This window comes from Tachypleus tridentatus, chromosome 3 (assembly GCF_004210375.1).
Source record: "Tachypleus tridentatus isolate NWPU-2018 chromosome 3, ASM421037v1, whole genome shotgun sequence".
Taxonomy (NCBI): Eukaryota; Metazoa; Arthropoda; class Merostomata; order Xiphosura; family Limulidae; genus Tachypleus; species Tachypleus tridentatus.
The window spans coordinates 117,633,188-117,705,276 of record NC_134827.1 but is presented as its reverse complement, the minus strand read 5'-3'; the positions used below and the strand labels follow the sequence as shown (position 1 = coordinate 117,705,276).

General features: G+C 33.5%; 2 protein-coding genes across 10 annotated transcripts; both read left to right on the top strand.

Moving 5' to 3' along the window:
• The first annotated feature begins 20,916 nt into the window (after positions 1 to 20,916).
• LOC143245995 (protein arginine N-methyltransferase 9-like) lies at positions 20,917 to 41,788 on the top strand. Its single transcript, XM_076492245.1, has 10 exons — positions 20,917 to 21,028; positions 21,678 to 21,693; positions 23,822 to 24,058; positions 27,408 to 27,575; positions 32,322 to 32,567; positions 34,235 to 34,400; positions 35,408 to 35,591; positions 37,422 to 38,055; positions 40,088 to 40,244; positions 40,612 to 41,788. The coding sequence occupies exons 1-10, from the start codon at positions 20,917 to 20,919 to the stop codon at positions 40,942 to 40,944; spliced, it is 2,253 nt and encodes a 750-aa protein (XP_076348360.1). The 3' UTR covers positions 40,945 to 41,788.
• On the top strand, positions 40,921 to 69,021 carry LOC143247847 (uncharacterized). 9 transcript variants are annotated; one of them, XM_076496393.1, is made up of 7 exons: positions 47,573 to 47,982; positions 48,679 to 48,884; positions 58,382 to 58,598; positions 59,559 to 61,257; positions 63,560 to 63,681; positions 64,834 to 65,745; positions 67,368 to 69,021. In XM_076496393.1, the coding sequence occupies exons 4-7, from the start codon at positions 59,613 to 59,615 to the stop codon at positions 68,613 to 68,615; spliced, it is 3,927 nt and encodes a 1,308-aa protein (XP_076352508.1). In that variant the 5' UTR covers positions 47,573 to 47,982; positions 48,679 to 48,884; positions 58,382 to 58,598; positions 59,559 to 59,612; the 3' UTR covers positions 68,616 to 69,021. The 9 variants fall into 9 exon arrangements, with proteins under 9 accessions (XP_076352515.1, XP_076352508.1, XP_076352510.1 ...); XM_076496395.1 differs by lacking the exon at positions 48,679 to 48,884; XM_076496392.1 differs by lacking the exon at positions 58,382 to 58,598.
• Positions 69,022 to 72,089: the final 3,068 nt, after the last annotated feature.

Here is a 72,089-nt window from a genome sequence, read left to right as displayed (position 1 = left end):
TGTTAAACTAACCATTAATGGGTAAGATCATATAAAATAAATAAAATATTAAACCAATGATGTGTATCCCTTGTCTATATACACATAGAGGTATCACTTTAATTCGTTAAATACTTGTATTCAGCTACAGGTGAAGATATACCACAATTTATGTCATACTGGTGTTGTTTTTTCCATCTCGTTTTTAATTTCAATCCTGGTCTTCAGTCTTTTTTTGACCACTGAATATCTAAGAAACGAAATATACCTTATAACACTCTAATCAAGAGACTTCAGTAATTTGTTCTTGAAATAAGAGGAAAACAAATGTTTGTGATAATAATGATGGAGTTAATTTAGACTAATTTACAGATGTAGATCGTTTGTCTTATGGAAACTTGTCTATCTTTAGGGATATTGTTTAGTGGACAATAATAGTTAATGAAAACATTGTTATCGAAATAAATAATAAAGTAACACCTTTAACTGTTAACAATACAAGTAATAATAGATCACCAGAGTTATACATGTTGAGAAGATAACTTCCATAACAGCTTTACCCGTTCCAGTGTCGTGGTTTACAGTTGAATGTGTTTTTTTCATTTCTCAACTTGGAACTTAAATGTATGTGATTAGTGGCGATAGTTTCTGAATAACCAACTAATCGTTGAACACTTAAACAAACTAAGCTGTTTAGATACAACAATAACTTCATTATTTACTGTTATAAATGGGTTAAATTTTTTGTGTCTTTGTTGTTAAGTTCAAAGGTGCACAATGAAGCACAGTACAGATATCCCATTGTGCCTCTTTGAACTTAAAAACACAAAAGGCTATTTTAAGCACTATAGGCCTAGATAGCTACAGTTGAACCACTGGGAGGACTTACTGTGTAAAGTTCTGTAATTTGAAAAACTTAGGTAAATGTGTAAACTGTAAACAGTTTTACTGCTTGAAATTTATATTAGGGTTATGATATGTATAACGTCCGGGACTTACAATTCTAAAATTTAGGGTTTGATTTTTCGTGGCGGACAGCACACAAATAACCTATCATGTTGCTTTGCGCTAAAACAATCTTTTAACTGTAGGTATCGGTTACAGTAGCTGTAAACTGCTAGTTCGAATATCGTCTTCGTTAAGCAGGTTTAGTTGAATCGATAGCCAGTGTAATTTTATCTTAAATGAAGTCTGGTTTGTTAAAAGTAATAAATACGTGGTTATTCGTATTTGTAACACCAGATTGTGTATGTTGTATTTGTAACATCAAGCTGTATATTACTTTCAAGAAGTCTGCAGTATTTCTTCCACATTTTTGTTTTTTTTTTAAATATAAAATATTTGCTCTTGTACAGGATTAATCATGAGGGGAAAGTTCCCGAAATCGGTATAACTGAGTGGCAACTGACAAATCGAAGTTAGATTAGGCTACACATTTATGTCTTGTATTTTATTAATCAATGCCTGTTAACAATATATACTTGAAATCAAACAAATTTTGTTCTTCAGTATTAATGTATTCACAAGTAGTAACCGTGAAAATATATAATAAATTGAATTAATACCCAAACTGTTTTGAGTGAAATGTGATGTAACATTTGAACTGAATCGAATTCCTTTGAAATGGTTGTTAGATTTTTAGTTTTCTACCACTTAGTATTATTCTGTGGACGGTATACCAGTGTGAAACAGCTGGTACAATATATTTTCATTGAAAATAATCCTTCAAACAGAAGACCAAGTCGGAAAATGGATTGTTTTACTTCTGAATGAGGTTCAATAATTGATCTATTAGTCCCCAGGTAATTTTTTGAACTGAATTATTGGTAAGACATGAAGAAACTTTGCAATGAGACCTATTTCGATTCTTCCAGCACTAGTTTTAATCTTAATTCAACCATAAGTACACCTGAATAATAAGTTTATACTTTATTGTATTTTAAAACTGTTTAAATATCGAATTGTCTTTCTTCCAACCTTACAAAATTTGTGGTATATAGGCGTTATCTTTAATTAATGTAGGGTTTGTATAGCGTTCGTGTTGAATGTTTGCATTTACGTATATGTTGTTGCTCATTCAACATTTGTTTAGTCAACTAACGCAGTTTGTGAAATAAATACGGAACTGACTAATTATCAATTACTATTTTGTATTGCCATGTTTTTCTATATTATTAACTTAAAGCTTTAAGCACATTAAAATGTTAAAATTCTAGAAATACACCTGGAATTTAATAGTATTGTATTTTCAGTTAAAACTGATTTCCATAAAAAGCGAATTTGGTATGTACATTTAATAACGGGAAAGACACTTACATCCCTGCACATTGTACGACGTTATAGCCACAACACTATGGACGGAACAGGTCTTATCCCAAAAGAATAACTAAGAAACAAAGTCAGCTAAAATGAAATCACTTTAATTTTTTTTGACCACGTGTTACGTTCGCACTGCAGAATAACTGATAAATTTAAAATAATAATAATATCTTAAAATAAGGCAGAAAATACATTATACCGCATTAATTATTGCGAAAACATGCGAGTATTCATAATTGTGTCAAGGACAGATGGAGTTCAAAGTTGAAGTATCAGTTTTAAATCTTCGTTGAAGTTTGAGAGTTTTCCAAGGTCAGCCCGATACCTGATAAGCTTTACAGACTTGCGGTGCTAAAATCTAAGGTTCGATTTACCACAGTAGACAGAACACAGATCGCACAATGTGGTGATTCGCCCTAAAACCAAAATAATGATATGTTTTAAATAAAAGTAGTAAAATAAATTAGGTAATTTGGGTTCAGAATAGAAATAACACTAACTGATTGTTGTGAAGTGAGCCATTTTACTGCATGGATTACAGCAAGTGAAAAGAAACGAGCCAGTAGTGTCAGAGAACATCAAAAGGCCGAATGCAAGAAAACGTGTAGAAACAGAGGCGTTACTAGATGCTTGAAGGATTCAGAGCTTGTGCACACACTGCGGAAATTTTAACCATTGTGTATAATGTCGATCGTGGTTCTTATTTCGATGTTTTTGGTTTCCTTATATCAAAGCCACAACAGGCTATCTGCCGTGTCCACTGAGCGGAATCGAAACCCTGCTTTTAGCGTTGTAACTCCAGAAATTTACTGCTGTCCTAACGGTGAACTACTTCAAGACATCAACTGGAGTTCCCAGCATATTCTTCTTCTTCTTCATGTGTCAAATCTGCGGCAGACATCGACGACCATGGCATGCCAGACTTCTCTGTTGTCAATCCTCCTTATCAACTTGATGTTGCTCATTGAGTTCTTGGTGACATAGTTATTGAGGCTGTCGATATATTTAGTTCTTTGACACCCTCTGCTTTTCCTCCCTTCTATTTTTCCACATAGCATCTGTTTCTCTATCCCATTCTTCCTACAGATGTGTCCTAGAATTCCATTTGTCTCTTTCTTATAACTTTCATGAGTGACCTTTTGTATCCTGTCAGTTCCATGACTTCTACATTTGTTTTCTTTCAGTCCATGATATTTTAACATCCTTTTAAGGAACCACATTTCAGCAGCTACTAATCTCTTCTCTGTATCTTGGTTTGGCATATAGTTGAATGGTATGCCAGTGCGTAGCGACACCTGCATGTTGCAAATAATTTCACCCTGAATTATTAACTTTCTGAATTGAATTATAGTTTCAATTTGGCTTAGATACATTATACGTGTTAAACACTTTTTGATGTAAATAAATGCATGGGAGATATACAAGTGTGCGTGTATACTAGTGTGAAAGTCCATCGATAATGACGAGAAAACAACCAAACTTATTCGGTATCAAACTGACAATACACAAAGAAATATAAAATTTATTTTCCCAAGAACGTGTACATATTGCTTCTGACACCGTTACGTATAACTGAGTAAACATGTTACGTGTTGGTGTTTTTGGATAAAATATTAAAACATACGTTGGCCAAGAGATTGCGTACACACCTGTTCTTCTTCTGAGGAAAGGTCGTCCTCTTCCATGCATGCACAGGTGGTTAAGGCCCTCGACTCGCAATCTAAGGGTAGTGGGTTCGAGTCCCCTCCAAACGCACTATCCCTTTCAGCCGATAGGCTTTTATAATGTGACGGTCAATCCACTGGCGATGGATGGTGATTAGTTTCTTTCCCTCTAGTCTTTCTTGATAAATTAGGGACGGCTAGTGCAGATAACCCTCGTGCAACAGTACGTGAACTTCAAAATAAACAAATTTCGAACTACTAAGACAACGAGCCAGAAGTAGTTTGGCTTTTGGAAGCGACCAAGGCGCTCAGTTCCGAAAGTGTCGAGCTATACGCTAAACAGTGTCACTTTTTTTAACCTGGAACCTTTTGCTTTGACACAAAAACTCAGTGATTCCAAAGCTATTGGTAAGGAGAATCTTTGAGAAGCATTAAACACAAAATGAAATCAGGTCTCAGAAGTGGAGGAAAGTTTTCACGAGTTACCAACGTATTCCGCTAGTCAGCACTCGATGTTTGCATATGGAGGAAAGTTTTCACGAGTTCCCAACGTATTCCGCTAGTCAGCGCTCGATGTTCACTCGCACTTCAATCAGTTCTTTTGATTTGCATTCTTATTAATATAAACCACTCTTAATTTGTTCTTGTTTTTAACGAATTATACGCGCTAGAGTTATAACACTTTTGATCATAAATGTTAGTTTTTATTTAAATTAAATATACTGAATAAATATAAATTAAATAATGTCACTACTGCAAGTTAGATATTTGCATACACAATAAAATATCTCGCTTCCTGGTAAGGATAAGAAATGTGTGATTATTGAGAAACACGACAGAAAGTCATATGAACCACTAATACAAGCTTAACTGTGGAAGTTTGTTTTTGGTGTAACAACACTTTTACTAATAAAGAATATATTTTGAAGAATGTACATTAAACAAATAAAGAAGCATAGTATATATACATAAAATACTAAGCTATGGGTAAAAGCAAACTTAGTCATCTGAGAATGATCCCAACACTGTGACAATATACATTCCAACTTTAGTGACTGATGACTCTGTTAAATAATCCAGATCGTTTATTACAAATGTTAGATAATGTTCATTCATTCGGAAAAAAGTGTTACTTTAGTTCTACAAGAGCAAATATTTATCACTGATCAATGAATTGGTGTGACCTTCGTATCCCAACATTCAGGTTAAAATTTGAGCATCATTCGTTTAGTGTTCAGTATTTGATATAAATCCTAAATATATCACAACATTAGAATTAAACAATGTTATAGTCTCTCGTAGCTAGAATTTTCCAGCTTTCTTAAACAAGTATGCGAATTTGACAAATAAGGTTTTTAACTTCTTAAGGTACAATGTTACTATTATCAATGTCATACCGTTATAAGGTATTCAATTGTTGGACGAGTTATTTAGGATTATTTAATAAAAATAGTACCGTCTTCCGTCCATGAAACGTTAACGAATTAATTTCTAAAACGGTGTTTGCCACAGACTATGTTCACTTCGATGCAAATTGTAGGCCTAGTTCACATATAAAGTTTTATTATAAACTCTACTAAAGGTACTGTAATCCTAATACATTTGTTTATTATATGCCTCGTTCATAACACATCAGGTCATCCCTTAAGTAATGTCCGATTTTAAGTTAAGAGAAAGGAATTCAAACGCTCTCAGTGTTGTTTAATCAATAATGTATGTTCCATTATTATTACTTACTTCCTGTCAATAATTCACAAGCTTCTGAATGTCGCTTCTATAAACTTCTTGAGGTTTGGAATAAAATAATGTAGGGATGATAGTTTTGACATCTCCGTGTGTTCCAAGCTCTTTTCCATCAGAATAGTTCTGCAAACTTTGGAATAGATTATAATCAGATGGGACAAGATCTGGAGGATATAGAAGGTGTGGGAGTTTTTCCAAGTTTAGCTCTTCAATCTTTGCAGATGGGTATAACACAACACCTTTACGATTGATCAAAGCAGGCCTCTTTTCTTTCAGTGCAACATCAAATCGCTCTAACTGTTGACAATAGAAGTCTGATGTAGTCGTTACATTGAGTGGCAACAATTCAAAGTGGATCACACCAACAATATCCCACCAAACGTTTAACAAGGACTTCCTAGGGTGGAGGCCCATTATGGGCTGTGATTTAGCCAGTTTATCTGCACTGAGACATTGTCTGCGGCGTTTAACATTTTTATAAAATATCCATTTTTCATCTCCAGTCACTAACCTGTCCAAAAAAGGTGAGTTACGTTTACGAGAGTGCAGAGAAGTGCAAATGTCCATTCTTGCTCTAAGGTTGGCTTCTGTCAAATCATGGGACACCCATTTTCCAAGTTTTGACACCTTTCCAAGCTGTTGAAGATGACAGTGAACTGTTGAATGGATTGAACTAAGCTTCATCAAGTGCAGCCAGCAGCAAATTATCATCAAACTTAACAGGACAACCTGAACGTGGCACATTTCTTAAGCTGTAGTCACCTGATGCGAACTTCTGAAACCACCTTCGACATTTTCTTTCATTGAGAGACTTCACACCATAAACACCTTGAATGTTTCGTGTAGTTTCTGCTGCACTAAAGCCTTTATTAAACTCATAAAGCATTATATGCCAAATGTGCTCCTCAGACACATCCATCTTTCTAAGAGTTTATTTGATTAATAATCGGAAAAAGTGGAGTTGGGTTAGTTTCTTTTATTTGTCTGAACATTTTTGTACACGTCCTACTACATATTTTAGTCATTAAAACCTTCTACAAAGACAGAATTGATGATGCACTTTCTGTATTAAATTTTCGGACATTACTTGTGGGATGACCTGATATATTGGCGATCGTAACCCTGTACCCACTTCAGTAGTGAGTAGTCTGTAAGAAGTCTATGTTTGTATTTTATTTTTAATCCAGTTACTAATATTATTCACATATTTATATATTTCTTTCATTCAACTAATCTTCCCCTCAGTCTTGCCTGTTATTTCAAAATTGTCTTCACTTCATATTTTCAAAATATGTCAAAAAACAAACCTGAATAGATCAGTCATTATATTATGACATTCTAAAATTGCTTGATGCAACAATGAAAGAACTGTAGAATTATTAATGTTATATTCATACATGCTATAAAAATGATGCTGGTTAAACAAATTGAGATTTGTAATTGTTATTTTATAACGCATCCTTTTACGTTTAGCTTCCTAAAGAAGCTCAAAGTAAATTATTTGGTTTAATTTATAGGCCCGACATGGCCAGGTGGGTTAAGACGTTCGATTCCCTCATCTGAGAGTGGCGGGTTGGAATCCCCGGTCGCACCAAACATGCTCGCCCTTTAAGCCTTGGGGATATTCTAATGTGAAGGTTAATCCTACTATTCTTTGGTAAAAAAGTAGCCCAAAAGTTAGCGGTAGGTGGTGATGACTAGCTGCCTTCCATCTAGCTTTACAGTGCTAAATTAGGAACGGCTAGCGCAGATAGCTTTGCCCCAAATTAAACATAAACTAACAATATACATTTTGAGCAAAAAGTGTTATTGGGTTGTAATTATATTTCGTTAGAAGAATTTTCCCTCCTCTTCAGTAACCCTGAAGGGAGATAAAGTAGACCTACAGCATAATGAAATTATCAAAACCAAGATATAGTAAATACATTCATATGATAATAGATGTCGCGAAGAGCGTTCTGAAACTTTTGTAACAGCAATTGAATGTTTATTAGTGTTATTATTAGGACATTTAATTTTCCGTTTTTAGGTATGTGAATTTTTAAATTAAATCTCAACGGCATTTTTAACACGCAAACTTATCAAATTGTGTATATTTTTTTTCTTATATTAATATGTTCAGCTGTGCCGGTAAAGAGCACTTATGAACTTAATCGTGGTCGCCGCCTAACGAAGAAACTGTTATAAATTGCAACAACAAGCTTGTATTTAATTCTTAGTATTTAGTACTATTAATAATAATATAATACTGTTAGTAACTAATACGGCTCCGATTTTAATGCATCGAATCTTTATATCTTGCACTCCCTTACCAAAATTAAAATAGTTTAAAACGAAAAAAGATAATATGTTTTAACATACTTAATACATTTCCACATCAACAGAAATTTAATAAAAATAGTTTTATTTTCGTTATTAAATAACAACTGTTTACAGTTCTAGACTTTAGAAGTATTTGATAGGCCATTATTAATATTAGTTTGACTGCCAGGCCATCAATCACCTAATCAAAAAATAATGTCCTAACTACAAAAGGGTAGAAATATATATAAGGCAACACTGAATTACTCTTTATGCAGAAAGTGGACTCATAAAACTGGTCCCTGAAAAAAATACTAATTATGATATTAATGGACAAGGTAAATGAGATTTCATTAACAGTAATTGAATTTTTAAACTGAAAATCAATGTTTATGAATTGTAAATGAAATATATACATTCTGAAATTTAGTCAGTAGCCTAAAGGAGAGGTATCATAATAAACCAGAGCTGGTGTTACATACGGGTATGTTTAAGTTATAATTAATGTATTTAAAAATTCCATACCTAATATTATAAGATATTTTGTGAAGATTGTTATTGTGTGATATAAATATATTATAGTGTATTTTTTGGCTTGTCCATGTGTTGTTGTTTTTTTAGGAATTTTTTTAAATTCAGGTGAATAATTAGCTTCAATAATGCTTGTGCAGATATACAATAAATATTTTTATTAATCTTATGAAATCCTTTCTGAGAGAAAAGACTATATTTACTGGTATGCTGTTATCCAATAAGAAAATTAATTAGTATAATTTTTTTAAAACTAAAAAATACTACCTTTTAAAATGCTGTTAGAAAAACAAGTAGGTTCAATAAATCAGTTTATGGCAAAAAACATGATACTCTCTAACCCAAGTACTTTTAAAAGATGGTCTTTTGTTCTTTAGGGCATCCTGTTCTTGTTCTAACTTACTGAGTGTTCTTTTTGAAATTCAAACTTTCAGGATGCTAAATAATTACTAAACTTATATTAAAACATTATTTAAATTATAAAAGTTACATTAATATTCTGTGACTTTTCCCTCAATTTCTTGTTATAATTGTCAAGGACGTTCCCACTGTTTCCTTATTTTTCTTCTTCAAAGTTTGAATATAGACATTGATGAAAAGTTTCTGGACCATTTTCAAAACAATATTATTAGTAGTAATAGTATTTTTAAGAAAAGATTTTCTGTACCTCTCAGGAACTTGATCCAAGAAGGTACCTGTTCTCCCTTAGTACTAAAAACAATTGATAATGTTTTATTTATATTCCTTTCTTATGTTTGGAGGTTTCATTTTAAGCTTATAAAGGTTTTCAGCACTGAAAACCTCTGATATCAGACTTTGTTTTATCAGCATAGACTTTGATGTTTTTTTTTAGTTTTGAAAACAGTTTTTTTTTGGTATATTTAGATAAACCTAAGAATCCCCAAATTTACAAAATTTACTCTTCAGCCATTTAAGAATGGATACTTGCTGTGAGTACAATGTTCTAGAAGGAAATACATTGAATTTTAGTTCTTTGATCAATTTAGATAGAAGTTTCTGTTGAATGATCAAACTAGTAAGAAATTAAAGTTGAGTTATTCAGCCAGTACAAATTTTCAGTTGTTTCATGGAACTAGTAAGAATTTTCAATTGATTCATCAAACTGACATGAAGTTTCAGCCATTGGATAGAAATTTTTGGAGCACCACCTACAGTTTTTCTCATTCATTGTATTGTGTAATGTATGAAAACCATCTTTCCCAATATAGAGGACATTTTAAGCTGGTTTCAATGAAAATAACATGATTGCTAGTATTCATATACTTGAAAGACATGTTTCATATTCATATCTTCCTCAGTTATAACTTAAAGTATTAATTAGTATGTTCTGTAATCAGTTCTTAGAATATTGAAATATAATACCTGTAACTTGTTTGATTCTAGAACTAAGACTTGTATAAGACATTTGTACCTGTCTGAAAATTATCACACTGGGCTATAAAAACAAACAAAAACTAAATGATTAATTAGAACAATATATCTCTTTGACAGTACAACCAACAACACGTAGATTATATCCACCTTTATTTACTTTTAAAACTTAAATGTATCTGTTATAATATTAAAGTTACATAAACACTGATGTAATTTCATCAGTTGGAACTACAAACCTCTCTTCATCAATTAAAGTTCATGTTCTAATCTTTCTAAATCAGAAGATTTATTGGCAATGCATTGATCTTTTGATTATGAGTTGGTTTTATTATCTTAAGGGCAATGTATTGTTGTATTGTAAGTTGAAAATTTTCTGAGGAATAGTAAATGACGATGAAGAAACTGGAGGTAGGCCTAACACCACATTTGTTAAGATAGTGGTTGGTAATTTGTAGGTTTTAACAGAGCCTTCTAGTGGTTCACACAATATCACTCTGTTGTATCTCTTTCATTACCAGTCATTATTCTAAGAATTAACTTATGGTGTAAAATAAATTTTAATGGAAACATTTTGACACAAAACCTTTCTGGCAAGGGTTGAAGATATAATTCTAATTTTACATTAGAAAAATGTTAAACATTTGATATTATAATCAATAAATTATTTTGAAACACTTAGTTATACATACATTAAAAACTGTTTTCATGAGTTTAACTTGTATAATAGAACCTGTTTTTCCTTCTACATATGACTTTTAACTGGATTACTATTTATTGTGGAACATTTCTTAATTATGTACAAACAATTTGTTTGTCAGATTACTGTGTGTTTTGGAATATATTTCTCATTATACATATGAGTTGTTTATTGGATTTTTGTATGTTGTAGAATATATTTTTCTTATGCAGGTAGCTTGTTAACATAATATAAATTATATAAAATATATAATTTATTGTTTTCAATCACTTTAAAATTATATCATGCATGTCATTAATAGCTTGTAGTAACACCTTTATTAAGATGAAAGTTCCCTTTTACATTAATTTTAAAAGAAAACATTATTTTTCCACATTTGTTTTGGAAAAAAAGACTTCTAATAATTATGCTGAAATGACTCAGTAAAATATTAGATAGTTAGTTTATCAAGTTGATTGGTTTTGTTACAGGAACATCTCAGTTCATATACCTAAACGTTTTACATAATTACATTTTGTAGTATGTTCAGTTCTTTAAAAGAATATAATTTTTTTCTTTCCTCTTTTGAGTTGGCAACAGCTACATCTCGGCAACTCATGTCTGGACAAACACATCTACTTAAAAGGTCAAGACTACGAGCTGAAGTCTGTCTCAAAAAGCACCAATATAGTCTTGCTTTAGCACATCTCTGTGTTGTCTTCCAGTTGGATCCAGGCTTAAAACATGAACTGAAGTCAAAACTGTTATTTGCATTAGGTAGGTTTACAAATCTTTGGTTCTTTACTGGACAGTACACAAATCTACATTTCTTACAAATCTACTGGTTCTTATTCACTGTCTTAGGCTTACAAATCTACTGGTTTTTATTCACTGTCTTAGGCTTACAAATCTACTGGTTCTTATTCACTGTCTTAGGCTTACAAATCTACTGGTTATTATTCACTCTCTTAGGCTTACAAATCTACTGGTCCTTATTCACTGTCTTAGGCTTACAAATCTCCTGTTTATTAGTAACTATCTTAGGCTTACAAATCTACTGTTTATTATTCACTGTCTTAGGCTTACAAATCTCCTGTTTATTATTAACTATCTTAGGCTTACAAATCTCCTGTTTATTATTAACTATCTTAGGCTTACAAATCTCCTGTTTATTATTAACTATCTTAGGCTTACAAATCTCCTGTTTATTATTCACTGTCTGAGTTTATTTCAATTTACAAATAATAGACTTATTGATCATCATTCAGTATGTTGTCTGTATCTCTGGTAAGGTGAGTTTACAGAAGTAACTAGCATGTCCAGTTTTAGCTATAATTAAGTTATAACTTGATGGTCCATACACACACACAATTGAAAGGCATAGTTCAGAATAGTGATAACCATGTGAACCCACAGAGTTATTTTCAAGGGGAGACCATGGTGACAGCCTTAATATCCCAAAATGAATTTGAAATTAATAGTTGAGAACAGTGACAACCTTATGATATTTGTTAACCATATGTTCAAATCTTTGATAAGTCCAGCATTCAGTGAGTTTAGTTTTTAATGAAAATTTATTTACCAATTTATTAATCAAATATACATCATATAAGGATGTAACCACAGCTGGATAAGTTTATAGAAGAGTCCCTGTTAGAATATACATCATATAAGGTTGTTAACCACAGCTAGATAAGTTTATAGAAGAGTCACTGTTACAATATACATCATATAAAGATGTTAACCACAGCTGGATAAGTTTATAGAAGAGTCCCTGTTAGAATATACATCATATAAGGATGTTAACCACAGCTGGATAAGTTTATAGAAGAGTCCCTGTTACAATATACATCATATAAGGATGTTAACCACAGCTGGATAAGTTTATAGAAGAGTCCCTGTTAGAATATACATCATATAAGGATGTTAACCACAGCTGGATAAGTTTATAGAAGAGTCCCTGTTAGAATATACATCATATAAGGATGTTAACCACAGCTGGATAAGTTTATAGAAGAGTCACTGTTACAATATACATCATATAAGGATGTTAACCACAGCTGGATAAGTTTATAGAAGAGTCCCTGTTAGAATATACAACATATAAGGATGTTAACCACAGCTGGATAAGTTTATAGAAGAGTCACTGTTAGAATATACATCATATAAGGATGTTAACCACAGCTGGATAAGTTTATAGAAGAGTCACTGTTAGAATATACATCATATAAGGATGTTAACCATAGCTGGATAAGTTTATAGAAGAGTCCCTGTTAGAATATACATCATATAAGGATGTTAACCACAGCTGGATAAGTTTATAGAAGAGTCACTGTTAGAATATACATCATATAAGGATGTTAACCACAGCTAGATAAGTTTATAGAAGAGTCCCTGTTAGAATATACAACATATAAGGATGTTAACCACAGCTGGATAAGTTTATAGAAGAGTCCCTGTTAGAATATACATCATATAAGGATGTTAACCACAGCTGGATAAGTTTATAGAAGAGTCCCTGTTAGAATATACATCATATAAGGATGTTAACCACAGCTGGATAAGTTTATAGAAGAGTCCCTGTTAGAATATACATCATATAAGGATGTTAACCACAGCTGGATAAGTTTATAGAAGAGTCACTGTTAGAATATACATCATATAAGGATGTTAACCACAGCTGGATAAGTTTATAGAAGAGTCCCTGTTAGAATATACATCATATAAGGATGTTAACCATAGCTGGATAAGTTTATAGAAGAGTCACTGTTAGAATATACATCATATAAGGATGTTAACCACAGCTGGATAAGTTTATAGAAGAGTCACTGTTAGAATATACATCATATAAGGATGTTAACCACAGCTGGATAAGTTTATAGAAGAGTCCCTGTTAGAATATACATCATATAAGGATGTTAACCACAGCTGGATAAGTTTATAGAAGAGTCCCTGTTAGAATATACATCATATAAGGATGTTAACCACAGCTGGATAAGTTTATAGAAGAGTCCCTGTTAGAATATACATCATATAAGGATGTTAACCACAGCTGGATAAGTTTATAGAAGAGTCCCTGTTAGAATATACATCATATAAGGATATTAACCACAGTTGGATAAGTTTATAGAAGAGTCCCTGTTAGAATATACATCATATAAGGATGTTAACCACAGCTGGATAAGTTTATAGAAGAGTCACTGTTAGAATATACATCATATAAGGATGTTAACCACAGCTGGATAAGTTTATAGAAGAGTCCCTGTTAGAATATACATCATATAAGGATGTTAACCACAGTTGGATAAGTTTATAGAAGAGTCCCTGTTAGAATATACATCATATAAGGATGTTAACCACAGTTGGATAAGTTTATAGAAGAGTCCCTGTTAGAATATACATCATATAAGGATGTTAACCACAGTTGGATAAGTTTATAGAAGAGTCCCTGTTAGAATATACATCATATAAGGATGTTAACCACAGTTGGATAAGTTTATAGAAGAGTCCCTGTTAGAATATACATCATATAAGGATGTTAACCACAGTTGGATAAGTTTATAGAAGAGTCACTGTTATAATATACATCATATAAGGATGTTAACCACAGTTGGATAAGATAGAAGAGTTATATACATCATATAAGGTTGGATAAGTTTATAGAAGAGTCACTGTTAGAATATACATCATATAAGGATGTTAACCACAGCTGGATAAGTTTATAGAAGAGTCCCTGTTAGAATATACATCATATAAGGATGTTAACCACAGCTGGATAAGTTTATAGAAGAGTCACTGTTATAATATACATCATATAAGGATGTTAACCACAGCTGGATAAGTTTATAGAAGAGTCCCTGTTAGAATATATCATATAAGATGTTAACCATAGCTGGATAAGTTTATAGAAGAGTCCCTGTTAGAATATACATCATATAAGGATGTTAACCACAGCTGGATAAGTTTATAGAAGAGTCCCTGTTAGAATATACATCATATAAGGATGTTAACCACAGCTGGATAAGTTTATAGAAGAGTCCCTGTTAGAATATACCTGTTAGAATATACATCATATAAGGATGTTAACCACAGCTGGATAAGTTTATAGAAGAGTCCCTGTTAGAATATACATCATATAAGGATGTTAACCACAGCTGGATAAGTTTATAGAAGAGTCCCTGTTAGAATATACATCATATAAGGATGTTAACCACAGCTGGATAAGTTTATAGAAGAGTCCCTGTTAGAATATACATCATATAAGGATGTTAACCACAGCTGGATAAGTTTATAGAAGAGTCCCTGTTAGAATATACATCATATAAGGATGTTAACCACAGCTGGATAAGTTTATAGAAGAGTCCCTGTTAGAATATACATCATATAAGGATGTTAACCACAGCTGGATAAGTTTATAGAAGAGTCCCTGTTAGAATATACATCATATAAGGATGTTAACCACAGCTGGATAAGTTTATAGAAGAGTCACTGTTAGAATATACATCATATAAGGATGTTAACCACAGCTGGATAAGTTTATAGAAGAGTCCTGTTAGAATATACATCATATAAGGATGTTAACCACAGCTGGATAAGTTTATAGAAGAGTCCCTGTTAGAATATACATCATATAAGGATGTTAACCACAGCTGGATAAGTTTATAGAAGAGTCCCTGTTAGAATATACATCATATAAGGATGTTAACCACAGCTGGATAAGTTTATAGAAGAGTCCCTGTTAGAATATACATCATATAAGGATGTTAACCACAGCTGGATAAGTTTATAGAAGAGTTCCTGTTAGAATATACATCATATAAGGATGTTAACCACAAGATAAGTTTATAGAAGAGTTCCTGTTAGAATATACATCATATAAGGATGTTAACCACAGCTGGATAAGTTTATAGAAGAGTTCCTGTTAGAATATACATCATATAAGGATGTTAACCACAGCTGGATAAGTTTATAGAAGAGTCCCTGTTAGAATATACATCATATAAGGATGTTAACCACAGCTGGATAAGTTTATAGAAGAGTCCTGTTAGAATATACATCATATAAGGATGTTAACCACAGCTGGATAAGTTTATAGAAGAGTCCCTGTTAGAATATACATCATATAAGGATGTTAACCACAGCTGGATAAGTTTATAGAAGAGTCCCTGTTAGAATATACATCATATAAGGATGTTAACCACAGCTGGATAAGTTTATAGAAGAGTCCCTGTTAGAATATACATCATATAAGGATGTTAACCACAGCTGGATAAGTTTATAGAAGAGTTCCTGTTACAATATACATCATATAAGGATGTTAACCACAGCTGGATAAGTTTATAGAAGAGTTCCTGTTAGAATATACATCATATAAGGATGTTAACCACAGCTGGATAAGTTTATAGAAGAGTTCCTGTTAGAATATACATCATATAAGGATGTTAACCACAGCTGGATAAGTTTATAGAAGAGTTCCTGTTAGAATATACATCATATAAGGTTGTTAACCACAGCTGGATAAGTTTATAGAAGAGTCCCTGTTAGAATATACATCATATAAGGATGTTAACCACAGCTGGATAAGTTTATAGAAGAGTCCCTGTTAGAATATACATCATATAAGGTTGTTAACCACAGCTGGATAAGTTTATAGAAGAGTTCCTGTTAGAATATACATCATATAAGGATGTTAACCACAGCTGGATAAGTTTATAGAAGAGTCCCTGTTAGAATATACATCATATAAGGATGTTAACCACAGTTGGATAAGTTTATAGAAGAGTCCCTGTTAGAATATACATCATATAAGGATGTTAACCACAGCTGGATAAGTTTATAGAAGAGTCCCTGTTAGAATATACATCATGTTCATATAAGGATGTTAACCACAGCTGGATAAGTTTATAGAAGAGTAGCTAGATAAGTTTATAGAAGAGTCCTGTTAGAATATACATCATATAAGGATGTTAACCACAGCTGGATAAGTTTATAGAAGAGTCCCTGTTAGAATATACATCATATAAGGATGTTAACCACAGCTGGATAAGTTTATAGAAGAGTCCCTGTTAGAATATACATCATATAAGGATGTTAACCACAGCTGGATAAGTTTATAGAAGAGTCCCTGTTAGAATATACATCATATAAGGATGTTAACCACAGCTGGATAAGTTTATAGAAGAGTCCCTGTTAGAATATACATCATATAAGGATGTTAACCACAGCTGGATAAGTTTATAGAAGAGTCCCTGTTAGAATATACATCATATAAGGATGTTAACCACAGCCTGTTAGAATATACATCATATAAGGATGTTAACCACAGCTGGATAAGTTTATAGAAGAGTCCCTGTTAGAATATACATCATATAAGGATGTTAACCACAGCTGGATAAGTTTATAGAAGAGTCCCTGTTAGAATATACATCATATAAGGATGTTAACCACAGCTGGATAAGTTTATAGAAGAGTCCCTGTTAGAATATACATCATATAAGGATGTTAACCACAGCTGGATAAGTTTATAGAAGAGTCCCTGTTAGAATATACATCATATAAGGATGTTAACCACAGCTGGATAAGTTTATAGAAGAGTCCCTGTTAGAATATACATCATATAAGGATGTTAACCACAGTTGGATAAGTTTATAGAAGAGTCCCTGTTAGAATATACATCATATAAGGATGTTAACCACAGTTGGATAAGTTTATAGAAGAGTCACTGTTAGAATATACATCATATAAGGATGTTAACCACAGCTGGATAAGTTTATAGAAGAGTCACTGTTATAATATACATCATATAAGGATGTTAACCACAGTTGGATAAGTTTATAGAAGAGTCCCTGTTAGAATATACATCATATAAGGATGTTAACCACAGTTGGATAAGTTTATAGAAGAGTCCCTGTTAGAATATACATCATATAAGGATGTTAACCACAGTTGGATAAGTTTATAGAAGAGTCCCTGTTAGAATATACATCATATAAGGATGTTAACCACAGCTGGATAAGTTTATAGAAGAGTCCCTGTTAGAATATACATCATATAAGGATGTTAACCACAGCTGGATAAGTTTATAGAAGAGTCCTGTTAGAATATACATCATATAAGGATGTTAACCACAGCTGGATAAGTTTATAGAAGAGTCACTGTTAGAATATACATCATATAAGGATGTTAACCACAGCTGGATAAGTTTATAGAAGAGTCCCTGTTAGAATATACATCATATAAGGATGTTAACCACAGCTGGATAAGTTTATAGAAGAGTCCCTGTTAGAATATACATCATATAAGGATGTTAACCACAGCTGGATAAGTTTATAGAAGAGTCCCTGTTAGAATATACATCATATAAGGATGTTAACCACAGCTGGATAAGTTTATAGAAGAGTCCCTGTTAGAATATACATCATATAAGGATGTTAACCACAGCTGGATAAGTTTATAGAAGAGTCCCTGTTAGAATATACATCATATAAGGATGTTAACCACAGCTGGATAAGTTTATAGAAGAGTCCCTGTTAGAATATACATCATATAAGGATGTTAACCACAGCTGGATAAGTTTATAGAAGAGTCCCTGTTAGAATATACATCATATAAGGATGTTAACCACAGCTGGATAAGTTTATAGAAGAGTCACTGTTAGAATATACATCATATAAGGATGTTAACCACAGCTGGATAAGTTTATAGAAGAGTCCCTGTTAGAATATACATCATATAAGGATGTTAACCACAGCTGGATAAGTTTATAGAAGAGTCCCTGTTAGAATATACATCATATAAGGATGTTAACCACAGCTGGATAAGTTTATAGAAGAGTCCCTGTTAGAATATACATCATATAAGGATGTTAACCACAGCTGGATAAGTTTATAGAAGAGTCCCTGTTAGAATATACATCATATAAGGATGTTAACCACAGCTGGATAAGTTTATAGAAGAGTTCCTGTTAGAATATACATCATATAAGGATGTTAACCATAGCTGGATAAGTTTATAGAAGAGTCCCTGTTAGAATATACATCATATAAGGATGTTAACCACAGCTGGATAAGTTTATAGAAGAGTTCCTGTTAGAATATACATCATATAAGGATGTTAACCACAGCTGGATAAGTTTATAGAAGAGTTCCTGTTAGAATATACATCATATAAGGATGTTAACCACAGCTGGATAAGTTTATAGAAGAGTCACTGTTAGAATATACATCATATAAGGATGTTAACCACAGCTGGATAAGTTTATAGAAGAGTCACTGTTAGAATATACATCATATAAGGATGTTAACCACAGCTGGATAAGTTTATAGAAGAGTCCCTGTTAGAATATACATCATATAAGGATGTTAACCACAGCTGGATAAGTTTATAGAAGAGTCCCTGTTAGAATATACATCATATAAGGATGTTAACCACAGCTGGATAAGTTTATAGAAGAGTTCCTGTTAGAATATACATCATATAAGGATGTTAACCACAGCTGGATAAGTTTATAGAAGAGTTCCTGTTAGAATATACATCATATAAGGATGTTAACCACAGCTGGATAAGTTTATAGAAGAGTTCCTGTTAGAATATACATCATATAAGGATGTTAACCACAGCTGGATAAGTTTATAGAAGAGTTCCTGTTAGAATATACATCATATAAGGATGTTAACCACAGCTGGATAAGTTTATAGAAGAGTCCCTGTTAGAATATACATCATATAAGGTTGTTAACCACAGCTGGATAAGTTTATAGAAGAGTCCCTGTTAGAATATACATCATATAAGGATGTTAACCACAGCTGGATAAGTTTATAGAAGAGTCCCTGTTAGAATATACATCATATAAGGATGTTAACCACAGCTGGATAAGTTTATAGAAGAGTCCCTGTTAGAATATACATCATATAAGGATGTTAACCACAGCTGGATAAGTTTATAGAAGAGTCCCTGTTACAATATACATCATATAAGGATGTTAACCACAGCTGGATAAGTTTATAGAAGAGTCCCTGTTAGAATATACATCATATAAGGATGTTAACCACAGCTGGATAAGTTTATAGAAGAGTTCCTGTTAGAATATACATCATATAAGGATGTTAACCACAGCTGGATAAGTTTATAGAAGAGTCCCTGTTAGAATATACATCATATAAGGATGTTAACCACAGCTGGATAAGTTTATAGAAGAGTCCCTGTTAGAATATACATCATATAAGGATGTTAACCACAGCTGGATAAGTTTATAGAAGAGTCCCTGTTAGAATATACATCATATAAGGATGTTAACCACAGCTGGATAAGTTTATAGAAGAGTCCCTGTTAGAATATACATCATATAAGGATGTTAACCACAGTTGGATAAGTTTATAGAAGAGTCCACTGTTAGAATATACATCATATAAGGATGTTAACCATAGCTGGATAAGTTTATAGAAGAGTCACTGTTAGAATATACATCATATAAGGATGTTAACCATAGCTGGATAAGTTTATAGAAGAGTCCCTGTTAGAATATACATCATATAAGGATGTTAACCACAGCTGGATAAGTTTATAGAAGAGTCACTGTTAGAATATACATCATATAAGGATGTTAACCATAGCTGGATAAGTTTATAGAAGAGTCCCTGTTAGAATATACATCATATAAGGTTGTTAACCACAGCTGGATAAGTTTATAGAAGAGTCCCTGTTAGAATATACATCATATAAGGTTGTTAACCACAGCTGGATAAGTTTATAGAAGAGTCCCTGTTAGAATATACATCATATAAGGATGTTAACCACAGCTGGATAAGTTTATAGAAGAGTCCCTGTTACAATATACATCATATAAGGATGTTAACCACAGCTTGATAAGTTTATAGAAGAGTCCCTGTTAGAATATACATCATATAAGGATGTTAACCACAGCTGGATAAGTTTATAGAAGAGTCCCTGTTAGAATATACATCATGTAAGGATGTTAATCACAGCTGGATAAGTTTATAGAAGAGTTCCGTTACAATATACACATCATATAAGGATGTTAACCATAGCTAGATAAGTTTATAGAAGAGTCCTTGTTGGAATATACATCATATAAGGATGTTCACCATAGCTGGATAAGTGATACATGTGTTTACAGAAGAATCATTGTTTAACATGTATTTGTGTAGTGGGATTTTCTAACTTCTACCCTGTGCCTCATTTTAACAACATTTTGTCACCAGATCTAAAAAATGTAGGGACACAACTTTATATATGGCATTCTGCAGTACAATTTACTAATGTTATAACTTTTCTAGAGAGACACCTAAGATGTTGGAAGACAGAAAATGCTGGAAAGAATTGTTTCAATGTTATGAACAAGTTCTAGAAGTTATCCCTGAATGTGAAGATGTGCATTATAATCTGGGATACTACTGTACAAGTAAGTTGGTAACTTTAGAATGTGGAAATGAACTGATCTGAATGTGAAAATCTACATTATAATCTAGGGACACAACTGTACAAGTAAGGTAGTAACTTTAGAAATTGGTAATGAACTGATCTGAATGTGAAGATTTACATTATAATCTAGGGACACAACTGTACAAGTAAGGTAGTAACATTAGAAAGTGGTAATGAACTGATCTGAATGTGATGATTTACATTATAATCTAGGGACACAACTGTACAAGTAAGGTTAGAACTTTAGAATGTGGTAATGAACTGATCTGAATGTGAAGATTTACATTATAATCTAGGGACACAACTGTACAAAGTAAGGTAGTAACTTTAGAATGTGGTAATGAACTGATCTGAATGTGAAGATTTACATTATAATCTAGGGACACAACTGTACAAGTAAGGTTAGAACTTTAGAATGTGGTAATGAACTGATCTGAATGTGAAGATTTACATTATAATCTAGGGACACAACTGTACAAGTGAGGTAGTAACATTAGAATGTGGTAATGAACTGATCTGAATGTGAAGATTTACATTATAATCTAGGGACACAACTGTACAAGTAAGGTAGTAACATTAGAAAGTGGTAATGAACAGATCTGAATGTGAAGATTTACATTATAATCTAGGGACACAACTGTACAAGTAAGGTGGTAACTTTAGAATGTGGTAATGAACTGTACTGAATGTGAAGATTTACATTATAATCTAGGGACACAACTGTACAAGTAAGGTAGTAATTTTTAGAAAGTGGTAATGAACTGTACTGAATGTGAAGATTTACATTATAATCTAGGGACACAACTGTACAAGTAAGGTAGTAACTTTAGAAAGTGGTAATGAACTGATCTGAATGTGAAGATTTACATTATAATCTAGGGACACAACTGTACAAAGTAAGGTAGTAACTTTAGAATGTGGTAATGAACAGATCTGAATGTGAAGATTTACATTATAATCTAGGGACACAACTGTACAAGTAAGGTAGTAATTTTAGAAAGTGGTAATGAACTGATCTGAGTGTGAAGAGTTACATTGTAATATAGGGACACAAGTGTACAAAGTAAGTTTGTAACTTTAGAATGTGGTATTGAACAGATGTTAATGTGATATAAAGTTATATTTGTATAGCTATATTAACACCACATAAACATGTGATAACTTACGAGTCAGATGAAAGACTGGGACATTGCAGTTAATTCAACTGATAACTGTCATGTCTCCCTATTTATTTGACGTGATATATCAGTCATTTTTTTTACACTGAGTGTTCATACATAGTGTTAATGTGAAAGTGTTTTGCAGAATGAGATAAACCTATATACTGGACATGTGAAGAAAATATTGTCATTGGCCACTGGTCAGTTCTTTGTTATGTAGAAACACAGCAGTAGATATGATAAATAAATTCCAAGATCAGTAGAGGTCCAGTTCAATGATCAGCGTATGTTATTGGGTTTTAATAGTGGCCAGGACACGTTTTCTTCACATTGGCTATCAATTGTACATTGTTTTTCATAGTGATCACGAAATGCATTCACACCAACATTATGTTTGATACTTCTTGCTAAGCTGTAGATCCAGCTTATTTCTCTTTGGTTGTGTTTAGAATTATTGGGAAGGAGTGCAATTATCCTAAAGTAGTATAACACAATAGTAACATATGTTGATCAGACTGTAGATTATCCTAAAGTAGTATAACACAATAGTAACATATGTTGATCAGACTGTAGATTATCCTAAAGTAGTATAACACAATAGTAACATATGTTGATCAGACTGTAGTTTATCCTAAAGTAGTATAACACAATAGTAACATATGTTGATCAGACTGTAGATTATCCTAAAGTAGTATAACACATCAATAGTAACATATGTTGATCAGACTGTAGATTATCCTAAAGTAGTATAACACAATAGTAACATATGTTGATCAGACTCTATAGATTATCCTAAAGTAGTATAACACATCAATAGTAACATATGTTGATCAGACTGTAGATTATCCTAAAGTAGTATAACACAATAGTAACATATGTTGATCAGACTGTAGATTATCCTAAAGTAGTATAACACAACAGTAACATATGTTGATCAGACTGTAGATTATCCTAAAGTAGTATAACACAATAGTAACATGTGTTGATCAGACTGTAGATTATCCTAAAGTAATATAACACAATAGTAACATATGTTGATCAGACTGTAGATTATCCTAAAGTAGTATAACACAATAGTAACATATGTTGATCAGACTGTAGATTATCCTAAAGTAGTATAACACAATAGTAATGTGTTGATCAGACTTAGATTATCCTAAAGTAGTATAACACAATAGTAACATGTGTTGATCAGACTGTAGATTATCCTAAAGTAGTATAACACAATAGTAACATGTGTTGATCAGACTGTAGATTATCCTAAAGTAGTATAACACAATAGTAACATGTGTTGATCAGACTGTAGATTATCCTAAAGTAGTATAACACAATAGTAACATGTGTTGATCAGACTGTAGATTATCCTAAAGTAGTATAACACAATAGTAACATGTGTTGATCAGACTGTAGATTATCCTAAAGTAGTATAACACAATAGTAACATATGTTGATCAGACTATAGATTCAACTGGATCAACTTAGACTCTTAGATTAAACAATTTTCAGAATGTCAAGTTTATTTATTATAGTAAGTGTTATAACAAGCAGAAAGGAATGATATTATGGAAAAGTATGATACTTGTATGCTAAACAAGTCTCTGATGGGTTTACAGATGTGGTTACACCTATAAAGCAGCATGCTGTTTTCAGAAAGCATGGGCTCTCAAACCTGACCATAAGTTGGCCGGATTGAGCCTTGAAAACTTAAAGACTCAACTTTTGCAACGCTGGCATTTCTTGATGTTGAATGACATGAAAAGAAATGAGGCTTTTTCTAAGGCTATCCATGAAGCTGTTAATGCAGGTTACAGTAACGTGCTTGACGTTGGTGCAGGAACTGGGATTCTCAGGTAATTTATTAGTTGAAAGTGTGTATAAATATTATTATGTGTCTAAAATAATGTTTTGCTATACACAAGGTAATGGAAGTAATTATTCTAACACAAACGATAAAATAGTTTTAATGAGGAATCGTATCAGAGTGATGAATTTATAAATACTATAAACCTTACAAAACGTCTCTATGATTTATGATGAACTAGTATTCTGTACATCAGCCTTACATAGAACATTACACCATGTGTGAATTCTGCTGCCTTGTATGTCAGTGTATGATGCTATAGTCTTGTATTAATCCCAAAATTCAGCCATTTTGTTTGATCACCTGTTGTTCTTCTTGGTTTTTACTTAAGCATTGGAGAGTTTATATTGGGATTTCGCACAGATCAAACTTTGAAATATTCTTTTAACACATTTACTGTGTGCTTAGGGTCATCGTCTCACTGGAAGACGAATCGCAGATGAGTCATGTTCTTGAGGGAATGGCACATTGAATCAGAATCTACATGCACAATCCAGCAGGAATGGACCACCCCAGATGTTTACTTGTTTGTCTTTTGTTTTTTAATTTTGTGCAAAGCTACTCAAGGGCTATATGTACTAGCTGTCCCTAATTTAGCAGTGTAAGAATAGAGGGAAGGCAGCTAGTCATCATCACCCATGGCCAACTCTTGGGCTACTCTTTTACCAACAAACAGTGGGATTGACCGTAACATTATAATGCCCCCAATGGCTGAAAGTGCGAGCAGGTTTGGTGCAAAGGGGATTTGAACCTGCAACCCTCAAATTATGAGTTGAATGCCTTAACCCAACTGGCCTTCCATCCCAGGTGACTTCAGTTGTATACATGTCACAGAAACCTTTGGCTGAAATGCAACCACAGACTTCTACTTGTCTCCTACCACGTCTCACTCATGATGTTGTATATTGATTTTGATACTGTTCTGCTCACTGTTGTCAATTGTTGTTGAACAATATAAACTTGTCAGAAAGGAATGTTTGTTTCCTGATTTGTTTGATCCACAATCATTGGCAAGACTTGCCTGTCATGAACTGTCATATTTCTTGTCATAACATAAATGCTGTAATGAGCTGTCATATCTCTTGTCATAACATAAATGCTGTAATGAACTGTCATATCTCTTGTCATAACATAAATGCTGTATATCACTCTTGGAGAATATACACAGCTGACCAAAATCTTAAGGCCAATGACCACAAAGAAAAAATATGCATTTTGCGTTGTTAGACTCAACCACTTATTTGAGTAGAGCTTCGAAAGATAAACATAAGAAAAGGGAAAATAAAAATAAAAAACCTTTTAGCATTTAATAGGGAAAATGTGAACACTATGAAATTAGCCTAAATACTAGCTGGACAATAGGTTAAGACCATACTGAAATGAAGCGTTAATTAGTAAACACGTAACGAAATTTAATCATTTGTGTTCAAGCATTAGTGTTGTCAACATCTCCCACTGACATCTCCTGTGTTACATCGGGTAAAAACATGGCAAAGGCTAAAAAGTTGACAGAGTTTGAACGTGGCAGAATTGTCGAACTGCAAAAGCAAGGTCTCTCTCAGCGTGCCATTGCTGGTGAGATTGGGCGTAGTAAAACTGCTGTTGCAAATTTCTTAAAAGACCCTGAGGGATACGGAATGAGAATTTTGAGTGGTCGGCCCAAGAAAATTTCACAGGCATTGAGCAGGAGGATTCGACGGGTTGTCCGCAAGACACCAGCCCATCATTCAATGAGATTAAGGCCTTTATGGACGCAGAATGCAGCTCAAGAACAATAAGACAGAATATACGAGAGAAAGGCTTTTAAAACTGTAAATTTCTTCAAAGGCCACACCATGAAACAGCTTGGTTAGACTTTGCTGAGAAGCACCAAATATGGGACATAGAAAAGTGAATGAACATTTTGTTCTGTGATGAGAAAAAATTTAACCTGGATGGTCCAGATGGCTTCCAACATTACTGGCACGATCATTATATCCCACGGAGACATTTTCTACATGACACAGTGGAGGAGGTTCCATTATGATCTGGGGTACTTTGTCCTTCCATGGAACAATGAAGCTTCAGGTTATACAGGGGCAGTTATACGGTATCACTTTACCTTACCTCCTTCAGAATTCTTACATGCAGCTCTTAATGAAACATAATGTCTTCCTACAATTTGTTGCATGGAGTGTCTTCCACAAAGAACATTAATTTCCACACACCATATCATATTTAGTTAGTCCTATGAACTGTGACTGGATACATGACACTACTGGGTATAGTATGACTACCTGTACTTGTATAAGATCTGTACTTATGTGGCACTTTCTGATTGGTTACATGACAATCTATCACAATTATACTATTCAGACATGACTCTGCAGCCCATGTTAACATGATAAAACTGTGGTATTACCATGATATTCAGTTTTTATTTTCACCATTTCATATTACTTCCAACATTGTGATTCTATTACTTATTTATTTTTTGGCTTTTTATCTGGTTAGTTTGTTATTTGGTCTGTTCGGTATTTGGTGGTTTTGTTACCTAGTTAGTTTATTATCTAATTGATTTATTATATAGTTGTTTTGTTATTTGGTCAGTTTGTTATGTGGTTGCTGGCTTATTCCATAAACACTTACACTACTATGTTTACACCCTAAAAATTAAATATTTTTAGATCCTTTTAGAAAAGTTAGAAATTGTCATCAGAGTTTCTTTATATTGCCTGTAAGTTACTTTGATATATTATTAGAAACTTAAATTTTAATTCAGCATACATAAAACCACTATGCTTTAGGTTTCAAGATAAAGTGGATTTATTATTTGTGTCATAGGAAAGCTATTAGAGCTGAATTATGGCCAAATGAACCACTGTTTGGTAAATAAACCCAAGTTTGTTTGTTTATTTTTTATATAACATAATGCTGCACATTAGACTATCTGTGCTCTGCACACCTCTGGTATCAAAACCTAATTTCCAGCTTTGTAAGTCCACAGACACACCACTTTGCCCGTAGGGGACACAAACCCAAGTATTATGAACTTTACTTCTTATTGTAAATACACGTAATAACATTATAGAACATTTGTATTGTAAATGTTGTTCTTATCCAGATTCCTATATTTTCTTATGAGTGATTACAAAGTTTTAGTTTAAACTTTGCACACCACCCCTTTCTGTCACAAATATCCCAAGCCTTGCTTTTCAAGTTGTTGAACCTAACCTACGTTTTCCCTCACATTAAGGCTTGTAAAGAAGCTGAGTTGTTGATGATAAAGGAAATTACCATGACGTACAAAAACTGCTCGTAAGTTTTAACGACAATGTTTCCTGTCCTTCTCCTTGTAGCATGTGTGCTGTTATGGCTGGAGCTGACCAGGTCACTGCTTGTGAAATGTCAGAAGTTCTCTGTGTAACAGCTGCAGATGTGCTAAAGGCTAACAACATGGACAAGAGAGTAAAGGTCATTAACAAACATTCCACAGAAATTATGATCCCTAGTGACCTTCCTGAAAGGTTCGGCTTTAAATCTAACATAGATATAATGTTAGTTTAGCTCTAAAGATGGTGGGTAATTATCTTTAAATCTAACATAGATATAATGCTAATTTAGCTCTAAAGATGGTGGGTAATTATCTTTAAATCTAACATAGATATGTTAATTTAGCTCTAAAGATGGTGGGTAATTATCTTTAAATCTAACATAGATATAATGTTAGTTTAGCTCTAAAGATGGTGGGTAATTATCTTTAAATCTAACAAAGATATAATGTTAATTTAGCTCTAAAGATGGTGGGTAATTATCTTTAAATCTAACATAGATATAATGCTAATTTAGCTCTAAAGATGGTGGGTAATTATCTTTAAATCTAACATAGATATAATACTAATTTAGCTCTAAAGATGGTGGGTAATTATCTTTAAATCTAACAAAGATATGTTAATTTAGATCTAAAGATGGTGGGTAATTATCTTTAAATCTAACATAGATATAATGTTAGTTTAAATCTAAAGATGATGGGTAATTAGCTTTAAATCTAACATAGATATGTTAATTTAGATCTAAAGATGGTGGGTAATTAGCTTTAAATCTAACATAGATATAATGTTAGTTTAGATCTAAAGATGATGGGTAATTATTTTTAAATCTAACATAGATATAATGTTAGTTTAGATCTAAAGATGGTGGGTAATTATCTTTAAATCTAACATAGATATAATGTTAGTTTAGATCTAAAGATGATGTGTAATTATCTTTAAATCTAACATAGATATAATATAAATTTAGATCCAAAGATGGTGGGTAATTATCTTTAAATCTAACATAGATGTAATATAAATTTAGATCCAAAGATGGTGGGTAATTATCTTTAAATCTAACATAGATATAATGCTAATTTAGATTGGAATGTGATGGGCAATCAGTTTTAAATCAAAGGTAGAAATTATATTAAATTAGGTTTAAATCTAATGTAATGTTTGGCATTCAATGAAAGATACAAAGTATTGTAGATTATCTCCAAACATGATGGATTATCTGATTTTAAATTACCAACTACCAGTAAATGGTGACAAGGTTAAAAGGAACTTGTATGAATATATATAAAATAATCAGTTATTTAAAAACTGTATTGTAAGACTGGTCAACAGCCTTAAAACCTCACATGTCTTTTCATCCTCCTCAGAATAAATAAAGTATTTTAGGTTTTCACTAAAGAACATTAATCATGTGACTGTCTTAATGATAATATTATACTTAGTGTGATCCTGTGACTGTCTTAATGATAATATTATACTTAGTGTGATCCTGTGACTGTCTTAATGATAATATTATACTTAGTGTGATCCTGTGACTATCTTAATGATAATATTATACTTAGTGTGATCCTGTGACTGTCTTAATGATAATATTATACTTAGTGTGATCCTGTGACTGTCTTAATGATAATATTATACTTAGTGTGATCCTGTGACTATCTTAATGATAATATTATACTTAGTGTGATCCTGTGACTATCTTAATGATAATATTATACTTAGTGTGATCCTGTGACTGTCTTAATGATAATGTTATACTTAGTGTGATCCTGTGACTATCTTAATGATAATATTATACTTAGTGTGATCCTGTGACTACCTTAATGATAACATTATACTTAGTGTGATCATGTGACTATCTTAATGATAATATTATACTTAGTGTGATCATGTGACTATCTTAATGATAATATTATACTTAGTGTGATCTTGTGACTATCTGAATGATAATATTATACTTAGTGTGATCCTGTGACTGTCTTAATGATAATATTATACTTAGTGTGATCCTGTGACTATCTTAATGATAATATTATACTTAGTGTGATCCTGTGACTATCTTAATGATAACATTATACTTAGTGTGATCCTGTGACTATCTTAATGATAATATTATACTTAGTGTGATCCTGTGACTACCTTAATGATAACATTATACTTAGTGTGATCTTGTGACTATCTTAATGATAATATTATACTTAGTGTGATCCTGTGACTATCATAATGATAACATTATACTTAGTGGGATCCTGTGACTATCTTAATGATAATATTATACTTAGTGTGATCCTGTGACTATCTTAATGATAATATTATACTTAGTGTGATCCTGTGACTACCTTAATGATAATATTATACTTAGTGTGATCCTGTGACTATCTTAATGATAATATTATACTTAGTGTGATCCTGTGACTACCTTAATGATAACATTATACTTAGTGTGATCATGTGACTATCTTAATGATAATATTATACTTAGTGTGATCTTGTGACTATCTGAATGATAATATTATACTTAGTGTGATCCTGTGACTGTCTTAATGATAATATTATACTTAGTGTGATCCTGTGACTATCTTAATGATAATATTATACTTAGTGTGATCCTGTGACTGTCTTAATGATAATATTATACTTAGTGTGATCCTGTGACTATCTTAATGATAACATTATACTTAGTGTGATCCTGTGACTATCTTAATGATAATATTATACTTAGTGTGATCCTGTGACTATCTTAATGATAATATTATACTTAGTGTGATCCTGTGACTACCTTAATGATAACATTATACTTAGTGTGATCTTGTGACTATCTTAATGATAATATTATACTTAGTGTGATCCTGTGACTATCATAATGATAACATTATACTTAGTGGGATCCTGTGACTATCTTAATGATAATATTATACTTAGTGTGATCCTGTGACTATCTTAATGATAATATTATACTTAGTGTGATCCTGTGACTATCTTAATGATAATATTATACTTAGTGTGATCCTGTGACTACCTTAATGATAATATTATACTTAGTGTGATCCTGTGACTATCTTAATGATAATATTATACTTAGTGTGATCCTGTGACTACCTTAATGATAACATTATACTTAGTGTGATTCTGTGACTGTCTTAATGATAATATTATTATTAGTGTGATCCTGTGACTATCTTAATGATATCATTATACTTAGTGTGATCCTGTGACTATCTTAATGATAATATTATACTTAGTGTGATCCTGTGACTATCTTAATGATAATATTATACTTAATGTGATCCTGTGACTGTCTTAATGATAACATTATACTTAGTGTGATCCTGTGACTATCATAATGATAACATTATACTTAGTGTGATCCTGTGACTATCTTAATGATAATATTATACTCAATGTGATCCTGTGACTGTCTTAATGATAACATTATACTTAGTGTGATCCTGTGACTATCTTAATGATATCATTATACTTAGTGTGATCCTGTGACTATCTTAATGATAATATTATACTTAATGTGATCCTGTGACTGTCTTAATGATAGCATTATACTTAGTGTGATCCTGTGACTATCATAATGATAACATTATACTTAATGTGATCCTGTGACTATCTTAATGATAATAATATACTTAGTGTGATCCTGTGACTATCATAATGATAACATTATACTTAGTGTGATCCTGTGACTATCTTAATGATAATATTATACTTAGTGTGATCCTGTGACTGTCTTAATGATAATACTATACTTAGTGTGATCCTGTGACTATCTGAATGATAATATTATACTTAGTGTGATCCTGTGACTGTCTTAATGATAATATTATACTTAGTGTGATCCTGTGACTATCTGAATGATAATATTATACTTAGTGTGATCCTGTGACTGTCTTAATGATAATATTATATTTCGTGTGATCATGTGACTTTCTTAATGATAACATTATACTTAGTGTGATCCTGTGACTATCTTAATGATAACATTATACTTAGTGTGATCCTGTGACTGTCTTAATGATAATATTATATTTAGTGTGATCCTGTGACTGTCTTAATGATAATATTATATTTAGTGTGATCCTGTGACTGTCTTAATGATAATATTATATTTAGTGTGATCCTGTGACTGTCTTAATGATAATATTATATTTAGTGTGATCCTGTGACTGTCTTAATGATATTATTATATTTAGTGTGATCCTGTGACTGTCTTAATGATAATATAATACTTAGTGTGATCCTGTGACTGTCTTAATGATAATATTATACTTAGTGTGATCCTGTGACTATCTTAATGATAATATTATATTTAGTGTGATCCTGTGACTGTCTTAATGATAATATTATATTTAGTGTGATCCTGTGACTGTCTTAATGATAATATTATATTTAGTGTGATCCTGTGACTGTCTTAATGATATTATTTTATTTAGTGTGATCCTGTAACTGTCTTAATGATAATATAATACTTAGTGTGATCCTGTGACTGTCTTAATGATAATATTATACTTAGTGTGATCCTGTGACTATCTTAATGATAATATTATACTTAGTGTGATCCTGTGACTATCTTAATGATATTATTATACTTAGTGTCTTCAACAATTATAGTTTCTGTTAAACAGTTAGTTAATTTTTCAGTTTGATTTTAGAAACTGTATTTTTTTATGCTGTTTCAATTGTTCTTCATATGTCTAAATATGTATGTGGAACTTTCTTTGTTGTAATGTTTTTTTACTTCTCATGGAAACAGTCAGTGGTCATTTTTTTGAAGATTTTAATCATTGTTTTGATGAATGTGTTTAATATAAAGAATTGATGCATGGTTTCTGTTGAGAAAACTTATCACACTATTCTTCTGTTGATCAAATATTTGGTGTAGAGACAGAGAATACTTGACACTTAATGAAGGTATAATGTTTTCTCTATCCTTAGGGTGTCTCTGCTTGTAACGGAAACGTTCGATGCTGGACTTTTTGGAGAACATATTCTACATACTTTGCAGCATGCTTGGGAAAACTTACTTTTATCACCCAAAGTTTCAACTGCAGCTTGTGACAAGGCAGAACAGACTTCTCTTTTCTTATCCAAGGATGTCTTCTCACAGCAAGGTTTTGTGATTCCTTCTAAAGCTACAGTTTGGGCTGCACTAGTTGAGTGTGAGTGGATTAGGAAGAAAAGGTGAGGACTTAGTTCTGGGAGATTTTTGCTTGAGATAATTTACCCTAACTAAACCAGCGAGCATCTTTTAACTGTCAAGTGTACACTTAAGTATAAACTTTATAATTCTAACTCTGTTTAAATATTCACTAATATCTAGTAATTGATATTTTGACATTTTGTTACATTTATTTACTGTATTGTTCAAATAAAAATGTTGAAGTTATATTTCTCAATATCTCTGAGGAGGCTTTTCTGTAAACAAATACTTTCTGAATGTTTTGGAGTTTCTCTGCCTAGCCCAAAGCACTGATTTTATTATTATTATTATAGGCTTCCATTACTATCTGTTATGACATCAGAGTATGTGATATGACTCATAATGAAGCTTCAGTTTTAAAATAGCTAGAGGCAAGGTTTTAAACATCACTGGAGAGAGCAGATTATAAGTTGCCTGTGTGAATGTAGAGGGAAAAAGTGATATGAGATGTAACCTTTGGGACTGTGGGAAAGTGATTAGATATGGGTGTCATAAAAACGGACTACAGAGCTTGGTGGGAAGTTTAGAAGACTTTGTAGCATAAATTTAGACACTTTATAGATTCTTTAGATGTTCCTATTATTCCTGAAGATGTTTTCATGTTTAATTATATTTGTTTTAAAGCTATGGACATTTTGTTTTGTGAAAAGAGATCAAGTAAGCCTAATTAGGCTTAGAATGTATTGTAGATGACACCAAAATATTGTGATGATTCAAATTCTTATTTGTTGAATATTATTTTTATTATACTCACCTACATAGATAAGTAAAACAACTTATTATTTATTGAAATGAAACTATATTTATTAGATATAAGTTGATATTTGACCAAAAATAGTGTTGCCTATTCAGACCTAAGGTCACTGCAACAAGTCACAGATGAATTTTTATTAGTTTTAAAAATCATAGCCAGTATGGGTGGCTACTGTGATTATTATAATAAATAGTTGTTAATAAATGTGATTAGTTTTTACTGAACATGTTAATAAAATGGAACTTTCTGATTAACAGAAAAAAAAATTTTAATTCTAAGATTAAAGTAGGGGACCTATTTATTACAAAACAGTGTCTCTTGACACAACTTAGAATTTTTAGGATGATATAAAATAATGACAGAAAGTTTTATTGAATTTTCATGAAGTTTTTAAAACTTAAACTAGATGCTGCTTGGTACATTTATGTGTCTTATAGTTTGGTTGAGTATTTTCCCTTTAAAAAAGATTAATTGAAAAAAAAATATAAACACATCTGATTCCGAAAGAGTCGTTGTTTAACAAATATTTATCCATATAAAAAATATTTATTTTATATTTTCTATCTGGAAATAAAACAACTTTCTATCCATACAAATTTTTATACAATAATAAAGAAAATGAAATTTGTTATTGGAATGTAGTTTGTTAAGAACATGTTTAATGTTTATCAGTTTGTATTAAGAAACATAGAGTGAAGTTAATTTTAACTTGTTAATTTGGAAATTTTAAGGTTAATATGTTATAAATTTATTACATGTTAAGATTTTTTGATTAATATAACTGGGTCTTTCTAAGAACAAAATAATATTTGACATGTTTTCAAAAGTAGTGCAAGTTATTAAGATTTTCAATTAGGTATACTTACTTCAAATACTGTTCGTATTTAAACTTAGCAGCAAAGTAGACTCTCTGGGGCCAGTCGATGTTTGTAAAATCTTCACTCGAAAGAGGGTTAATGAAGAACCTTATGATACTGAACGATTAAACAGCGTTCGAGGGGGATTCCAGTACTTAAGTAATCCATTTCAAGTGATTGAAGTGGATTTCAACAACCCTACAGTAAGTAACTTAATGAATATTCCATTTTATCATGAAGCAAAACAAGAACTTCATGACATAATGTTGGGTTTTTAATGAGTTTACACAACTGATGAATCAATTTATTCTAATCTTTATAAGTAACATGATTTAAACATGAACATTATATTTAATCGCTATGCTCTTCACTAGTTATTTGTGTTTAGTTGTGATCTCTGGTGATAACTTACTTTGATCAGAAGTTAGTTGAATTATTATCACATAAGAAACTTTTATAAAACTGACTCTTATTTTAATATTTTAAAATATCTTTATTAAACTGTCTTTACTTAATGTGATATCATTTAAAAATAATTGTATTAAACTGTCTTTAGTTAATGTGATATCACTTTAAAATGATGTTATTAAACTGTCTTTAGTTAACGTGATATCACTTGATGATATCAGAATGAATTATTGTAAGTCAATGCTGTGTTATAAAAGGTACAATGGCCCTTAATTAAACTGAAATCTTATAATCTTAAACAAAAAGCTGTATAGAAGTTATAAATACTACAAAGTTTGTTGATAATTCAATGAGTTATGGTTTGTTTCCATAATATTAATTTAAAGTTATTATTGTATTCATTAGTGTACTGTAACTCGTGATGACGAGAAACCCACTTGAAGTAACAACATATTCTAAAGACAGCTGGTACAGATATTAAAACTTTAATTGAAATAAAGTACAGAACAACGTTTTTACCTTTTGAAGATTTAATACTCTTCCAGCCATCTTTAGAATATATTGTTGTAACTCTTTTGTTTGTTTATTGTTGTACTTGTAATTTTATATTTATCTATAATAATATATATTAACTAGGTTTACGAGAGATCACTTCAATATTTCTTTTACATTCTTGTTTATTTTTCTCTCTATGTTTTAAGTCAAAATAACCAGTACTGTTGATTTTATACTTCACATGTCCAGTTTAATACATTTTACTTTTGTGATAACATAATCTCTTGTCTATGTTGATTTTCTATAGGAAATTCAACAACTTCTGTATGGTGTAGAAACAAGACACTACGTGAAGTGTGTGAAAGCTGGACAACTGGATGCAGTGGTAATGTGGTTTGTACTTGAACTGTATCAAGACATCACTATATCTAGCAGTCCAGAATCTGGGAGTTGCTGGGAACAAGCTGTGTTTCCTGTGTCCTCCTCTGATGGTAGGCTAACATTACCCACTAATGTTATGAACAGTTTCCTAGGCTAGTAAGGAGTATAGTTTTATTAAAGAATGCAGTATTTTGTTGTTAGGTTCTAAAGCCTAGATAAGTGTGTTTGTAATTTTATTTCCTTAAGATAACTGTGTTCACATAAAGTAGTTTAATAATTTGTCATTAAAAATCAGAGTAAACAGTAAGTTTGGTATCTCAACTTACACCTGAAAATTGTAGTTTATCTGTGTATTCAACAGTCATGTTTCAACTTGTGTGAAAGCACAGTAAACACCAAGTGTGATGTGTAAACTTACACCTGAAAATTGTAGTTATTTAAGTTGTTTATTCAACAGTCATGTTTCAACTTGTGTGAAAGCACAGTAAACACCAAGTGTGATGTCTAAACGTACACCTGAAAATTGTAGTTATTTAAGTTGTTTATTCAACAGTCATGTTTCATCTTGTGTGAAAGCACAGTAAACACCAAGTTTGATGTCTAAACGTACACCTGAAAATTGTAGTTATTTAAGTTGTTTATTCAACAGTCATGTTTCATCTTGTGTGAAAGCACAGTAAACACCAAGTTTGATGTCTAAACGTACACCTGAAAATTGTAGTTATTTAAGTTGTTTATTCAACAGTCATGTTTCATCTTGTGTGAAAGTACAGTAAACACCAATATTGATGTCTAAACGTACACCTGAAAATTGTAGTTATTTAAGTTGTTTATTCAACAGTCATGTTTCATCTTGTGTGAAAGCACAGTAAACACCAAGTTTGATGTCTAAACTTACACCTGAAAATTGTAGTTATTTAAGTTGTTTATTCAACAGTCATGTTTCATCTTGTGTGAAAGCACAGTAAACACCAAGTTTGATGTCTAAACTTACACCTGAAAATTGTAGTTATTTAAGTTGTTTATTCAACAGTCATGTTTCATCTTGTGTGAAAGCACAGTAAACACCAAGTTTGATGTCTAAACTTACACCTGAAAATTGTAGTTATTTAAGTTGTTTATTCAACAGTCATGTTTCATCTTGTGTGAAAGCACAGTAAACACCAAGTGTGATGTCTAAACTTACACCTGAAAATTGTAGTTATTTAAGTTGTTTATTCAACAGTCATGTTTCATCTTGTGTGAAAGTACAGTAAACACCAATATTGATGTCTAAACTTACACCTGAAAAGTATATTTAAGTTGTTTATTCAACAGTCATGTTTCATCTTGTGTGAAAGCACAGTAAACACCAAGTTTGATGTCTAAACTTACACCTGAAAATTGTAGTTATTTAAGTTGTTTATTCAACAGTCATGTTTTGACTTGTGTGAAAGCACAGTAAACACCAAGTTTGATGTCTAAACTTACACCTGAAAAGTATATTTAAGCTGTTTATTCAACAGTCATGTTTCATCTTGTGTGAAAGTACAGTAAACACCAAGTTTGATGTCTAAACTTACACCTGAAAATTGTAGTTATTTAAGCTGTTTATTCAACAGTCATGTTTCATCTTGTGTGAAAGCACAGTAAACACCAATATTGATGTCTAAACTTACACCTGAAAAGTATATTTAAGTTGTTTATTCAACAGTCATGTTTTGACTTGTGTGAAAGCACAGTAAACACCAAGTTTGATGTCTAAACTTACACCTGAAAAGTATATTTAAGCTGTTTATTCAACAGTCATGTTTTGACTTGTGTGAAAGCACAGTAAACACCAAGTTTGATGTCTAAATTTACACCTGAAAAGTATATTTAAGCTGTTTATTCAACAGTTATGTTTCAACTTGTGTTGCAGTAGCAGTAATTTCTTACACTTCACACATGTATGTTTTCAGTTGACTTACAGGATATTGTAGAAGAAAGCAGTGTGATCGTAACAGCTGTCTGTAAGGAATACTTACACCTCCATTGTAGTCAAGTCTTCCCCACTGTAAGACAAGAAACGTGTTGTGCTCAATCTCCAACCAATACGTTAGACTCTTTAATCAGTGTTCAAGAACCTAAATCACAGAACCATTTAACAAGCCCTAATCAGCAGAGAAATTCAAACTTTAGTAAGACCAAACCCCAAGAAGTGGATCACTTATATAAACTTACTACTATTGAAGTGAACTCAGACATGCTCAGGATTTTGAATGATGACCTAACTAACACCTTACAGTTTGAGATTATCTCAGACATGGCAAGACAGGGAGCATTGGATACTCTTATAGATGTGTGTAACTTCCCTTATGTCGGACTACTAGCAGCGAAACTGGGAGCACGACAAGTGATGCTGACGTGTGTCGAAGAAAAACGCACGGTTATTCGGTTAGCTAAGATGTGGGATATTCCACCAAACAAGCTACTCTTCACTTCTGTGGAACACCTATGTCATCAGTGTGTCCATCCAGATGTCTTTATATCAGATGTAGTAGAGATATCAGGGCTACCCAACTTTGATGTTATTCATAATATTGCAACCTTAAGGTAAGATAGACTCGGCATGTGCTTCATTCAGTTTCCCCTCTATAGTGTTGTAATACAAATATTATATACATCAGAAGTGTATATAAAAAATATACATCCTTAACTTTACAAACTAGAAAATTTGAGTGAAACTGATCAAAATGAATATTTATGTTTGCTTTATATCAAACTCTTTCCATAAATTATTTAAGAACTTGACCAGTTTTGTACTCTACTGACTAAGCTGGCTAAACCTGTGTTTATATAAACACAAAACTAAGTTGGTACAAGACAAATGGGTATGTAGCCAAACTCTTATTTTATAGCTACCCACCAGAGTTAACAGATTTACCACTGTTTCTGTTTTACAATAGTTTATTATTTATGTATTTTACTGTATCTATTGTATGAAAGTATCAAGATACATGTATTAGTTTTATTTTTAAACTTTGGTTTCTGTGTTGATTTGCTGTAGTGATGACCACCAAGTTATATGTATACAGTTCAAGTTTATAGGTTGTCCTGTTTGAGCACAGCTACTGTACTGTTACCATGTACATTACATGTATACTGTTCATGTTTATAGGTTGTCCTGTTTGAGCACAGCTACTGTACTGTTACCATGTACATTACATGTATACTGTTCATGTTTATAGGTTGTCCTGTTTGAGCACAGCTACTGTATTGTTACCATGTACATTACATGTATACTGTTCATGTTTATAGGTTGTCCTGTTTGAGCACAGCTACTGTATTGTTACCATGTACATTACATGTATACTGTTCATGTTTATAGGTTGTCCTGTTTGAGCACTGCTACTGTATTGTTACCATGTACATTACATGTATAGTGTTCATGTTTATAGGTTGTCCTGTTTGAGTACAGCTACTGTATTGTTACCATGTACATTACATGTATACTGTTCATGTTTATAGGTTGTCCTGTTTGAGCACAGCTACTGTATTGTTACCATGTACATTACATATATACTGTTCATGTTTATAGGTTGTCCTGTTTGAGCACAGCTACTGTATTGTTACCATGTACATTGCATGTATAGTGTTCATGTTTATAGGTTGTCCAGTTTGAGTACAGCTACTGTATTGTTACCATGTAAATTACATGTATATTGTTGTTGTTTATAGGTTGTCCTGTTTGACTACAGCTACTGTATTGTTACCACATAAATTACATGTATATTGTTGTTGTTTATAGGTTGTCCTGTTTGAGTACAGCTACTGTATTGTTACCATGTAAATTACATGTATATTGTTGTTGTTTATAGGTTGAACTGTTTGAGTACAGCTACTGTATTGTTACCATGTAAATTACATGTGTGTTGTTGTTGTTGTTTATAGGTTGAACTGTTTGAGTACAGCTACTGTATTGTTACCATATATATTACATCTGTACTGTTCATTTTTGTAGGTTGTCCAGTTTGAGTACAGCTACTATTGTTACCATGTAAATTACATCTGTATTGTTGTTGTTTGTAGGTTGTCCAGTTTGAGTACAGCTACTGTATTGTTACCATGTAAATTACATGTATGTTATTGTTGTTTATAGGTTGAACTGTTTGAGTACAGCTACTGTATTGTTACCATATATATTACATCTGTATTGTTGTTTTTTGTAGGTTGTCCAGTTTGAGTACAGCTACTATTGTTACCATCTAAATTACATCTGTACTGTTCATTTTTGTAGGTTGTCCAGTTTGAGTACAGCTACTGTATTGTTACCATGTAAATTACATGTATGTTATTGTTGTTTATAGGTTGAACTGTTTGAGTACAGCTACTGTATTGTTACCATATATATTACATCTGTACTGTTCATTTTTGTAGGTTGTCCAGTTTGAGTACAGCTACTATTGTTACCATGTATATTACATCTGTACTGTTCATTTTTGTAGGTTGTCCAGTTTGAGTACAGCTACTGTATTGTTACCATGTAAATTACATGTATATTGTTGTTGTTTATAGGTTGAACTATTTGAGTACAGCTACTGTATTGTTACCATGTAAATTACATGTATATTGTTGTTGTTTATAGGTTGAACTGTTTGAGTACAGCTACTGTATTGTTACCATGTAAATTACATGCATATTGTTCTGTCTTTGAGAGCCCAGAGTTGATGGAACAAGCCAGAGTTGCTGGTGATGAAAGGACGCTTGGTTTGAAGATTGCAGAATTCATTAATACCTTCACGGTACGTAGAACATTCCAGAAAACGATCAATTTGTTGATATATTTAAGGTTTGTCAACTGTTCTAGTGAAAAAACAGCCTATTAATGTGTGCAGCTATCTTGATATTTGTACCTTAGTACCACCAGAGTACATGTAGTGTATTTTTGATATAGTCAGTATAATATTTTTAACATAGCTAGTATGTAATAGCTATGTGTTTGTTCCTTACCTTGAATAACTAAAATTAAGTTGAATGAGTCATATGTTGATGACACATGTGTACCAGAATCATTATGATTATAGTAACATTCATAGGCAACAGGTTTTGGTCATACAAACCACTGTTCATACATTCATCACTTCTCAAGTGGTTTTTTTTCTCGTTTAGACAAGAATACACCAAGATGCTGACTTTCACACCATGTCTCACATCAGACTAACAGATGACTTGCTTGTCTTTACTATTCGTCTGGGTAAAAGTGAACCTAATCTTGCTGGTGAGCACATGGTAAGAGTAACCTCATCTGGCAAGGTTCATGCTATCCCGTTTTGGTTTTCCTTGGAATACCCTAATGGTCAGCATGTTTCGACGTCCGACATCAGAACTCGTTGGTTACAGGGTGCTTGTATTGTTAAAGATGAGAAACAAGTAACTAGAGGTGAAATGCTACAAGTTTGCTACAGTTGGTCAGTGGGGCACTTTGATCTGTGGACGACTTAGGTTTAAATTGTGTGTGTGTGAAAGTGTCGTACAATGTGACTGAGGGACTGTGTGAAGAGAAACTGATTTAGTCTGTGGGCTGAAGGTAACAAAAGGTCCAAGGTATGAAACTTTTAAGTTGACTCTGAATACAGTTGGTATCAAATAATTATAACTTTATATCCTTTTGAGAAAAATGTGTAAGAAATGAGTTGGTCAGGAGATCTATTGTAGTTCTTTACAGAGGAAACATAATATTAACATGTGTGGTTTAGTTAACAGTTAACCAAATATATTGAAACTTCATTAAATATTATTTTAATATGTCATGGTAAGAAAATCATAAAACATAAAGTTTACATGCCTTTTTGTATGCAGTACAGTTAAATTTTCACCAGTTATTATATGTGTATTTCTCAGTGAGGTCTCGACATTATAATAATTTGTGATAATTCTAAATATTTGGAAATTTTATAGAAGAAATTGTCTGTTTTAGGTTTGGAGAAACAAAATCAGTTGGTATTTAGAGTGTGTTGTAACATCTTTATTATGTTTATGTTATAGAAAACTCTGATTCGACAACAACGTACAATCATAAAATGTATTTATCATTCCTTTTTAACACTAGGCAATTGGAGTTTGATTTATCATACTTTAGGTAAAACAAACTAAATTTCCCTGTGTGGTAGAGGATGTTACAGTTCATTTTTAATTGACTTGAATTGTTGCACAAAACAGGAGATTTATGTACTTGTTGTATAGTTGAAACAGACAGCATGATGTACTTTATAGTTTCCAATAAACACTTCTTATTCAGAGCATGAATAATTCGACTTTTATTAAATAATAAAATGTTTGATATCATTCATTCAGTGAGCCTTGTGTATTTCACTAAATCAACTCAAATTACTCATCACATAATTAATTAACTAGAGCTAAATTGCTGGCTCAATACCTGCTTTTCCCTGTTACAAGTAAAAATTTATAACAAATGGTAATTAGACTGATTGCTGTATTGTATAGTAATTAGACTGATAGCTGTATTGTATGGTAACTAGACTGATAGCTGTATGGTATAGTAATTAGACTGATAGCTGTATTGTATGGTAGTTAGACTGATAGCTGTATTGTATGGTAGTTAGACTGATAGCTGTATTGTATGGTAATTAGACTGATAGCTGTATTGTATGGTAACTAGACTGATAGCTGTATTGTATGGTAACTAGACTGATAGCTGTATTGTATGGTAACTAGACTGATAGCTGTATTGTATGGTAACTAGACTGATAGCTGTATTGTATTGTAATTAGACTGATAGCTGTATTGTATGGTAACTAGACTGATAGCTTTATTGTATGGTAACTAGACTGATAGCTGTATTGTATTGTAACTAGACTAATAACTGTATTGTATGGTAATAAACTGATAGCTGTATTGTATGGTAACTAGACTGATAACTGTATTGTATGGTAACTAGACCGATAGCTGTATTGTATGGTAACTAGACCGATAGCTGTATTGTATGGTAATTAGACTGATAGCTGTATTGTATGGTAACTAGACCGATAGCTGTATTGTATGGTAACTAGACCGATAGCTGTATTGTATGGTAACAAGACTGATAGCTGTATTGTATTGTAATTAGACTGATCGCTGTATGGTATGGTAACTAGACTGATAGCTGTATTGTATGGTAACTAGACTTGAGAGCTGTATTGTATTGTAACTAGACTGATAGCTGTATTGTATGGTATTGTAACTAGACTGATAGCTGTATTGTATGGTATTGTAACTAGACTGATAGCTGTATTGTATGGTATGGTAATTAGACTGATAGCTGTATTGTATGGTAACTAGACTTAAGAGCTGTATTGTATTGTAATTAGACTGATAGCTGTATGGTATGGTAATTAGACTGATAGCTGTATGGTATGGTAATTAGACTGGTAGCTGTATGGTATGGTAACTAGACTGATAGCTGTATTGTATGGTAACTAGACTGATAGCTGTATTGTATGGTAACAAGACTGATAGCTGTATTGTATGGTAACTAGACCGATAGCTGTATTGTATGGTAACTAGACTGATAGCTGTATTGTATTGTAATTAGACTGATAGCTGTATTGTATGGTAACTAGATTGATAGCTTTATTGTATGGTAACTAGACTGATAGCTGTATTGTATTGTAACTAGACTGATAATTGTATTGTATGGTAACTAGACCGATAGCTGTATTGTATGGTAACTAGACCGATAGCTGTATTGTATGGTAATTAGACTTGAGAGCTGTATTGTATGGTAACTAGACTGATAGCTGTATTGTATTGTAACTAGACTGATAGCTGTATTGTATGGTAACAAGACTGATAACTGTATTGTATGGTAACTAGACCGATAGCTGTATTGTATGGTAACTAGACCGATAGCTGTATTGTATGGTAATTAGACTTGATGGCTGTATGGTATGGTAATTAGACTGATAGCTGTATGGTATGGTAACTAGACTGATAGCTGTATTGTATGGTAGCTAGACTGATAGCTGTATTGTATGGTAACTAAATTTGAGAGCTGTATTGTATGGTAACTAGACTGATAGCTGTATTGTATGGTAACTAGACTGATAGCTGTATTGTATGGTAACTAGACTGATAGCTGTATTGTATGGTAACAAGACTGATAGCTGTATTGTATGGTAACTAGACTGATAGCTGTATTGTATGGTAACTAGACTGATAGCTGTATTGTATGGTAATTAGACTTGAGAGCTCTATTGTATGGTAACTAGACTGATAGCTGTATTGTATGGTAACTAGACTGATAGCTGTATTGTATGGTAACTAGACTGATAACTGTATTGTATGGTAGTTAGACTGATAGCTGTATTGTATGGTAACTAGACTGATAGCTGTATTGTATGGTAATTAGACTGATAGCTGTATTGTATGGTAACTAGACTGATAGCTGTATTGTATGGTAACTAGACTGATAGCTGTATTGTATGGTAACAAGACCGATAGCTGTATTGTATGGTAACTAGACCGATAGCTGTATTGTATGGTAACTAGACCGATAGCTGTATTGTATGGTAATTAGACTTGATAGCTGTATGGTATGGTAATTAGACTGATAGCTGTATGGTATGGTAACTAGACTGATAGCTGTATTGTATGGTAACTAAATTTGAGAGCTGCATTGTATGGTAACTAGACTGATAGCTGTATTGTATTGTAACTAGACTGATAGCTGTATTGTATGGTAACAAGACTGATAGCTGTATTGTATGGTAACTAGACCGATAGCTGTATTGTATGGTAACTAGACTGATAGCTGTATTGTATGGTAATTAGACTTGATAGCTGTATGGTATGGTAATTAGACTGATAGCTGTATGGTATGGTAACTAGACCGATAGCTGTATTGTATGGTAACAAGACCGATAGCTGTATTGTATGGTAACAAGACCGATAGCTGTATTGTATGGTAACAAGACCGATAGCTTTATTGTATGGTAACTAGACTGATAGCTGTATTGTATGGTAACTAGACTGATAGCTGTATTGTATGGTAACTAGACTGATAGCTGTATTGTATGGTAACTAGACTGATAGCTGTATGGTATGGTAATTAGACTGATCGCTGTATTGTATTGTAACTAGATTGATCGCTGTATGGTATGGTAACTAGACTGATCGCTGTATTGTATGGTAACTAGACTGATAGCTGTATTGTATGGTAATTAGACTTGAGAGCTGTATTGTATGGTAATTAGACTTGAGAGCTGTATTGTATGGTAACTAGACTGATAGCTGTATTGTATGGTAACTAGACTGATAACTGTATTGTATGGTAGTTAGACTGATAGCTGTATTGTATGGTAATTAGACTTGAGAGCTGTATTGTATGGTAATTAGACTTGAGAGCTGTATTGTATGGTAACTAGACTGATAGCTGTATTGTATGGTAACTAGACTGATAGCTGTATTGTATGGTAACTAAATTTGAGAGCTGTATTGTATGGTAATTAGACTTGAGAGCTGTATTGTATTGTAATTAGACTGATAGCTGTATTGTATGGTAACTAGACTGATAGCCTATTGTATGGTAATTAGACTTGAGAGCTGTATTGTATGGTAACTAGACTGATAACTGTATTGTATGGTAGTTAGACTGATAGCTGTATTGTATGGTAACTAAATTTGAGAGCTGTATTGTATGGTAACTAGACTGATCACTGTATTGTATGGTAATTAGACTGATAGCTGTATTGTATGGTAACTAGACTGATAGCTGTATTGTATGGTAACTATACTGATAGCTGTATTGTATTGTAATTAGACTGATAGCTGTATTGTATGGTAACTAGACTGATAGCTGTATTGTATGGTAACTAGACTGATAGCTGTATTGTATGGTAACTAGACTGATAGCTGTATTGTATGGTAATTAGACTGATAGCTGTATTGTATGGTAATTAGACTGATAGCTGTATTGTATGGTAATTAGACTTGATAGCTGTATTGTGTTTGATCTTTCTTGTTCTTTTCACACTACAAAAAAATGTAATTCTGTAACAGGAAATTATCATTAGAATTATATTGTTATAAAGCTATGTTTTTAATCCTGTGATTTATGTATGTTTGCCAGAGAACATATAACATTTAGATCATGTTAGTCCTAAAATGTTCAGGAATATTAATAAACAAAAAATGTGGTAACATATCTAGAACAAGGATTACATATAGGATCAGTGGAGTATGGACAAGTTAGAGAGTTGTTGTTTCATAGCTGACAGATTGTACAAGTAAGCTGATTTTTATATTAGTTTTGGAAAGATAGCATAAATATAAATGTAAGCCTACAACAAGTTATGCAGTGTACAAACCTGTAAATAAACATTAAGAAATAAATAATATTAATTTGTTATTATTACATGGACTGGTCTTTGAATTAGTTTCACCAAATAATTTAAAAGAACCCCTCAACTGAGCAGCAACATTTCAACAGTGTTGGATATTGTGGAATTAGCGTAGGTTAGACATGTAATCGTAACAGCTCTAGATATTTTTATCAGTGAAAAATGAAATAACTTTTTTTTTAGAAAGCACACTAAGAAATCTGTGTGTAAAATCTAAAGTTTAACAAAGCAAATGTTAAACTGTGCTAGTTCTAACTGTGATTTAACAAATATTAAACTCTGTTGATTCTAACTGTGATTTAACAAAGCAAATGTTAATCTGTGCTACTCCTAACTGTGGTTTAACAAATATTAAACTCTGTTGATTCTAACTGTGATTTAACAAAGCAAATGTTAAACTGTGCTAGTCCTAACTGTGGTTTAACAAATATTAAACTCTGTTGATTCTACCTGTGATTTAACAAAGCAAATGTTAAACTGTGTTGATCTCACCTGTGGTTTAACAAATATTAAACTGTGTTGATTCTAAATATGGTTTAATAAATGTGAAACTGTGTTGATCCTAACTGTGGTTTATTTAAAAAATGTTAAACTGTGTTGATCCTAACTGTAGTTTATTTATTAAATGTTAAACTGTGTTGATTCTAACTGTGGTTTTAAATGTCAAACTGTGTTGATCCCACCTGTGGTTTAACAAATATTACAGTGTGTTGATCCTAAATATGGTTTAATAAATGTTAAACTGTGTTAGTCCTAACTGTGGCTTATTTAATAAATGTTAAACTGTTTATCCTAACTGTGTTTTATTTAATAAATGTTAAAACGTGTAGAATTCTGTATTCATAATACTGCTGTACAGTTAACTTCCAAGGTTTGATTCCAAACCAAGAAAGGAGTTCCATTGAGCTCTTGGTCAGTTAAAAATATATTTATTTCGTATTATTAACATTGATGTAAACATTTTGTTCTACAAGATAAATTGTATCACGCTATAGTGGTGTAATGAAACATCTTACATTTTATTATTGAAAAAAAAACAACTAGTTGGTGGCGTATTTATGTAGGGACTAGAGTGGGCTTAGCCCCAGAGCCCTTTTATAATTTTATTCTATATAAAATTACATCGAATGTAGGACCCACAAAAGGGATTAGCCCCTGAGCACACATAACCTTAAATCCGCAAGTGAACCTAGTAATGCACCACGTCAAAGCGTGGGCGCCCACAAGATTAATTTTCGGGAATAGGGGTGAAAACGCCTATCTAGGCAATCACCCTTTACGCTGTAAGTCAACATATTAAAATAATGTGTTATGAGTGGTTAAACTAAAACAAATATTTACAAGTTTAATGAAAATTACTGAAAATATTAAGTTGAAATAGGATGCTAAGTTTACATCATAATACGTCCAATTTTGACAGATATGAGTAGGGTTAAATGTCTCCTCTAGATTTTCTTCGGGTACCTATGCGTCAGGGTTAAATATAAAGAAGTAAACATTTTAACATCTAATAATATAAAAATTAATAGTGCATAATAATAATAACATAACTGATTATTTTCTTTAGTTAGAATAATTAACGCTAATGTCAGAACTGCAATGTTATCCCAAAGCATCGAGTGATGTTTTTTATGTTACTAGATGGCGCCACGTCGAAAGTTACGTCGGTACGTCACAAACTTGGATAAATTTTTTTTCTATATATACAAGTAACGCTCTTCAATCACTTCGTTAAGTTTTGTTCGATGTATTGTTTTGGTACCGTTAGTATTATTTTATATTAGTAAAACAAAACAATTATTTTGTTTTTAGATAATAAGAACTTTAGAATACTTTCGTCTATTTTTAATCACCCGAGCTTCAATTTTTAGTGTGTTATAAGACAAGCTCCACCCCTCCAGTTCGACGCTTTGTTGTCTTGTAACGGAGGGCTACCAGTTGTGTTAACAGCTAATGTGATAGTTATGAAGCTGTACATGGTTTTAAGAGACTCTTGAAAGAAGGATATCTGCAGGATTTACGAGACTTGACTGTTAAAGAGGGAAGTGTTAAAGGGGAAACCTATGCTGTTCATTGGTGTCGAGAATAACGTGCTTTCTTGAAGCTAGTGCTAGTGAAAGCTTCCCCCCTAGCTTGTTTTGTTGTAAGTAGTACTACTACGTTAGAAATAAGCTGGTCGTTCATTCGTGTCTTCTTAGGCCTCGTGTCGCTGACTTGTGTGGCTGCGGTATTATTTTCATGCAAGTTTTAAAATATGTATTTTAAAGGTAGCTTTTATTTGCTGATTTAATGCGGTAATGAATATTAGAAAATAATTTACTCAACGAAAAGTAATTAATCCGTTTTCTGAAATTAGTAGAATTACCAGTATGGAGCCTTCGGAAGTTAGCTTTATGATATGTAAGAAGTCGGACTGTTTCAGGTCTTCATTGCTGTTTTCAAATTTATATTGTAATTTGGTTAATATTTAACGATTTGTAACATTGTTTAGAATTTATAAGCATTATAGTTTAGGCTTAACGTACAGTGACTTTATAAACATTGAATAGACTACTAGAATTAGTACAAAAGGAGTTCGTACTAGATATATACATTTTAAGTATAATTTACAAAGCATTTAATCATAATACACGAGTTGCTTTCTGCGCATCCTTCAAATGAAATCTTTTTGACGCTTGTATTTCAAATAAGAAATTTAAATTTCCGTAAAATGACGTTTGTTTTGTAAATTTGTAATTTTAAAATAATAGGTATTTTTTAATATAGTTTGAGAATGTTAGTATAATAAATCTCAGGTTTATAAGGAAACTTTGTTAAAAAAAACAATTCTCATCAATAGAATGTCCCAGTGGCACAGCGGTATGTCTGCAGACTCGCACCGTTGAAAACCAGGTTTCGATACCCATGTTGGGTAGAGTACAGATAGCCTATTGTGTAGCTTTGTGCTTAACTCCAAACAAATCATCAAAAGAAACTGCCCAAATAAGTAGACAGAAAACCTTTCTGGATGCCAGTTTTTCTGTTTCCATAGATATTTGATATCCTGTAAGTACAAGATTGGATTGGTTCGTGTCGAGTTTTCCTTTATAGTAGATATATTTACTTCAACCTATAGTTAGTTTAACAGTGATTTATATTATGTAACAACTTCCACCAAACGAGGATGTAGGAATAATCACCAATATTTAACGAACCCATCCCATTTTTATCATATTCTGACCAGAATGATTCGAGGAGGGGTGTGAAATGTTATTCACCGGCCGTCTTTAGACATCTACTTTCTTATTACTGTATGTAAATTCGAAAACAGTAATTTTTTGTTGTTGAAAATTCATAGGTCACTTCCTGTAGGGAAAAAAAAATGACATTTTGCTTGTGTGCAAAATAAAACACACACATAACTCGCCGGATCTTTTGAACTATTTGTCGTGGCTACAGGTTTCAACGCCTGGCAACAAATAGACATGGCACGGCTATTTATTTTGTGTCAAAGTTTTAGAACAGTTATTGGTTATCAGATAACATTACTTATCGGCAACGTCCGTTAGATAGAGGAAACTGTTATTTCTTTTTGTTTTGTAACAAGTTTCACATGATCAAAGGCTAGAGTTCCTTATAACTCCGTAGAAATTCGATAATAGAATCACTGTTACGTTGTTTGTCTGTCCAGTCTGTTATATGTTTGAAATCCAATAGGCCAACAGTAAGTTTTCTTTTCGATTATCTCAAGAGTATTTAGTTAAAAGCCAAAAATCATTTTATATTAACTTATTATTAGGTAGGACCTGTTTAATGGGTATATTTTATTAGTTGTAGGAAGTTTCCCAAATTCCTATAGGTTTTAGACCTGGTTTCTACACGAGTCGACAGGTTTTATAAATGGTATGTGAACGTTAATATTTTGTACTGTTAATGCCTGTTGGTATATATTGTAAAGAAACAAACCTTTTAATAATCTATAAATTGTATATATTCGATTATAATATTAAGCCTAATTTATCTATTTAACACTTTCACAAGTCTACTGCATAGTGAGTAGCGAATAAAATAGTACATGAACGTTTCGGTGGAGTGAGGAAAAATTCAGAAATAAAAATTATTTTTGTCGTTTCTGTTACAAACTCGTTGCGATTTGTCTTAATGTGTTGATCATTTTCTGAGAAAGAATTTGCCGTCTTAATTTCCGTATGGGTTTTAAAATAGCAGCATTTATTATTACTGATGTTAGAAATATTAATAGCTAGAAACATTCCAGTGACCTCTTTGTAGCTTTGCGCATGTTCTAGAAACTGTGGGTTTTCATCATCCTAAAATTGCTGTAAAAAAAATGCATTCGTACCGTGTTCGATATCCGAACTGTTTTCAAGTGGGTAAATATGATACCGCTGTGCGGTCTTAAAGGGGGGATAACACATTAAGATGTGTCTGTTGTGGACATGACCGAGATGTGTCACTCTCTGCCCTTAAAAATAATAAATGCACTGGAACAAGACATTCCATGTAATACTTTAATAAAAATATGGCGCTTAAAAATATGATTTGGCTGGTCGGTGTAGAGAGGAACTCTGTAAAGGTGTGTCTCCGCAGTTAAAACAGGATCGTATTGGGAACAACCAATCCCTAATGCACCCAGTTCTATGTTGTCCATCTTTTTTCGCAGTACTAAATTTGTCAGCTTTTGGTTCTACGTTACATCCCAACAACAGGGCTGTTCCATTATTACTCTTCTACCCCCTTTCTCCCAAAGGCACAGCGGAATGTCTGTGGACTTAAGGGTTTTTAATACCCGTGGTGGGCAGTTTACAGATACCTCCCTTGATGAATATTTTTGCTCAATTACAAACAAACATAGTGGTCTGTGTTAGGGTTTTATTTCTACTGGTCGATACCACTTGTTTAGCAATAACAGATAACTAAATATTTGAGACTTCAACGACTAGCGAGAGAAACTATAACAAACGTACAACTTTTCGACACCAGGTGTAAGGTGCAAACTTTTACTTTTGTAATGAAGTTTCTTTCACGACCCATTCAAATCGTTTAAAAACTTAGTTTTTAATAAAGTGGGTTTCTCTGTCATTAACTTATTTACCACGCTATACTCTTGGGCATACTTTAGAGAACGAAGTCTTGAAATATAAATAAGTAGTTTACAAAAACTATTAAATTACGTATTTGTTGACTAAATGCTTTTTGACATCACCGATAGTCCTTGTAATCGTCTGGGTCATTAGATTTTAGTGTTGTTGTTTTTTTTTCAGTCGTCTGGGGATTTCTCTCTCAGTGAGAAACTTTAACAGGTTAAAGAGTTAATGAGCAGGAACTTATCGCCACCTGAAATTACAGTTTTCTCCCGACACTTCTAAAACTCAAAATATTTGTATGAAAAAAAAGATATTTTAAATCTCGCTCGTAATAAAAATCTCGGAGTCTCAGAAAGTCCTCTTCTCGACTAGCGGAGTTTTTGGGACCACATATCTGTAACAGTGTCACTCTCCCTCGGGAGTTGGCATTAGGCACTGTGCAACTGCTCTGGCTTGAGATAAGGTATCAAAATTGTGAAATGTTTTGTCTCATACTTGTTATTTACATTTGACAATTATATTGTGTGTGTTAAAAACGTACACATTTTATTTACATAATGCACAACGAAGATTGCTTTTGTGTAATCTGTTTATGTTGGTAGAACAGATGTGTAAAACATCTTAAAAGTACTGTTAGTACTGTTTACAGACTATTGTCTATTAATACGGTATCTTTAACGTGAGGGTGGCGTCACACATCTGACAAATTTGGACACTAAAGTATTTAACTCAAACTTATAACAATAACGTTTTGGTCCCAGTTTTTTTTTATACAGTAATATTGTGACGTCATGGTATCAGTATTCCACTTGTATATTAAGGTTTAATACTTTTCTTGAGTCACGATATTATTTTAAATAAAACTTCAAATAGATTCAGTTTGTGGTGTCGAAGTGATTATATTTTTCACTATACAGAGATGACTACGAAATTCATTCACAGCTAAGCACACGTAACCGATTCAGAGCTATATGGTGACAGCGAGTCCTCGTGCACCGCCAGGATGGCGCTGGTTGCTATCGATCTCCACCGAGAGATCGATACAACGATCAGGTGGAATTTTACAACAGAGCCATGCATAATATTATAAAAATATTTTAACTGTTATAATTATTAAACTATCAGTAGCTGACAATTTTACCGTTTTCCCACATTTTGTTATCGGAAAATAGTCTAAATCAGTGTAAGATTGACCGTAGATCGTGCTTCATGACAGTTGCTATATTAAACCTAACGTGTCACTTTTATTGTTACAAATAAAATCACTGAATAACCAGTGTAGACCATATTCAACTTGGAACATGAACATTGTTATCTAATCTGATGTGAGTAGCGAATGTTTCGTTAACATTTGAAATGCAAGTTATCTGTAGTGCATAGAATCTTTGTTAAATAGTGAGGTTTGATTATGGAAAGGATTGCTAGAATCTGCCAACGAGAAGGTTCGTGAGTAAACTTTCTAAACAGTACATTAATATCGTTTATAAGAGGTTATTTGAGGCCTTTAAGAAACGTCACCTTCCTTCTTTTGATTAAAGTTATCCGAGACGATATAGTTTTTCATTCTTAGTTTAGAAACAAAGATAGAGTTGATAGTCTGTTTTGTTCTAGGGATAACTGAGTCGTAGCACAACGCCAAGTTTTGTTGAAATGGTTTTGTGAACTAATTTTTAGTGTGTTTAAGTAGCGCTACCTAACAACCAACCAATCATAAACCTTGTAAATTAGTGAAACGAAACAGTGTTATAACAGTTAAAGCTCGTCTTTGTAGGAAAGTTATCGAACAACAATTAAAAAAACAACTTGTGATTGTGTAAGCTAGAAACATTGTTTCCTTACAAACAACAACGAAAGTTGTGACTGCGTAAGCTGGAAACATTGTTTCCTTACAAACAACAACGAAAGTTGTGATTGTGTAAGCTGGAAACATTGTTTCCTTACAAACAACAATGAAAGTTGTGATTGTGTAAGCTGGAAACACTGTTTCCTTACAAACAACAATGAAAGTTGTGACTGCATAAGCTAGAAACATTGTTTCCTTACAAACAACAATGAAAGTTATGATTGTGTAAGCTAGAAGCATTGTTTCCTTACAAACAACAATGAAAGTTGTGATTGTGTAAGCTAGAAACATTGTTTCCTTACAAACAACAATGAAAGTTGTGACTGCTTAAACTGGAAACATTGTTTCCTTACAAACAACAATGAAAGTTGTGATTCTGCAAGCTAGAAGCATTGTTTCCTTACAACAACAATGAAAGTTGTGATTGTGTAAGCTAGAAACATTGTTTCTTTACAAACAACAATGAAAGTTGTGACTGCATAAGCTAGAAACATTGTTTCCTTATAAACAACAATGAAAGTTATGATTGTGTAAGCTAGAAGCATTGTTTCCTTACAAACAACAATGAAAGTTGTGATTGTGTAAGCTAGAAACATTGTTTCCTTACAAACAACAATGAAAGTTGTGACTGCTTAAGCTGGAAACATTGTTTCCTTACAAACAACAATGAAAGTTGTGATTCTGCAAGCTAGAAGCATTGTTTCCTTACAACAACAATGAAAGTTGTGATTGTGTAAGCTAGAAACATTGTTTCTTTACAAACAACAATGAAAGTTGTGATTGTGTAAGCTAGAAACATTGTTTCTTTACAAACAACAATGAAAGTTGTGATTGTGTAAGCTAGAAACATTGTTTCCTTACAAACAACAATGAAAGTTGTGATTGTGTAAGCTAGAAGCATTGTTTCCTTACAAACAACAATGAAAGTTGTGATTGTGTAAGCTAGAAGCATTGTTTCCTTACAAACAACAATGAAAGTTGTGATTGTGTAAGCTAGAAGCATTGATTCCTTACAAACAACAACGAAAGTTGTGATTGTGTAAGCGAGAAACATTGTTTCCTTACAAACAACAATGAAAGTTGTGATTGTGTAAGCGAGAAACATTGTTTCCTTACAAACAACAATGAAAGTTGTGATTGTGTAAGCGAGAAACATTGTTTCCTTACAAACAACAATGAAAGTTGTGATTGTGTAAGCTAGAAACATTGTTTCCTTACAAACAACAATGAAAGTTGTGATTGTGTAAGCTAGAAACATTGTTTCCTTACAAACAACAATGAAAGTTGTGATTGTGTAAGCGAGAAACATTGTTTCCTTACAAACAACAATGAAAGTTGTGATTGTGTAAGCTATAAACATTGTTTCCTTACAAACAACAATGAAAGTTGTGACTGCTTAAGCTGGAAACATTGTTTCCTTACAAACAACAATGAAAGTTGTGATTGTGTAAGCTAGAAACATTATTTCCTTACAAACAACAATGAAAATTGTGATTGTGTAAGCTAGAAACATTGTTTCCTTACAAACAACAATGAAAGTTGTGATTGTGTAAGCGAGAAACATTGTTTCCTTACAAACAACAATGAAAGTTGTGATTGTGTAAGCGAGAAACATTGTTTCCTTACAAACAACAATGAAAGTTGTGATTGTGTAAGCGAGAAACATTGTTTCCTTACAAACAACAATGAAAGTTGTGATTGTGTAAGCGAGAAACATTGTTTCCTTACAAACAACAACGAAAGTTGTGACTGCGTAAGCTGGAAACATTGTTTCTTTACAAACAACAATGAAAGTTGTGATTGTGTAAGCGAGAAACATTGTTTCCTTACAAACAACAATGAAAGTTGTGATTGTGTAAGCGAGAAACATTGTTTCCTTACAAACAACAATGAAAGTTGTGACTGCTTAAGCTGGAAACATTGTTTCCTTACAAACAACAATGAAAGTTGTGATTGTGTAAGCTTGAAGCATTGTTTCCTTACAAACAACAATAAAATCTTGTGACTGTGGAGAAATAAATACTAGGAAAGTATATACAAGTAAGACTATTTTAATTTATAAAGTGTCATGTTTAATTAGTTTCCTTAAACTTAATAGTTTTATTATGGGGTAAAAAGCTGCTAAGTGTCCACCACATCACTTTGGTAAAAGTATAGTTATTGACACATGCAACTAAATAAAATCCACAAGCTTCCAGTTTTAATAACTGGAACACAGTGGAAAAGGGAACACTTTTTAGCTTTTCCAACTAGTCACTGTTCAAGAACCACTGTCCATGTCGTTTTTAACTGACATATTTGTGTGTTGTTACAACATGTTAGGTGGTAAGATAAGTTTCTTTGGAAAGCATGTAATTCAGTTTACATCGAGTTTTAATTATTATCATGATTTAGACTAATATCCTATAACTTTAATGTTCTAATTTAGACATAAACCAAAGTGTGCCCAACATTAAAATTATAAAAGTAACCCTAGGTAGCTAGGATTATCTAAAGTATTTATGATTGGTATACTAAGTAATATACAGAAACAAGGCTCTATAATTATAGAAGAATCAGTTGAGCATTGAGTTGGTAGATTGCCAGTCATTTGATGAAGTACTTAGTTTCGAGGAATTATCGGTATTGGTCATCACACATGACGAGTTACTTGAATATATAAAAGTTTACTTATTGTATTACTATCAGTGATTAAATCTGTTCACTACTGAAAGTGATAGTTATTTGTGAATTTAGGCCTACAGCAGTCTTTAAGGTAAGAAACTACTTTGTTACAATGGACTGAAGTTTACCTTATTTTCACCAAACAGTTTAATAGAATTAGCTCCAGAAAATGACGGTATTGGGATATTATACATGAACATTAGTGTGGAAGCACCCTTGTAAGAATGATAGAATATGTTAAGCCTACATGTATAAACCTAATCTGTGGTCTTAGTAACAATAATATAACTCGTCCCCTATTTCCCGAGGTTTTGTTGTTTCTCATTCTCTTTTCTCAGAATTATGCAGTATCAGTTTAAATTTTATTGGGACAGTGCTGTCTTGTATATAGGTGGTTTTGTATTTTAATTAAAGATACAGTAATGTGATGTTTGTTGTAATGAACTTGTATTTTTAACTGTGTGAAAAGTAAAGAACCAGTTATCAGTCAAATCAGAATTTCCCATTTTGAATCTGGGTTAGGGTCTCTCAGGTTTTAATTAGTCAAACAGTTTGACATTAATGTTTATAAAACTGGGTTAGGGTCTCTTAGGTTTTAATTAGTCAAACAATTAGATGTTTATAAATCTGGGTTAGGGTCTCTCAGGTTTTAATTAATCGAACAGTTAGATGTTTATAAATCTGGGTTAGGGTCTCTCAGGTTTTAATTAATCGAACAGTTAGATGTTTATAAATCTGGGTTAGGGTCTCTCAGGTTTTAATTAATCGAACAGTTAGATGTTTATAAATCTGGGTTAGGGTCTCAGGTTTTAATTAATCGAACAGTTAGATGTTTATAAATCTGGGTTAGGGTCTCTCAGGTTTTAATTAGTCGAACAGTTAGATGTTTATAAATCTGGGTTAGGGTCTCTCAGGTTTTAATTAGTCAAACAGTTAGATGTTTATAAATCTGGGTTAGGGTCTCTCAGGTTTTAATTAGTCAAACAGTTAGATGTTTATAAATCTGGGTTAGGGTCTCTCAGGTTTTAATTAGTCGAACAGTTAGATGTTTATCTGGGTTAGGGTCTCTCAGGTTTTAATTAGTCAAACAGTTAGATGTTTATAAATCTGGGTTAGGGTCTCTCGGGTTTTAATTAGTCGAACAGTTAGATGTTTATAAATCTGGGTTAGGGTCTCTCAGGTTTTAATTAGTCAAACAGTTAGATGTTTATAAATCTGGGTTAAGGTCTCTTGGGTTTTAATTAGTTGAACAGTTAGATGTTTATAAATCTGGGTTAGGGTCTCTCAGGTTTTAATTAGTCGAACAGTTAGATGTTTATAAATCTGGGTTAGGGTCTCTCAGGTTTTAATTAGTCGAACAGTTAGATGTTTATAAATCTGGGTTAGGGTCTCTCAGGTTTTAATTAGTCGAACAGTTAGATGTTTGTAAATCTCGGTTAGGGTCTGTCAGGTTTTAATTAGTCGAACAGTTAGACATTAGATTTTATAAATCTGGGTTAGGGTCTCTCAGGTTTTAATTAGTCGAACAGTTAGATGTTTGTAAATCTCGGTTAGGGTCTCTCAGGTTTTAATTAGTCAAACAGTTAGATGTTTATAAATCTGGGTTAGGGTCTCTCGGGTTTTAATTAGTCGAACAGTTAGATGTTTATAAATCTGGGTTAGGGTCTCTCAGGTTTTAATTAGTCAAACAGTTAGATGTTTATAAATCTGGGTTAAGGTCTCTCGGGTTTTAATTAGTTGAACAGTTAGATGTTTGTAAATCTCGGTTAGGGTCTGTCAGGTTTTAATTAGTCGAACAGTTAGACATTAGATTTTATAAATCTGGGTTAGGGTCTCTCAGGTTTTAATTAGTCAAACAGTTAGACATTAGATGTTTATAAATCCTCGCACGTCTTGTTTATGACAGACTGCAGAGACAAAAAATGTACAGTTACTAATAAGAATGATAAATTTCTGAGTTCTAGTAAATGACAGCAATGATGTGCTTGACAACAGAAGTTCATAAACTATAGTTGTAAATATTTATAGATTTATTGTCTGGCTTTACCCAGTTTGAAGTTAAAGATGGTGCAACTGACTAAGCTTATTTAATATCAAGAAGTTTGGCTAGAAATAAAGTTTCTAGATATAAAGTGTCCCATAAAATACTATAAATATGTATGTTTAAAGCTACAGTGTAGATTCAATGGTGTACGTCTTTATTTTTTGAAATATTTTAGACGATTTAATGTAAAGTTTCACTGATTTTTCTTTCTCTCTTTAAATTCACCCACACTTAAGACTTATGATAAAAATTGTACACAGAATATTGGTAAGTGAAAATAACAGAAATGAGGAGAGTTACGAGACTTGATTATATTTTGGGTTGACAGAAACATTTATTAGTACCATGAAAAGTGATTGACAGTACTGTGCCAAGATCATGTGCATTATCCTACCACAATGTGGGTTGGACCACTTGGGAGTTACAAGAGACCTACTTCCTGGTTTATGAAATGCATTTATTGCAATGATGTGCAAAAAAATGTTTGATATCCACTTTTGGTGTACAGGGTGTCCAAAAAAGTCTGTAGCCATTGGTAATTTGTATATTCCGTTAATGTCAGATGTGTGACTGATTTTGGCACTGTTGAAGTTTCAATAGTTGTAGACTCTGGGTATCTCTACAGCATGTAAACCACTGAGCTAGGACTTTCTGGTTTTAACTGTAGTCTCAGAACTTTGTGAAAATGGGTAGTGCACTAAAGAAAACTGTGGTACATGAGAACATATTTTAATTTATATAGAACTGTAATAATTTTCATACATTAACTCATGGGAACCTACTTTGTTGATTGAGTAGTTTCAGGTTATGTATAAATGTTTTCTAATTTTTAATTGAATAATTTCCTACACCTTTTGTTTCTTATTTGATTTCAATATTATTCTTGCATCTGTTGGATCTTAACCAGAAACTGTGGAAGTTTGCCAGGATCTGAATAAGTGGAGTGAAAAGATGTCTTTAGAAATTGAGTGTTGTGTTCTTCCACACTAATACCCATTACTTGGTTTGTTGTTAAAGCACAAAACTACACATTGAATTGTCTTTGCTGTATCCATTGCAGTAAACCAACTACAAATTTTTTACCTTCAAGCTACTAGAGTATGCCTCGCTGTGTCACAAAATTGGTAAATATTTCAGGTTCACTTTATGTATGTTTCTTTATCCTAATTTAATGTTAGATGAGACATGGAACAGTTGGTACTCTTAATTGTCACTTTGAGTAATACTTTAAGTTTCATTTGGTTTGCAGCAAATACATTGTATGTGTAATAACATTGGTTCAACAGATACAATATCTTTATATTGTATGTGTAATAACATTGGTTCAACAGATACAATATCTTTTTAATTGCTTTGAATAATGTCCAGACCATCATGTTAACTCTCAGGTGGCAATGTATTTCAGATTCATTACTGATGTTAAATGTAAAATGAAACGTGTTAAAGTACAACTTGAAGAAATGCGTAAAATACATATATATATGAACTAAAATAGTAAACAATACATTTAGCATTAAGATGGACAGATAAATATAAAGTATTAGAGCTGAGAAATGTTACTTGTATTAGGGGTACACAGTTGTGAAACAGTCTTCATGGATGAGAAATGTTATTTGTATTTAGTTGTGAAATCATGGAGAGAAATGTTACTTGTATTAGTTGTGAAACAGTCTTCATGGATGAGAAATGTTACTTGTATTAGGGGTACACAGTTGTGAAACAGTCTTCATGGATGAGAAATGTTACTTGTATTAGGGGTACACAGTTGTGAAACAGTCTTCATGGATGAGAAATGTTACTTGTGTTAGGGGTACACAGTTGTGAAACAGTCTTCATGGATGAGAAATGTTACTTGTGTTAGGGTACACAGTTGTGAAACAGTCTTCATGGATGAGAAATGTTACTTGTGTTAGGGGTACACAGTTGTGAAACAGTCTTCATGGATGAGAAATGTTACTTGTGTTAGGGGTACACAGTTGTGAAACAGTCTTCATGGATGAGAAATGTTACTTGTGTTAGGGTTACACAGTTGTGAAACAGTCTTCATGGATCTCTTGTTTCATTATACCATTTTTTATTTCCAGATCTGCACAAGTTCCCAGTATGTGAAGACCAAGTTATGAGAGCAAAAGGTCAACATGACTCAAAGTCTTCATCAAGGAAAGAGGTTCTTCTGCCGAGAATGGACCTTTGCAAAAATTGTCCACTGTCTCGACAATCGGTCGACATCCAAGACTTGCGGAGCTCTCATTATGGGGGGTCCAGGATGTGGAAAGACAGCTCTCTGCTGTGAAATTGTGTGGCCTACTATGAAGCACGGCAAACAGCTACACTTGAGTCAGAGGGTGTTATCCTACCATTTTTGTCAGGCTCACGATACAGATACGATTTCCTTATCGGGATTCATACTTAGTCTTGTCGAGCAGATGTGCGAGTCTAATCACATCTCTGGCTACTGTGAGAAACTTAAAGATCCTGAGATTCAAGCAGTTCTCAACCCAACAGAATGTGAACGTAATCCTGATGAAGTATTTAAAAAAGCTGTCCTCTTTCCTTTACTAGAAATTGACACACCAAATCAGACGTACTTTATTCTGGTGGACTCGATCGACGAATCGTTTTTCCAACCTGTAGGAGAAGAAAGTAGCACAAGTAGAAGTATTGCTGAGCTTCTAGCAAACCATCACCACCTCTTTCCTCAGTGGCTGCTTCTAGTCTGTTCTGCCCGCAAGCAAGGAAGGAGCGTCACGAGATTGTTTACCGGGTTCAGGAAGATCAGTCTGGATGACCTGCGAAAGTCCCACGTGGTGAGAGACGTCCAGCAGTATATTCTTTCCAGATTAGATGAGGAGGAACACCTTCGGCAGCACCTGAGCCGGGAGACTGCGGAAATGTTGAACCAGCTTCATATAAAAAGTAATGGGTGTTTTATGTATCTCGAAAAGGTTTTAGACGGTGTGTCTGAAAATTTCATAATGTTACGAGAAATCAGGGAAATCCCGGGAACATTAAATGGTCTCTATCTGTGGCTGTGTCAGAGGTTGTTTGTTAGAAAGCAGTTTTCAAAAGTCCAGCCACTACTTAACGTTATCTTAGCAACACGAAAGCCTTTAACAGAGGCAGAACTTTTCCAGTGTGTTTGGACTCAAAATACTCAGTTAACTTGGGAGGAATTCCAGAAACGTTTAACGTTGTTGGAAAAGCTGTTGATCGAAGATAAGAATGGGACAAAGATTCTGTTTCATCACAGTTTTGCAGAGTGGCTGTTGGATGTTAAACATTGTACTCAGAAGTACTTGTGCCATGCTTCTGAAGGCCACGCTATGTTGGCCATGAAATACACGTGTTTTCCTAGACATCTTTCTCCCAGTGAACTTCATGATTTTGTGTTTCACCTACTAAAGATACCCCAGTGTTCAACACTACAGTCTTATCATCTGCCATTGTGGCTTCTAATGTCTGGTGCTCCCATAGACCATGCCTTTTCTCAGGCACTTCCCAAAGATTCTAGAGTTACAAAGTTGCTAGTCGAAGCAGGTGCAAAGTTGCCTGCAGATGATATTGATGAGAATCAGGACAATGCAGTGGGATTGAAGTCACCAGATGATCCTCTTGAGCTGCTACTTCAGACTGGAGGGTCAGTTAATCAGTTAGATCACAACCAGCGGACACTGTTGCATAGTGCTGCATACGAAGGAGACGAACACCTTGTGGCTAGACTCATTGCTCGGGGAGCTGACCTTGAAGCGGTAGATAAGAATGGCCAGACACCTTTGAACTTGGGTAAATTCTCACTGAGACTCTATTTTTTTGTGTCAGTTATGAACTTTAATGTTTTAATAATTCCTGTATTAATTAATACAGGGTAGAAAGAAACATTTGACAGTAAGTGTTACGAGATTTTTCAACAAAATGTTTGTATTTGTTCTTTTAACTTCACTATAAACATATCGTGTTTCATACAGCTAACCCTGTATCTCTCTTCTATCTATACCTCAGAGTTAAATATTAATAAATACTGTTTTGTTTTTAATCCTAAGAAAACATGGTAAATATGATAGGTATGATGATGAAAGTAGTGTAGTAATGTCCCATATATGATACCACTCCAGTGTAGTACTGTCCCGCACTAGCGACACCACTCCAGTGTAGTACTGTCCCGCAAGCGACACCACTCCAGTGTAGTACTGTCCCACAAACTACACCACTCCAGTGTAGTACTGTCCCACAAGCGACACCACTCCAGTGTAGTACTGTCCCACAAGCGACACCACTCCAGTGTAGTAATCTCCCTCAAGCGACACCACTCTAGTACGCCTTCTCCAGATGTTATGATTGACATTAGGGTACAGTGTTAGTAATCAGCTATATGAAATATTCCTTTTAGCATATACAGTCAATTACTATAAGCTGTATGTTACAAAAATTCCATTGTTACAGGGAACTGTACCATCCATAGTGTGTGAACCTGGTTATATAACATTAAGCACTGGTCACTAGACAGGTAAGTTATAAAGAAAGACTTAACATGTTAAAAAGGGTGAATGTGGTAGATATATTTCAGTATGAAACTTCTAACAAGTTGAACGACCCTTATGAGTAGTGAGATGAAATCCTGACCCTCAGTTGAGTGAATATACTAATGAACAGTCTATCATTAAAGTGTATTGAACATAACATTAACAAGTAAAGGTATCTGATCATAACTTCATTCAAAAGAGCTTGAAGACACATAGACATGATTCACATACCTAATGTGTGATGTTAGTTTTGGTGTTTCATATGGTTATCCTATGATACTCAATATAAGTATTCCTTGGTAACATTTTCGACTTTTTGTTATACTTAAACAGTTATATATAAACGTTAATCACATGCAGATTGCATACTTTTTTAATAAAATAAAAGTTCATATCTTAATGACACTATTTGGTGTTTACTATAAATAAAAAACAACCTTCAAAAGAGAGATCATTCAATTCAGGTAAGATTTAACAGCAGGAAAAGCACCTTGATGTTGTGTCAGTGTTTTATTTATGTATTTCACTTTCTGTTAAGTTATGGGAGAAGTGTCTTTATATAAAGTGTCTTGTAGAGTACCTATCAGTGTTGGAGATCCATTTCTCTTTAGTTACGCTGCTCCTTGTATGTCGTGTTTTGCAGGGTACCTATCAGTGTAACATTTGTTACACTGCACCTTGCATGTGATTAATAGGTTCCATGTAGAGTACTGCTACTGTTCAATAAACACATCACTGTCCACTTTAGTTGAGTTCCACTTCTGACATTTCATTAATCTGCTAAAGACATCATCAGATAGTATTCTCCCAAGAACTTTGTTTTGATATATTTTATCTTTTCATAGAAGGATAACAACATTTAAAGAAACTTTAAAGTTGTGGTTTGTATTCTATTGTAAGATCCGATACAAATGTTTGGGAACCCTCCCCTCCTTTATTCTTAAAAACCTGCTTTGGTTTTATTCTTTGTTACAACTTCAAGTTTTACTGCAATAAATCATGTTATTTTAAAGTTGAGAGATTTTTATGTCAGTTAATCTTAAGACTGATGTAAACACATTCTGCTGCAGATGAACTATTAGCATAAGTTTCAGTTTAAATACAGTCTGCTGAAGATGAACTATTAGTGTAAGTTTCAGTGTAAATACAGTCTGCTGAAGATGAACTATTAGCATAAGTTTCAGTGTAAATGCAGTCTGCTGAAGATGAACTATTAGCGTAAGTTTCAGTGTAAATGCAGTCTGCTGAAGATGAACTATTAGCGTAAGTTTCAGTGTAAATGCAGTCTGCTGAAGATGAACTATTAGCGTAAGTTTCAGTGTAAATACAGTCTGCTGCAGATGAACTATTAGTGCAAGTTTCAGTGTAAATGCAGTCTGCTGCAGATGAACTATTAGCGTAAGTTTCAGTGTAAATACAGTCTGCTGAAGATGAACTATTAGTGTAAGTTTCAGTGTAAATACAGTCTGCTGAAGATGAACTACTTGCGTAAGTTTCAGTGTAAATACAGTCTGCTGCAGATGAACTATTAGTGTAAGTTTATTTTCTATTTTTTTTTATTACAGCAGCTCGACAGGGACATTCACAGGTTGTGGAGTTACTTTTAAATGCCGGTAGCGACCCTGACCATGCCGATAATGAAGGCTGGACCCCATTACGGTCTTCTGCATGGGCAGGTCACACTGATGTAAGTGGTCCTAAACATGATTGTGCAGAACCGTGTTTTCAGTTTATATTTAAGCTTTTCAATGTATGCATTCTTATACTGTTAAGTTTGAAGTATCCCTACAAATCCAAATCTGATTCATCTCAGGTTGTATTTACTTGGTAGAAAATAGCTTATATTTGGAAAGTAACAAGTTATTAAAGATGTATAATCAGATGCATATTGTTAATGTTTTATGTATTTGAATAGTGTAGACCATTTTAAAATGATTATTGTGTATTGAATTAGCTGAGCCCATTACTGTGTTGATTTAATGGGTCAGCTTGTTGTGGTCAGAAGGTAATATTAATATACGTACATGAACTATCTTACAAACCTAATTTATTTCTTCAGGAATAAACAGGAAGGTTACTTTATTGTATGCCTTGTAAACAACTGGAAGAGATTGTGTGGAATTCTTAACTTTTGTTAGACCCCTCTCCAGTCCTTCATAATGCCTCCTGTTTTGGGCCCAGGGTTGTTTCTTTTATTCTTATCAAGATACTGTTTGTTATTGGAACTGTTATGTGTTTACATGGACAAGCTAACAGATCTTCATGCAACCCCAATGACTGCTATGCCTTTGATAGTTTAAGTGGTCGAGACTAGTATCGTTAAAAACATTGTAATACACTTTCAAACTATATTGTTAGGTACGGACATCAAATATTTGTATTAGAAGAACTAAGTCACTGTTTTAAAGTAAATTAAAAGTTGGTTATTTATTCTGAGCAAATATAGACTAGCTAGAAGATGAGATTTAGCTAATAAAATTCCCTTTGAACTAATTTCCACATGACACAAAGCTGCAAGGGCTGTTATGCTGATTAGTTATTTTTCAGTGGAACACTTGTGAATATGTCTCAAACAATAAAAGTGTTTTGTTTATAGAACAGCGTAAGTGAGTCGGTACAAATTAACGTTTATTTTATAATTTTATAAATGAAGAATTGAGGTACAAGACCTGTCAGCAGACTACATACAAGCTCAGTATGTGTTTTGATGGTGATAGGGTATAAATGGATTTCATGTTATTTTTATTACTAAACTTTTGTTAGATTCAAAGGGCTGTTTATTTTGTTATGAGAACACACATTTTTCTTTGCCTGTAATGACTTTCAACTTCTGGTGTAGGTTGTCATATCTCTGGTTAACAATGGAGCCTACGTAGATCTGGAAGATACTGACCACCGCACTGCATTGCGAGCAGCAGCCTGGGGTGGTCACGAAGAGATCGTGTTACGGTTGCTGCAGTACAAGGCCAACGTCAACAAGGTGGACAATGAGGGAAGAACAGCCCTGATTGCTGCTGCATACATGGGGCATGCTGAGATCATCAGTCACCTGTTAGATCATGGTGCTGAAATAAACCACGAGGACACAGATGGAAGAACGGCCCTCTCGGTGGCTGCTCTCTGCGTTCCAGCTTCCGAGGGCCACGCCAGTGTTGTAAGTCTCCTACTGGAACGTGGTGCCCAAGTTGACCACAGGGACAAGGATGGCATGACCCCACTATTGGTGGCAGCCTTTGAGGGTCACAGTGAAGTATGTGAACTTTTACTTGAAGGAGACGCTGATGTTGATAATACTGATAACAGTGGCCGCACGCCGCTGTTTGCAGCAGCATCCATGGGCCATCCAGCTGTAGTCAGCCTGCTTTTATTCTGGGGGGCTGCAATCGACTTCATTGACCCAGAAGGCCGAACCGTTCTGTCCATTGCTGCTGCTCAGGGAAACACGGATGTGGTGAGACAACTCCTTGACCGAGGATTGGACGAAATGCACAGAGACAATGGTGGCTGGACTCCTCTTCATTATGCTGCTTTTGAAGGCCACGTGGATGTCTGTCAGCAACTTATTGAAGCTGGTGCTAGAGTCACAGAGGTAGACAATGATGGTAGAGTGCCCTTGATCTTAGCCGCTCAAGAAGGTCACAGTTCACTGGTAGCCAAGTTACTGGACGTCAGCCGAAACATGATAGATGTAAAGTCTCATGATGGGAAAACTGCACTACGAGTAGCTGCATTGGAGGGACACAGAGATACGGTGAGCTTAGATAAAAAAAGATGTTTACTTTAAGACATGTAGCTATCATTGCCTTTTAGGAAAGCACTGAGAAACTTAATGTAGGTAATCTGTCATAAAATAAATGTATTTTCAGTTCAATTAGTTTAATTATAATTTTATAACCTGTATATTAATTCATAGGTAAGTCTATAACTAGATAATAAGGAAATATGGTACAGAGTTAATTCATAATTCCCACAAAATGTCAGCTGCTACAATTTGAATCTGAGGGCATTGTTTGAACTATATACTTTTGATTTTTGGATTGTACCTTCCTCATATCCCTTACCAACACAAGTAACTCTTGTACAGTTAATGTCTATATTTACCATACAGCTGAATTAACCCCATACACTGTTGTACTGAGAATTAGGAATATCTTTTATGGATATTTGAGTCTAAAACCTTCTTGCTGTTAATGTTCCATGAATTATTGTCATTTCTGCTCGCATAGAGTGGTCAACATGACTGGAGAGTAGCAGGTAGGAAACCTTCAGTCTTGTGTTTGTAGTTCACACCACAGTGGTCAACATGACTGGAGAGTAGCAGGTAGGAAACCTTCAGTCTTGTGTTTGTAGTTCACACCACAGTGGTCAACATGACTGGAGAGTAGCAGGTAAGAAACCTTCAGTCTTGTGTTTGTAGTTCACACCACAGTGGTCAACATGACTGGAGAGTAGCAGGTAAGAAACCTTCAGTCTTGTGTTCACATGTTGTCACACACTTAGTTCTGCTGAAGAAAGTTGCTTCATCATTTCAAGATGACAGCAGTGAGTAGTTTTTTTTAAGTCTGTTATTGTTTGAGAATTTGGGGACAATGCAAATTTTAAAGACCTGTCATTTTTCACCTGTTTGGCATGGAAGTAACTGCATAAGCCATGAAGGTGCTAACAAAGTAAACTGTTCTGTATTTTTATAGATACGTTTGTCCATTACTGAGAAAATTAACCCTTGTAGTTTATAAAATACATTCCTTCAGTACAGTAATAATAAAAGGAAGGCTATCTTTATGTGTAATGCACAACAGGTTTGTAACTGTACCTTAGTTTTTATCTAACAACTTTTTTTAAAGTGTAGTCGGACAGGCCCACCAGTGGTATGTCTGTGGACTTGTATGACTAGAATCCGGATTTTGATAACAGTGTCAGGCACAGCACGGATAGCCCATTGTGTAGCTTTGTGCTTAATTCAAAAAACAATAGTATGAGACGGTTATCTGCACTAAGACTGTAAATCAGTCTTAAGTTGCATTTCATCTTTAGTTATATTTACAACAGTGAAGTTAACTTTTTCTTACAAAGCAGCATGTGTTCAACATGTATTGATATGAGGTTGTTTTGTGTATGTGATGAAACTCAGTGATCATACCAGAGAAGAATATGGAACATGGTGTATCTATTTGATTTTGTTCTGTACTTAAACCAAAACAGTACACCTGATGTAACTTAACATATATTGTCGGTACAGTGATGGAGTAGTCTGAGAAAGGCTTGTTTGGCATGGTGTAACTGAATAACTCCTCAGATGGTTTGAGCTGTGTTTCTAACATTATGTATTGCTGATTTGGGTGTTTCAGTATCTCAACTGTTCTTTGATTTTAGGTTCATCTGCTACTAAGCAGGGGTGCTGATTTAAACTACCAAGATGCTGATGGACGGTCAACTCTTTATCTTCTGGCTTTGGAAAATCGCTTAGACATGGCAACACTGTTTCTAACAAATGGTGCAGATGTAGAAGCTACAGACTTGGAAGGACGAACCCCCCTGCATGTTTCAGCATGGCAGGGTCATTATGAAATGGTGGAAGCCCTCCTAAACCACGGAGCGAATGTCAATGCGGTCGATAACGACCGTCGAACTGCCCTTCAGTCAGCGGCATGGCAAGGTCACAGCACCATAGTGAGGTTACTCCTTGAGCGACAAGCTGATGTAGACCACACTTGCAATCAGGGTGCTACTGCTCTGTGTATTGCAGCCCAAGAAGGTCATGATGCTGTAGTTCGTTTATTATTGGAACATGCAGCCAACCCTAACCATGCAGACCAGTTTGGAAGAAACCCGCTTCGCGTGGCCTTGAAAGGTGGGCACAGTCATGTGGTTAGAATTCTAGAAGAGCACATAGCCCACCACGGACCTTCTAGTCACCGACAATGTTCCACCAGCACTACCTCTCTTACGTCGGCGTCCACTGCCGAGACTAAGCCTTGCAGTGCCATTCTTTGTCAGCCTGGAATACTCGAATCGCCTGAATCGACAGTTGATAAACGGCGTTCATTTATTTCCAATCAGTCGTCATCCAAGTCATCCAGCAACTTGACAAGCTCAACCAACAAGTCCTCGCACCAGGCCGTGGACATCCGCCCAGTGTGGACCCCACCTGTTCTTACGTTTACTCAGCAGCTCCAGCAGTGTACAAGAAATCGGAACAGAGTTAGTCGTGTGCTGTCTCCACTCAGCGAACCCCAAAGTCCAGTTCCAAGCCCTCCACAGTCACCACTCAGTGATGTCCAGGGCCAAAGAGTTTCTCCAGTTCACATGACTAGCCTTCAAGATGCGAGTGTCTCCAGCACTGCATACGCTGCCCACATACCCGTGTTAATAAACCCCCTAGTGGAAGAGAATGTTGGGAGTACTAGGCTTCCAAGTTCTGGTGTTCCTATATTAGGCAGTGCCCAACCAGTAGCAGCTTTTAGACGTCCTGCAGAACCACGAGTAAGAAGAAATGGTATTGTCACTAACCCTAACTACAAGAGTGGTCATATAGGCAAGAGTGCAACTAACCCATCACAGTTGAGAGTCAAACACATCACTGATAGAGGACTGCCTGTAAAGAAAGAAACTCCTTTATAGCATTGGTACGTCCTGTTCATACATCAATATGTAGGTAAAGATGGCCAGACGTACAGGGAAGTGAACATCACAATTAGTAGCATATTTCAAATTCAGTCCTCAAAAGAAACGTATATTTAGTATAGCATTGTATAAATGGTGGTAATACCTTGTGATATAAGAGAAGGAAGAGAGCATGTTGCTCTAATACCGTGGTATGACTTTAAAATAGTATAAAATTAAAACATTTCAAGCACACTTCAGTTCCTGTGGTAAGTTTTTAGCATTGTCCAATTACAGGACCAATAAAGACACTTGCTTTTGTTTGAAGCTTAAATTCAGTTATTTCAATAAATGTTTATATTAAGATATAAATGTGTGAATCAGGTTAACATCATCATGTCCCAATAAATATTCTGTACATTCATGGTGTCTATTAACATTTGTCATTTTTTGCTCACATGTTATAATTTAACAAAATTTAAAAAATATCCCAGTCTAATTCATTACGTCATTATATCCTGTATTATATAGCAGGGCAGAAAAATTATACGTATATCAGTTGTGTTTGATATAAATATTATAAATTAGTATTAACTGACCATGAATTATTCATCTTCTAGAGTAAGCATTGCATCTCCCAAATGAAAAAATGTTAATTCTGAAACATGGTTAGAAAATATTTAAGCTAATGTAAACTTAATGGCTCTAACAATATGCTTTATAAAACATAAGTTATAATCTCAGTAGTAGTGTATTATTCGGGTTGATACTCTTCAGGAGAGCTGACCGGTAGAACTAGGAATGATACAATGGAGGTTTACTGAAACCCTTTAAGGGTCAGTCAATCTCTTTACAATCATAAATGTTTTTTAAATACAAGCTTACACTTTATTATAAGTTTGTTAACAACATGCTCCTGGGAATTCTCTTAACGATTCCTACTGTGTTACACTGTTTCACTCGGAGCTCTTTATACCACCCACCACAAAAAGTGACCGTTGACCATTACAGTCATGCCAAGAACTACTCAACAATAACATTTTTAAAAGTGAATGTTTAGTTTTGCCTGCTTGCACAGCTTTTTAAAAAACAGGAGAAAGAACAATGGTTAGACACCACACTTTGCAATATATATAGAATAAACACTTCCAGTATAACTGAACATTATTCACTAAACTCACTATATTTACCCCACTACAGATCTGAGATTGAATGGACTATAGATTTAAGGGTGTCTGTCACCTAATCTTCTAAAACAGTAGTAACAGCACTTGTCTATTGACCTACTAGAAATGAAAGATATTGGTTCATATATTTAACACTTTGGTTTAAACACTTCCACTGTGCCCTAAGGGATTAATATATACATGACTGGGTCAAGGTCAGGAATATTCCTAATACCTGTTAATGTGGGAAGGAAAAATACAAGCTCAGCTAACTCATAGTCATCAACACTGACCTCACCATTGGTCTTTCAGGGCACATTTTAAATTTTGTTTTCCATTAACATACTTAAAAAATATTGCTTTTATTTCTACCATATCTAGTTTTTTATTTCACCCTTGTATTCAGGTCATTTTAAAATAGTGTTAATATATATCATAACAATTGGAACTTAATGTTACAATCTTGACAAAAAGCTAAGAAAGCTGGCTCTTAAGCAGAAGATGAGCATGCTGACATTACAGCTGTTAAAATATAAAGCTGAATGTGAACCCTGGTGGTTAATATTATCTGTTTCTCATACACTGTCCAGACTTCCTAATTTCAAATTCACCAGCATCAAAGCAGTACTGTACGCCTTCCAACCTATAGGTTGTTTTAAACCTTCCACCCACCCCTTTTCTCCATGTTCTTTAATAAATAAAGTTGGTTTGAACTTCCCAGTTATTCATATTTCAACCTTCTGTACTAGAAGTTACATACACACAACCATTTAGTCCTTGTGAGGTTCCAGAAACACCCATATAGGATCCACTAAGTGATTTCAGCAGATGGCAGTTGTCAACTAGAATGTATGATAGAGAAGAGTAGTCACTTGCTTTAAAAAACAGTTTGAGGTTATAAGTGTGCTATAATAGTGACCATTTTAGTTAGGTAAGACTGGGTAGTGGTGGTTCTGGTGATCAGCACTCTTTGTACAAGGAAAGACTTAATGGAGGAATATTAGAACAAACTAATTTAAACATAGCATCTGAATCACTTTCAGAGTTGAAGATTTCCATTTTAGTTATTGTAACAACCATGCTTAAGGTTTCACAAACTGTTCTTAGTTTTTAACTCTAATTCAGAACATTAGTTCACAGAGCTGGTCATATGTTATGGTGTACTGCTGAAGTGATAGTGAACTCTAATAAAGGCTTGTAAACCATAGGTTACAAGTTTCCAGTCACACCTGAAAGTCAGTTAGAATCAGCATTCTCATTCAAGCTTATTCCTGTCAAATTCTCTCACTGGTTCAGGGATTTTAGCACTTTTGAGCTGTTAACATATATATGGTCTTGAAAGCCAATGTCCCAGTCCTTTGTAGGGTCTGTGGGAAGCATACCAAGAAATTTGTTTTAATATAAACCTTACTGACAGATGTTTGCTACAATGAAAACCTGGCCTCCAAGGTTTGAGTTTACTTTTGAACTCAATATAAAGAATTTCAGAAATCCCATAAAACACTTCTTGTTCGTTGGAAACATTGTACCTTACAGTAAAAACTCGTTGACGTTGAAGAGTCTGTGTTTAGAGTAACTTCAGAAAATGTTCCCACTACTCTTTAGCCAATGAAGAGTGGAATTACTGCAAATTATAATGCCACCACAGCTGTAAGGACATGCATGTTTGTGATGGGGATTCAAACCTGCAACTCTCAGACTACGAGTCCAGCCCCTAATCTGTGTCACAGCTAAGTAGGTTTCAATCCAAACTGAACCATAATGTTATCTAACTTCTTTAAAATACCCATATTTTTATAAATGGCTTCTCACAGAAAATGTAACATTAAATAAAGATGAAATAATAACTGAACTATTTGATGGTAATGTGTCAGATTTTCCAAGTGAAGATTCTGGTGTGAATGTGTCCATTCTGACAGTGATGTCATTATAAAGATACATAAAGTTTGCTCTCAACTGATTCTGAATCACAAAGTGGTGATTCTACAAATGTTCCTGTTAGAGATTTATCTTTGCATTGTGATAATGATAATTGGACAGGAAATTTTGTTCTATCAAACTTGGAAATGTTAAAAGTAAATACGAGTCACTATAACTCCATCACTGTAACTCCATCTGAACCCGAAAGTGTAGCTGCCATGAGAAAGCTACTGTTTCCATGATAACGACAAAACCCACTTGTAGAGAAAAATATATGTGTAAAAATGGTTTGTATGTGTAGAGAAATTTCTATGTAGAGGGGCGACAAACAATACTTCATCAACATCAATAAGTTTCCTCTACAAACCGTAGAAAACATTATACGTACACACCTAGACAGAAAGCA

Bases quoted from the DNA above. Each gene is read 5' to 3' on its own strand.
- LOC143247847 (XM_076496400.1), top strand. From the start codon at position 59,613: ATGACTCAAAGTCTTCATCAAGGAAAGAGGTTCTTCTGCCGAGAATGG. The intron at 61,258-63,559 runs GTAAATTCTCAC...TTTTTATTACAG, and splicing joins CCAGACACCTTTGAACTTGG to CAGCTCGACAGGGACATTCA. The intron at 63,682-64,833 runs GTAAGTGGTCCT...CTTCTGGTGTAG, and splicing joins CATGGGCAGGTCACACTGAT to GTTGTCATATCTCTGGTTAA.
- LOC143245995 (XM_076492245.1), top strand. From the start codon at position 20,917: ATGTTGGAAGACAGAAAATGCTGGAAAGAATTGTTTCAATGTTATGAA. The intron at 24,059-27,407 runs GTAATTTATTAG...TTCTCCTTGTAG, and splicing joins GCAGGAACTGGGATTCTCAG to CATGTGTGCTGTTATGGCTG. The intron at 35,592-37,421 runs GTAGGCTAACAT...GTATGTTTTCAG, and splicing joins TCCTGTGTCCTCCTCTGATG to TTGACTTACAGGATATTGTA.